Here is a 65041-nt window from a genome sequence, read left to right on the forward strand (position 1 = left end):
TTATGATCTATTGATAGGTTTAAATGGAACCAGAGGAACATGAGAGATGGTACATTCCATGTACAATACAGTATAAGATTGAGGGATTTACACAGACTGCTGTATCAGGTCCCAGACTTGCTATTGATGCAGGTCCCATTCAAAATACTCAGTGGAAAATCATGGTGGCCACCCAGTCAATTCGTAAATCTCAGGTCAATACTAGGAATGTAGGGATTGATTCCGAAAATGCCACCCACATCAACATCACAGCTAGTGTATTTACTCCTTATGTGATGTTAGTAGGTAACACTTAACATTACTAGGAACAAGAAGGGACTGTATGAGATTCTGTGCTTAAACTGTCATCTACATCAATGTATAGATTCTATGCGTGACAATACTTCTATAGATGTTATGTACCAACCACCATTGGTGTGGTTACCTGTGAATCTTACAGACACGGGCATCCACTCCACCTGTTCATTTCTTTGTGGCATGAATCTTTTTTTCAGGCAATGAAAGATCTATATTTTGGCAGCAGGCCTTTCCCACTCATGGCAGTCTAAGGCTCCTCTCCAGCATGGGGTCCATTTTGTCTTTTCTTTTTAAAATTTCTTTAGATTATTGATCCATGGTACCAGGGTTCGCGTTCTTTCCCTCCCTTCTGCAGTCCTCCTCCAGAGTCAGCCCACAGCGGGAAGGGCCTCACCTGCTCCAGGACAGGATAAGCTGTGCAGGAACCCAGGCCAGGAGGAAGCAGGATTGGAAAGCCTCAGAGCCCACCCCTAGCCCAGGCCCCGCCCACACCTACCTGGTGACCCTCCCAGACCCTCCCACTCGCCTAAGCCCCGCCTCTCGACCATGTGTACTTAAGCCCCGCCCCCAGCCAGGCCCCACCCCTTGCTTGATCTTCCCTTCCATTCCCAGAAGGCTTTGCTTTGAGGGTCCCTGGCGTGAGGGGCCCCCTCCTAGGCTTGTCCTCCCGTCCTCCTTCCACCGTTTGTCAGGAGGGATCTAGTCCCACACACGAGCCTGTGCATGAAGCAGGGGAAGAGCCTGGTGCCGCCGGTTCTTGAGCTCTTCTCCTAAGGCTGTAATTCCATCAATTCTGTTCTTTCTGTCGCACTCATTCCTGGAGGAGGCTGCAGAGGCCAGACCCCACCCCCACCCCCAGGCCAAAGGAGACCAAGGGGTCCTGTGAGGGACGCTGGGGGGGGGGGGAGCGAAATGGGGGAGGGACGGAGGAGGAGGTCAAACCTGGCCCGTAAAAAAGCCACAGCCAAGAAGGCTTCTGAGCTGACTGAGCCCTGGAAGTTCCTATTACTCACCGCTAGGGGGAGCCGCGGAGTCCCTCGTCCCCCCCAGCCTCCTCTCTGCCTTGTGCCCAGAACAAATGAAGGGGACCCTGAACATGTCCAAGTAAAGCCTCTTTAAGCACCACAATAAAACTCTGACTGGGGAAACCATCACTTAAATAGAGCTTCACTGAGAGAGAAATGGGGGCGGCTCAAGCCACCGACGCCAGACAAATGCCCTCCCGGAGAATCCTGCGGCCATCCAGCCTCCCAGAAGGGATTGCGGCAGTTTGACAGGGCTGCAGCCCGAGGGCTGAACAGCTTTCCGGGGGGGCTTTGCAGGGGGGGAGGAGACTCCGGGGCGGTTCTCAGAGCCGCCTTTGGGTGTAACCTGCTTCTCCAGGCCCTCCACTTTCCTGCTCCCCGCCCCAGGAGTTCCTGTGCACTGCCCCCACCCCAGGAATTCCTCTGCATGACCCTTACCCTAAAAGTGTATAAAAGCCTCAGACCCAGGGCCAGCAATCTTTGTGCTGTGCACCAAGCTATAGTTTGTTTAAAGAAGTACCTCCTGCGTGTTGCATTACCGTGTGTGTGTGTGTGTGTGTGTGTGTGTGTGTGTGTGTGTGTGTGTGTGTGTGTGTCTCCTCCATGGAATCAGAACCAGATCCGGACATTGCTTCTGGCTGATACTAGAACCCCTCGGGGGTGGGGGGGGAGCTAGTCTGGGGCTGGGGAGCCCAATTCCACTGCACACATTCCAGCTCATGGACGTTCTCAGGAAACCATCAGCAAGTTGGAGACAGAATGGAAGAGGAGATGGGACGGCCTTGTCTGCAGGGGCTGCTGTTAGCATCCCAGCCAAGGCTGGGGAGATTTCTAAGAGAAAAGGAGGTCAGGGTGGGTCCTCTTTCCCTTCCCATGGAGCCACCAAGGCCTCAGACCACATACTGCTCTGCTCCAGTCCCTGGAGGATGGGGGGCCCACCAAGCCCTGAGCCCCCCCCACCAGGCCAGGAAGTTGTGTCCCCAAAGGGTATCCCTCCTGGAAGACAAAGCCTGGGGGGTTTAGCTTGCTTGTCTGTTTCCTCCCCTGTTCAAAGGGGTGCAGGAGGAGAGGACAAAGGCACCCAGCCTCTGTCCAGAAAACCCCAAAAGGAGGAAGAGGCAGCCAGGACTAAACAGATTGAACCCAGCAGCTCTGCAGGCAGACACACAGACACCCCCAGACTGTCCTCAATCCATAAGAGCTCAGAGTCTGGGCTCAGTGGCTGCTGCTGCCTTCTGTGGCCTCCTAAAAGGCAGGAGGGCATTCCTGGGCCTCCCCCAGGTCTCTGAAGGGTCATTGAGCCTCATGGGCTGGGGGGGGGGGGCAGTGCTGAGGGAGACCCTCAACAGCTGACCCAGAGGCCCAGGAGACCCCAGGGAAGCAGCTCTGTTTCCCTCCAGATCCTCTCTGGACCAGCTTCCCCACAGCACCAGGCTCAGACTCTTATTCTCTAGATTCCACAGTGAGGAAACTGAGGCAAAGGCTGGGGAGGGCCTTGGCCAAATTTCTCCCCACACTGGGAAGTGTCTGAGGCCACATTTGAGCCCAGATTTTGGGGTTCCAAGCCTAGGAGACCAGCACCCGATTCACCTACAGATGGGGAGAGTGTTGGCCTCTCCTTTGGTGGAGCCCCATGATTCTCCCCAAAGCACAAGGGGCAGCAGAATGTAGAGAGAGATCCCTGAAAGAGGGGAACCTGGGAGGGGGGACCTGGGCCTGGGGCTAGACTGTAAGCCTCTGCTCTCTGCCTCAGTTACCTTCTCTGTCAGAACCTGGGATCCAAAAGCCACCCCCACAGACCATTGGGGAGCAAGGGACTTCCCCCTTTTCTCGGCTCCTCCCCCGCGTGGGAGCATCCAGGCATGCTGGGAACTCATCTGGCCGGTCTCAGCTCCTGGAAGACTTGCTGCTGTGCTTCTAGGATCTGTACTAGGTGAGAGGAGGAGGAGAAGGAGTCAGTGGTGCTGGCGGTGGGGTGGGGGGGCCGGGGCTCCCTGCTCTGGCAACTGAGACTTTCTGTTCCGTAACTCCCGGGAAAGGGGAAGACCCGGGTGCACCCTTCCCGGGTGAGTGAGCCTGGGAGTGTGGCCGAAAGCATGTGCGCATGTGCAACAAGTGGGGACTGGCTGAGGTGGTGTGCTGGGGGTTGGGGAGAATCTGAGTGTGTGTGTGTCCATGTGTGTCCCAATGGGAGATCCGAGCGCCACCTCCCCGGCCGCGGAGAGCATAGATCCATCGATCCGTCAGTCATTCAATCAATAGACACCTATTAGGAGCTTTCCCTGTGGCAGGCTTTCGCCTGAGGTATTTTGTAGGCTAAAGAAGAATCTGGACTGGGCTGGAGGGGAAATCGGGATGGGAAGGAGGAGGCTGCAGCTCCCGCTCTTCACTCTAGCACGACTCCCGGAATTCCTGTATAACTCCTCCCCCACCATGGCTCTAAACCCAGGGACCAAAGCGGGACTCCATTTCCCAGAATTCCTTATGTTTCACGTAAACCATGCCCTTACCCCGGTTTAAAACATTTCCCAGTATGACTAGTTTCTGATGTCCCAGAAGTCTTGGCAGCTCCCCCTTTGTCTTTCTGGGAATTTCCCGTAGGTAATCTCAGCTCTTTGAAGGCTCACCATTGCGGTTTTTTGGTGAGGCTGAGAGGAGGTCAGTGCGCGGGCGCGGCTCTGGCTCCCTGCCTTGGCTACGGAGACTTCCTGCTCCCAACTCCTGGGCCTCAGGTAGACCCGGGTGGAGCAGCTTCAGATTGCTTAGGTGGGGGCGGGGAAGGCACCTCTGCAAGCAGCGAGGAGGGGCCGGAGGAGGAGCCTGAGTAGGCCTCCCAGTGTAAATGCTTGTGGTGGGGGGAGGGGCGATCTCTGTGTGTTTGTCCTTGTCTGACCCTCACTTGTTCAGACCACAGAAAAGGGACAAACACGGAAGTGCCTGGCTCAGGCCGGGGTGGCTCTGTCTATACCAGGAGCCACGGCGGGGCTTTGCCCTCCCCCAGAGGAGCAAATGAGTCCGCAGCCAGGATGGGAGAAGCAGGCAACGTGAGCCTGGTCAGGGGGCAGCGAAGGTGGGAGGTTCCTGTGCCCACATGCCATGGAAGGAGCCCGATCTTGGGCACAGAAAAAAATGCCAACAAGCCCCCCCACCCCCACCTGATGCCCATCTTCCCCTCTGCCTGGCCCCCCAGCTATCTCCCACAACCCAGCAGTGCAGTTTCTGAATGGAATGAAGCCAAAGATGGCAGCAGAACTTTCCTGACCTGTTCTAGGCCCTTCCCAAGCCTGAGGCTCCCTGTTCTCCTCTGTTGGGGAGAGTCTCCCTGAGGCCATTAGAAGGGCCTGGGAGCTCCTCTGAGCCCTCCCACCCCACCCCACAGGTGTCCAAAGAGGAAGTCTCCCCACCTTGGGGCTCCCACTCCCAGAAGGCCTAGAGTCTACCCCAAGCAGAGACCCCAGGGCCCGAAGGAATACCTCCCAGGACCCGTAGTCCCCAATCCCAGGCGAGTGCAGCCCATCCCCAGCCCTGTCCAAGCTCCCCCACACTGGAATACAGTAGAACTAAGAACTGTGTCTTTACCAGGCCTCCAGGGGCACCATCACTGCTTGAGATCTAGGGTTCACCCTGGCTGCCTCCACATCAACTGTGTTCTCGGGGTTTTCCAGCCTGGGTAACCCCTGCCTGAATGAGCAGACCCCGGTTCCAGCCAGACAGGCCCAGGAGCTGCCGTTGAGTCATCTACTCTGGAGTGTGACATCTCTAGTTATCAGAATCCCTAGAACTGGAGCTTTTTAGGGATTTCACTGACTTCAGGAAGCCATTACAGCAGCTGATTAGGGTAGACAGAAACCTGCAAGGACTGTGACCCCATTTCAGTGCATGAGGTTCTGGGAGAATGAGGAAGGTGCCATGGCTCAGTTTGGAGGAATCAGTTTACAGTGTAGGATCACAAATGTCAGAGAAATACACCTGATGATCAGCTTTACCTAAATAAATTGAACCCTGGCCAGCTCTCCTCCAGGGCACAGGCAGTGTGGAGGATGTTGTGCTCCCTTCAATGGGCAGCAGCTGCTGTGAGACACCAGCAGCCAGCAGGCTGAGTTGAGCAGGATGCTGTTGTTGTTGGTGGCCCAGAATAGGCTTCAGAGGTTCAGGGCTCAGCACCCTCCTGCTTACATCCTGAGATGGTGTGATTTCCATCTGACTTAGGAAGTATGTGTGGAGAGCAAAGATTTCTTCTGAAAATGTCAAGAAGTATTAGAGCAGCATCCTTTACCATGAGCAGGACAGTTAAAGAGAAAACATGAGTTAAAGCGTTTTTCTAGGACAGAACCTAATTGGAGTACACATACTGTGTATCAGTTCCAAGTTAGAGGATCGGTAAGGGTCAGACAGTGAGGGTTAAATGACTTGCCCAGGGTTACACAGCTTAGAAATGTTTGAGACCAGGTTTTAACCCAGGAACTCCCTTCCCTAGAACTGACTTTCCATCCACTGAGCCACTTGTTTGCCCTTTGGGGTTTCTTTAACTGTGTCTTTATGCCACCAAAGCAGAATGAAGAATATCACATTGCAACCAGTGTAAAAATCTCATTTCTTAATGAGGTAGTTTCAGAAGATTGTGATTGTTCAGGTCACTCAAGGCAGAGTTAGTTGTCAGCAAGATGAAAGCAGGAGAAAATTCCCAAAGAATTCAAATTAAAGAGCACAAATGTTATTCAAAAAATCATCAGACCAAGGAAAACCAGAAATTTTCATCGCAGAAATTTCTTTTTCTTAGAGAAATGTAGATAAACTAGCAGACCATTTGTTGTGAGTTTGGCCTAAGGTATTACTATGATGGTCTTCAATATTCTCTTTATCCTCTCAGCACTAAAGGGTGAGGTTATGGTTGAGACTGAAAAAAATCTAAATTGAAGTGGTCATCAAGGGAAATCCCAAATAATAAAATACACAAGTCAGCTGCCAAATTTTATGGTGATTTAATTGATATAGTAGAGAAAATTTTTAGAAGGAGGAGGAGGAAGGAAGGGCCTAGTACCAAGCAGGAAGAAAGGAGATCTAGAAAGTAAAGGTTTGAGTGTGAAGGAGGAAAGAATCAGCTTGACTTCCAAAGGGGCTTAGCTAAGATGCTTGAACCTGAAATTAGCTCCAGGGCAAACTCACCACCCAACACTCCAAGATGTCAGAACCCTTAGCATGCTGCCAGTGAGAATCGTCTCATCGGGGAAAGAGAAAGAGGCAGAAACTGACATGCCTTATGTGGATGTTTTTACATCACTTTTCTGCATCTCATCTGTACCAATGAGGACTTGACTTAGGACAGCCCAGGGGTCTGTCCTTTTTTTGTACATGTCTGTTGAAGGCCATCTCCTCAGATAATTAAATCTTGAGTTTGATGCAAACCTTTCAAAATCTTGTTAAACTGAGTAGGGTGGAGAATAGGTGGGTTTTCCAAGACCTAATTCTGTTATTCCAAGAATCTCCATTATTATTGATCAGGAAATAGCTAAATCAGATCTTCTAAAGAATGGTCTGATTAGGGTACAGTGGTTTTAAAATTCACACAGCTTGTAAACAGAAGAAATGTGTGTACAGAGAGAGTAATCCAGAAAGCAAAGGACATCCAGTAGCAGTTGACAACATTAACTATCAGACATCTTTGTAATATAGTCATCCATCCTCGGTGTTGAACAACTCCATTTCAGATTTCAGATGTCACAGGTAGTTGTTTGAGATTCAAAAACCATATATTCCCAGACAGTTATGAATAGATATCCTCTTTAGTATATTTGCTTCTTTGGTTCCCTGTTGCTTGTAGAGATACTTTAGATGTTCCTACTAAAATCTTTTTACAAAGCAGATCTCAGGACAGATTAGTACATCTTTTCAAATGAGTCAAAGAGGGATTCACACAGATATGCTTAGAATTGCCCCTTTGAATTCTGCCAGACAAAGTCTTCACCTGTAACTGTTCCAGATCACATTCTTACGTAACTTGTGGCTTTTCTCTGGAATGGTGGATTACCAGCTTCATAATCAAGGACCCATCAGATGACTATAACTGAACTCTGTGAATCTTAAAATTTCTCAGACTTGTGAATATTAAAAATTCTCAGACCCTACCTTAGAACATTTGGTTAAGACCATTCCCCATTTTAAACAATGAAGGGACTTTGATCAGGAATGTGAGAACTCTAACACTACTCCACCCATACTTAAGCATACTTTAGGGGAAGATAAAGGTGTAAACTCTTTACTGAACAATGAAAAGTACTTAACACATAGTGAGGCAAAAGCCTTAAGCTAAGTCTATTTTTACATCTAATACAAAAAGGTGCTAAGTACCTATAAAGGTTAGGCAACTTGCCAACTTGCAAGGGGCAAAGAGAACTTAGTCTACCCAGAGAATTTGAGAACTAAAGAAGGTATGAATTAAGAATGGTCAGTCCTGTGAAAACTTCTACTGTGATTGGTAGATGTGAGAACTTAGGGGAGGTGACATAGAAAATTCTCTTTAAAAGGAGAATCAGAAGGCCTCTGAGAAAAAATTCAGCCTTGGAAGCTGAAGTGGCTCTCAGGAGCTGAACTGGTGGGTCTCTAAACACTAGAATCTTGCTTGGGACAAATCTTGTGGTGAGTGGATTAAAGACTGACTACTCTCTCTCTTAGGGCTTGGGCCTAGGCTGGCCTAGCCCATTTCTCATTGTTTCCTCTTACTCTTTCTGTTTCATTAATTCCTTATTTGTATTAAAATCTCCATAAAAACCCAGCTGATTTGGGTATATTTCATATTTGGGAATTTTTCCCTGGCGACCACTTTATATTTGATTTAACTCAAGACAATGTCTTCAAACCATATTTCCGTGGTCACACGTTAAGCTAACCACTCTTTTAACTGTTACAACTCAAGACTGAAAATAATGTTAGTGACTGTCCCAAAAATTATTCCCTGAAATGGCATATCTTACCAATCAGTTGTTCAGAGCAGAAATTTTTCCACGAATCACATGCAGAGAATATATTTCATCCCACAAATTTTATTTGATTTCCTTTTAGTTAGAATTCATCCTGGCATATGGATTAATTATTTGATATAATTGCGCTGAAAACTCCTCATGGTTTCTTCATTATTCTTTAATTGAAAAATGTAATGTGTACACTTAATATAGTCTGTGAAATTCCTTGGGTAAACTTGGGTGGTAGACTGAAGGTCAAAATTTCTATAAAGAAGATTTTGCACCAACCTAAACTTTATTTTTTTAGCTAATATTTGTAATCCTTATAATGCAAACTATATTTTTGAATTTTAACTTAAGATTAATGCTATTAAAATAATCATAAAAGCATTAATCGTAAAATACCCATATATACAGGTGATAAGTCATATGTTCTTCTGCTTTTCTACTCTCACATTTCTTTTCCTCAATGTGGATAGTGTTTTTTCTCGAGTCCTGTGAATCTTAAAAAATACTGAGACTGCACTTTAGAAGATTTGATTTTACTATTTCCTTATTGTAACAATGGAAATACTTGGTCTAACACAATCGGAAATGTCTTGGGAACTTTACATTACTCCACCCATACTTAGACATACTTTAGGGGGAAAATAAAGTTGTAAACTCCTGATTAAACAATGAAGGTACTTAACTCATATCTTATAGTGAAGCTAGAACTTTAAGCTAAGTATTTTTAGATCTAATGCAAAAAAGTGTTAAATACTTATAAAGGTTAAATTAATCAAAAAAAGGTCAATTAACTCACAAAAGGCAAGTTTAACCAAGAAGTGTGAAGTACTCAAAAGATATAATCTAACCAGAGAAGGTAAGAACTAAAAAAAATGGGCTGCCCTGGAAAAAGCTTCTACTGTGATTGGTAGGTGTGAAAATTTAGGGGAAGTGGCATAAGAAAATTTCCTTCAAAGGAGGCTAAAAAATTCAGTTCAGAGTGGAATTCAGGTCTGAACTCAGTTCAGGAGATTGATTTCAGTGGAGGACTTGAACCTGTCTTGGAGCTGGTCTCATGGTGAGTGATAAGACTGACTCCCTTTCCCTTAGGCTCAGGAAGGCCACTTTGGCCAAGGCCTTTAACTACTGCCTGGCTCAGCCTGAGCCAGAGCAGTTTAAATTAATTCTCATTCTCATTCTCTCTCTCGCTCTCTCAATTAAAATCTCGATAATTCCCTGCTGACTTGGGTTTTTTATTATTTGGGTATCATCCCTGGTGACCAATTATTTAGATTTCAAGTCACAAAACTGAAATTATCCTTACAGTTTCTCAGGATTATCCTGTGTCATTGCATTACTACTAGTAGCAAAGTTCACTAAATTGGATCATTCCACAAAATTTCACTTTCTGTGTTCAATGTTCACTGGGTTCTGCTCATTTCACTCTCCATCAGTTCATGGAGGTTCTTCTAGTTCATATAGAAATCCTCCAATTCATCATTCCTTACAGCACAGTAGTATTTTATCACCACATCACAGTTGGTTGAGTCATTTCTCAATCAAGGGATATCCCATCATTTTCCAATTTCATCGACCACAAAAAGTGGAAATATGAGTATTTTTGTACAACCCTTTTTTTATTATCCTTTTGGGGTACAAACCTAGTACTGGTGTTGCTGGATCAAAGGGCATGCATTCTTTTAAAGCCTATTGGCCATGATTCCAAATTGAATGGCATAATATCTTTGCATATATAGAGAGAAAGAGGAAATTTGTTCCATTTTGAAAATTGCTGCATAAAAAAGAGAGAAGTCATTTTTCTGCTTAGCATACACATTTTACCAAGAATGACCATGTAATAGTGTATCCAAAATGATGAGAACAGAATATCTAGAAAGTTACCTGAGATTCACAAAATTCTAACAATAGATGAGTGACTTTTAGGAAAGATGGAAAGGGCAGTGGAGAAAGACTGTCCAATGTGGAGGACAAAGTATGCTCAGACACAGGGTTTGCGTAGTAGTCAAACTCAGAACATGAGATGTGAAGTATGACAAGTATCTTAGTTGTCCCTGTATCTCAGGTTGTATTTATTGTAAGATTTCATTGATATTATGTGAGAAAGTATTTCTAAAATCATCCTGTAGATATGACCAAATGGTGTATCCAAAGATTGGCTCTGCTTAAGTTTACAAACTTGTTTTTGCTTGGGAAAATAGAATGAAAATCATTTTACTTTCTGCCATCAGAGGAAAGAACTTATATTGTGTGTGTGTGTGTGTGTGTCCTACTTCCTTCTGTGTTTATATATTATAATTTGTTTTCTTGAAAGGCAGAGACTAATTTTGAAGTGAAGGAGATGTCTACAAAGCTGAGACATTTTGTGGAAGGATCTGGCTCCCAAAGATTCATGAATGGGGTTCCCCATGACTTCATTTTGAGAGAAATCTGTGACTCTGACATCCAGGTAAATATAAAAGTAAAGAGTGGCTGTGAATTTAATGAAACTGCAGAGAAATTTAGCCAATATTCAGTCCTAAATCAGTATATGAAATTGACTTCAGGAAATGACTGTTGTCAGGATAGTGTTAAATGAGTTTTCTTAATCTCTCCTGACTTCAAGAGGCAAGGAAGCAGAAAGATTTCTCAGTTAGAGTTCTTCTGAGTGGGAGTGAGTTGCAGGCTATTAGATGATAACTAGAGAGTTAATGGCTGACAGTGGGTTGGGAAGTTAAGACTGACAGTTCAGGGACAGTTGGCTCCTGTGCATGAGTTTGTCCTTGAGGGTTGGCGTTAAGTTGACTTATATAAAGGCAGTCCTGACCTTATGTGACAAGGGAATCACTTTAAAGGACTGATATATATTAATTTAAGGTCGCCAAGGAATCAGCTATGTAATTCCTAAATGAAAACTTAAGTCAGCCGTCAATCTTTTATGGAGTTTAATTACAATAGGAGGAAATAATTAGAGATAGAGAGAGAGAAAAGGGAGAAAAGGGAATAGGGCTTAAATACCCCTTCTGTTTAGGCTGGGCCAAAAGGCCCAGGCCCTTAGATAGCTGGGGCAAAGAAAAGAGATCAGTCCCTATTACTCACGTGACCAAAATGGAGAAACAGACTCAGAGGCCCCCACCTTCAGCTTCCTTCAGAGCAAGCTTCTCCGAGCCCACACGAACCACACCGACCAACTACTCAACCACCCCTCTGGAGTCTTCAGACCCCCTATCTTTAAGGAAGCCCTCCAAGTTGCCTCCCCTCAGTCCTCACATCTACCAATCACCTGTCCATCAATTTCCCTGTGCCAATGGAGGCTCTAGCTTAACCCAGGACCGCCCAGAGGCTTTGCACATGTCTGTTGAAGGTCATATTTTCAAATGATTAAATCTTTGCTCCTTTGCTACAGCCCTTTCTAAATCCTGTTAACCTGAGTAGGGTAGAGATTGGAATAATTAAATTTTGATCTAGGCTGCAGCCCTTACTCAATCCTGTTAGGACTGAATAGGTTGGAGATTGATTCCAAGTATCTCCATTGTATCAATTCTAAAATCAATCATGACTCAAAGAAATTCCTGTTCTATGCTTAAGCATAGGTCAAAGTCCTTTCCATTGTTCAGCAAAGGGTTTCTGTCCTAAAGTAATCTTAAGAAGGGAAGAGAAGGAACCTCCCATGCCAATGGGGTTCCCATTCCAATAGACTATCAGTAAGAAATTTTCCAAGTATGAAATATCCCAATGGTGAAATTTCCAACATTTATAAGTCTAAGGAAATTTGAGGTTTACACTTACTAACAGCAAAAATCTTTAAGAGCAGAGGATGCTGGGAGAGATGAAGAGAAGAATTCTCCATGAATTCTGGACTTTTGTCTTTTTTTATTCTTTTTTTATTTTATTTTTTATTTTTATTTGGTCATTTCCAAACATTATTCATTGTAAACAAAGATCATTTTCTTTTCTTCCCTCCCCCCTTCCCACCACCTCTTCCACAGCTGATGTGGAGTTCCACTGGGTATCACATGTGTTCTTCATTCAAACCCATTTTCATGTTGTTGGTATTTGCATTAGAGTGTTCATTTAGAGTCTCTCCTCAGTCATATCCCTACCACCCCTTTAGTCAAACAGTTGCTTTTCATCGGTATTTTTACTCCCACAGTTTATCTTCTGCTTGTGGATAGTGTTTTTTAGATCTCTGCAGATTGTTCAGGGACATTGCATTGATACTAATGGAGAAGTCCATCACCTTCGATTGTACCACAATGTATCAGTCTCTGTGTACAATGTTTTTTTGGTTCTGCTCCTTTCACTCTGCATCACTTCCTGGAGGTCGTTCCAGTCTCCATGGAATTCCTCCACTTTATTATTCCTTTGAGCACAATAGTATTCCATCACCAACATATACCACAATTTGTTCAGCCATTCCCCAATTGAAGGGCATTCCCTCATTTTCCAGTTTTTGGCTACCACAAAGAGTGCAGCTATGAATATTCTTGTACAAGTCTTTTTCCTTATTATCCCTTTGGGGTACAAGCCCAGTAGTGCTATGGCTGGATCAAAGGGCAGACAGTCTTTTATAGCCCTTTGGGCATAGTTCCAAATTGCCCTCCCGAATGGTTGGATTAATTCGCAACTCCACCAGCAATGAATTAGTGTCCCTACTTTGCCACATCTCCTCCAGCATTCATTACTTTCCATAGCTGTTATGTTAGCCAATCTGCTAGGTGTGAGGTGATACCTCAGAGTTGTTTTGATTTGCATCTCTCTGATTATAAGAGATGTAGAACACTTTTTCATGTGCTTATTAATAGTTTTGATTTCTTTGGCTGAGAACTGCCTGTTCATGTTCCTTGCTTATTTATCAATTGAAGAATGGCTTGTTTTTTGTACAATTGATTTAACTCTTTGTAAATTTGAGTAATTAAACCTTTGTCAGAGGTTTTTATGAAGATTGTTTCCCAGTTTGTTGCTACCCTTCTGATTTTAGTTACATTATTTTTTTTTGTACAAAAACTTTTTAATTTGATATAGTCAAAGTTATTTATTTTACATTTTGTGACTCTTTCTAAGTCTTTCTTGGTTTTAAAACCTTTCCTTTCCCAAAGGTCTAACAGGTATACTATTCTGTGTTCACCTAATTTACTTATAGTTTCCTTCTTTATGTTCAAGTCATTCACCCATTCTGAATTTATCTTGGTGTAGGGTGTGAGGTGTTGATCCAAACCTAATCTCTCCCACACTGTCTTCCAATTTTCCCAGCAGTTTTTTATCAAACAATGGATTTTTATCCCAAAAGCTGGGGTCTTTGGGTTTGTCATAGACTGTCTTGCTGAGATCATTTACGCCAAGTCTATTCCACTGATCCTCCTTTCTTTCTCTTAGCCAGTACCAAATTGTTTTGATAACCACTGCTTTATAGTATAGTTTGAGATCTGGTACTGCAAATCCTCCTTCCTTTGCATTTTTTTTCATGATTTCCCTGGATATCCTTGATCTTTTGTTCTTCCAAATGAACTTAGTTATGGTTTTTTCTAATTCAGTAAAGAAGTTTTTTGGTAGTTCAATGGGTATAGCACTAAATAAGTAAATTAATTTGGGTAGGATTGTCATTTTTATTATGTTAGCTCGTCCTACCCATGAGCAATCAGTGTTTTTCCAATTGTTTAGATCTAGTTTTAGCTGTGTGGAAAGTGTTTTATAGCTGTGTTCATATAGTTCCTGTGTTTGTTTCGGCAGATAGATTCCTAAGTATTTTATATTATCTAGGGTGATTTTAAATGGAATTTCTCTCTCTATTTCTTGCTGCTGAGATGTGTTGGAAATATATAGAAATGCTGATGACTTATGAGGGTTTATTTTGTAACCTGCAACTTTGCTAAAGTTGTTGATTATTTCGAGTAACTTTTTGGTTGAGAATTCTCCAGGATTCCTTAAGTAAACCATCATATCATCTGCAAAGAGTGATAGCTTGGTCTCCTCATTGCCAATTTTAATACCTTCAATTTCTTTTTCTTCTCTAATTCCTACTGCTAGTGTTTCTAGTACAATATTAGATAATAGAGGTGATAATGGGCATCCTTGTTTTACTCCTTATCTTATTGGAAAGGCTTCTAGTTTATCCCCATTGCAGATGATGTTTGCTGATGGTTTTAGATATATACTGTTTATTATTTTTAGGAAAGGCCCTTCTATTCCTATACTTTCTAGTGTTTTCAATAGGAATGGGTGTTGTATTTTATCAAAGGCTTTTTCTGCATCTATTGAGATAATCATGTGATTTTTGTCAGTTTGCTTGTTAATATGGTCAGTTATGTGGATGGTTTTCCTAATATTGAACCATCCTTGCATTCCTGGAATGAATCCTGCCTGGTCATAGTGGATAACCCTTGTGATGACTTGCTGGAGTCTTTTTACTAGTATCGTATTTAAGATTTTTGCGTCTATATTCATTAGGGAGATTGGTCTATAGTTTTCTTTCTCTGTTTTTGACCTGCCTGGCTTTGGGATCAGTACCATGTTTGTCTCTTAGAATGAATTTGGTAGAACTCCTTCTTGGCCTATTCTGTCAAATAGTTTGTTTAACGTTGGGATTAGTTGTTCTTTGAATGTTTGATAGAATTCATTTGTGAATCCGTCTGGACCTGGGGATTTTTACTTAGGGAGTTCTCTGATGGCTTCTTCAATTTCTTTTATTTGAAATGGCATTGTTAAGATAATGTATTTCTTCCTCTTTTAGTCTAGGCAATTTATATTTTTGTAAGTATTCATCCATAACACCTAGATTGCCATATTTGTTGCCATATAATTGGGCATAGTAGTTTTTAATGATTGCCTTAATTTCCTCTTCATTAGAGGTGAGGTCTCCTTTTTCATCTTGGATACTGTCAATTTGGTTTATTTCTTTCCTTTTTTTTTAATTAGACTGACTAGTACTTTGTCTATTTTATTTGTTTTTTTTAAGTACCAGCTTCTAGTCTTATTTATTAAATCAATAGTTCTTTGACTTTCGATTTTATTAATTTCTCCTTTGAGTTTTAGGATCCCTAATTTAGTCTTCATCTGAGGATTTTTAATTTGTTCGCTTTCTAATTTTTAATTTGCATGCCCAATTCATTGACCCCTGCCCTTCTTAATTTGTTTATATATGAACTCAAGGATATAAATTTCCCCTTGAGTACTGCTTTGGCTGAATCCTATAGGTTTTGAAAGGATGTCTCACCATTGTCATTTTCTTCAATGAAGTTATTAATTGTTTCTATGATTTGTTCTTTAACTAACTGGTTTTGGAGAATCATATTGTTTAATTTCCAATTAAATTTCGATTTACCTCTCCATGTTCCCTTACTAATTATTATTTTCATTGCATTGTGATCTGAGAAAGTTGCGTTTATTATTTCTGCACTTTTACACTTGTTTGCAATGTTTTTATGCCCTAATACATGGTCAATTTTTGTGAATGTACCATGTGCTGCAGAAAAGAAGGTATTTTTCTTTTTGTCCCTCCACATGTCTACTAACTCTAGTTTTTCTAAGATTTCATTCACTTCTCTTACCTCTTTCTTATTTATTTTTTGGTTTGATTTATCTAGTTCGGATAGGGAAAGGTTCAGGTCTCCCACTAGTATAGTTTTTCTATCTATTTCATCCTTGAGCTCCTCTAGTTTCTCCTTTAAAAATTTGGATGCTCTGCCATTTGGTGCATACATCTTGAGTACGGATATTTCCTCATTGTCTATACTGCCTTTTATCAGGATGTAATTACCACCCTATCTCTTTTAACTAGATTTATTTTTACTTTGGCTTTGTCGGATATCATGATTGCGACTCCTGCCTTCTTTTTGTCAGTTGATGCCCAATAGATTTGGCTCCACCCTCTTACTTTCACCCTATGTGTGTCTACCTTTCTCATATGTGTTTCTTGTAGACAGCATATGGTAGGGTTTTGGACTCTAATCCACTCTGTTATTCGCTTGTGTTTTATTGGTGAGTTCATTCCATTCACATTCAGAGTTAAACAGTCCCCCTTGTTCCCACCCTTATTTTACTTCCCTTTCTACCCCCCTCCCTATTTATCCCCCCCCCTTTATTTTCCCTATAGTCTTTCTAAAATTATGTTTTGTAATTATTTTCCTAGCAGGCTTCACAAAACACGTGGGGAGCAGGGCAAGGCCAAAACTCTCTTTTGGTCACCTTCACTCCTAATTAAGAGTAATCTAGGCAGTTGTTCCTGAGGGAAAGGGGATTCCTAGCTAAACAACTTTCCTAGTCCTGCCTCTTTGGGTTAAAAAAAAAGAAGGAAAAACAGCTGTATTCTATCTAATTTAAGGAGATAAGGAAAAAAATCCAAATTTTCTGTACCTCTACAGGTGATCAAAATAAGCTATTAAAAGCTGAACTTAGGGATAGTCACAGTAGAGAAAAGGTTTAGGAAAGTTAAGAAGATTATGGGTATTGCATCACAACCAAAGTGATCAGCCAAAACTTTAAAGGATAATTTTAGCATTGTGACTTAAAATCGACATTTAATTGGTCCCCATGAGAAATCCCAAATAAAATACTCAAGTCAGCTGGAAACTCATAATGATTTAATTTATATAGTGGAACTAAATTATGAAGAAGGGAGAAGGAAAGGGTGTAGGATTTCTCTTGCCTGGCTTGTGCCAGGGCAAAGATTAGAGGCCCAAGGAAAGTAAGGTTTTGGAGAGTAAAGGAGGAAGTAATCAGCCTGCACTCCAAAAGGGGTCAGCCAAGATGCCTGAACCTGAATTAGCTCAATGGCAAATTCACTGCCAAATCCCAGACAAATACTGCTACCACATCAAGATGTTGGATCTCTTAGCAAGCTGCCAGGCAGAGCTGACTCTCCAGTAAAAAGAGACAGATGAGAGGAAGCCCCGCCAAAAAAGTCCTAGACGATTCTACCTCCTTTTCCCGCATCTCTTCTGCCCAATAATAGCCTAAGCTTAACTTAGGACAGCCCAGGGGTCTGTCAGCTGTTTCTGATTTGTCAATTTCTCTATCAAAGGCCATCCTCCTAAAACTCAATCTTTTTTTTAACCTCATTGTTACAGACATGCCCAATTTTGTTAGGCTAAGCATCTTCATTGTTACAAATCACGACATAGCTAAATCCAATCGTCACACCCAAGACCCTGAGGCCCCCTCCCCAAGTGACTGCATCCCCATCCTGAGCCCTTGCCAAGGTCTCTGAGGCTCGAATCCAGCAGAACTCAAACCTGTGTCTTTGTCAAGCCTCCAGGGACTCCATCACTCTTTGTCCTCAAGATGAGCTCCAGAGTCCTCCTTGGCTGCGCCCACATCTACTGTGTTCTTCAGGGTTCTCTCTGCCTTGTTAGCCCTGCCTCAATGAGCTGGCCCAGGTTCCAGACAGACCCAAGCCCTGTCATTCATTCTTCCACCCAGGGGTGTGTAACCGCAAAAATGTGGGTTTACAAGACTGTGAATTGCGTAAATCAAAAATAAGTGGTCGCCATGGGGAAATTCCCACATATGAAAATACCTAAGTCAGCTGGTTTTTAATGGAGATTTTAATTAATACAAATGAAGGAATTAAGGGAAGAGAGAAGAAGAGAAAATAGTAGAAAGTTGGTCTTTATCACTCACAAGATCATCCTAAGCAAGCTCTAGTCCTTCACGGGAATCCTGAACTCCTGAACTAAGTTCAGAGACCCTCCTCTGAACTCCTGAACTTCTCCAATTCAGCTTCCAAATTGAACTAAAAATAAAGTGAACTGAATTCTCCTTTTAAAGAAATTTTCTCTTATGTCACCTCCCCTAAATTTTCACATCTACCAATCACAGTAGACGTTTTTCTCAGGATTGCCCATTCTTAGTTCACACCTTCTTTTGTTTTTACCTTCTCTGGGTATATTATGTCTTCTGAGTATTTCACATCTCTTTTGCTAAGCTTGCCTTTTGTATGTTGCTTGACCTTTTAGTGATTAATTTAACCTTTATAGGTACTTAGCACCCTTTTGTATTAGATTAAAAATAGACCACCTAGCTTAGGGTTTTTGCTTCAGTATAAGTATGAGTTGGGGACTTTTCATTCTTCAATTAGGAATTTGCAACTTTATCTTCCCCAAAGGCACTGTCTGAGCAGGGTGGAGTAATTTTAAAGTTCTCAATATATTCCTGATCAAGTACCTCCATTGTTAAAAATGGGGAATAGCTTAATCAAATCTTCTGAAGGTACAGTCTGAGCAGTTTTTTAAGATTCACAGGTGTCACATCTCAAGTGATAGAAATCCCTATAATAAGAGCTTTTCAGTGCTTTTACTTACTTAATGCAGCCATTACAGGAGCTGCTTACAGGGGACAGAAACCTGCAAGACAGTGATAACATTCAGAACACGAGGTTGCCCTAGAATGAGGAACCTTCCATGGCTCACAATTTGAAGGTATCAGTTTAAAGTGTAGGATCTCAAATATCATATAAGCACACCTGATTATTAGCTTCATGTAAATGAATTGAACCTTGGCAAGCTCTCTTCCAGGATACAGACAGTGTGGATAACATTAGGTTCCCTTGTAAAAGGACAGCAGATGCTGTGGGACATCAGGAGCCACTTTGGCTCAGTTGAGCAGGGATGCTGTTGCTGTTGGTGGCCAGGAATAGGCTGCAGCTCAGCACCATCCTGCTAACATTCTTAGATGGAGTGATTCACATCTGTCTGAGAGGGCATGTGTGGAGAGCAAGAATTTCTTCTGAAAATTTCTAGAATTACTAGAGCAATATCTTTTATAATGATCAGAATGGTAATGAAGAAGGAGTTGAGGTCTCCTCATTTCCCCTCCTCAGTGGTTATTAATGAATCAGTGATTCCAGGGGAGGGACCGAGTGGTGAGCTAACCAGAGGGTGTTGGAGAAGAGAGAGAGAGATGTGGGGGGGTGGGGGAGAGGAAGGAGAATGGGAGACAAAAGACCGGGCCTCCAAATGTGAACTGTCTTTTAAGTCCTTTACCCCTGGTCAATTCCATTCATCAGCCCTTCTATCTATAAAGATTAAAGTTAATATTCAATAGTCCAAGCACAGATTTGGCTTTTTAACCGGCAGGATGAGCGTATTGTATTCAGATTTACAGGAAATTATGATGCCTTGATCAATCAGGGAATTTATTCCTAGTATAATGCTATCAATTACCTCCTTTGGATGCTGGTGAAAGTGAGTCATGGACCTGGTGTGATGAGCGATCTGCTCAGAGGCCAGAGTTGCTGGGCCTGGGTGGGTCGGGACCAGCTGAGCAAGAGAGAAGCCAGGAGCAGGAGCTGGGATCCAGGATGGGCCAGGGCCAGGACCAGGTGAGCACAATCTGTGTCTGGATTGCAGGAGAGCAGAAACAGGCAGGCTGGAGTGAGATGAGTCAAGAGGCTTGCTAAAAAGCCTTCGAGAAACTTGGCTTAAAAAAAAAAATCTAGGCAGTAGCTATTAAAAGCTGAACTTAGTGACAGTATTGAAAAGATTTAGGAAAGTTAAGATTGAGGGTATTTTGTCACAACCGAAATGGTCAACCAAACGGTAAAAATTAAATTAGAATCTCTACTAAAAGTATTATAATTTTAGAAGTTCATTAAAGATTATTAGAAATCAAGGATAAAGAAATACAAAATGAGAAAAACATGTGCAACCTACTCACTACATCTTGCCTACCAGGTAGAGAAATGCGTGTGCTTAGAAGCTGAAGCAGAGACCAAGTAGCGGTACAGTCTGTTTAAATACAAATTGTGTTCTCAGCCCAGGTGGGGATCTCAGGTGAGATTATAGGGCATTCTGGGAAGTGCCAAGGACTTCTGGGGATTGAAGTCTAGGGTTCAAATATCGATTTTTACAGTACTGAGGAATGGAAGGCGGTGAGCTACATTTTCTTTGAATTTCGACAAGGACTTAAGGATTTAAGTAGGCCAACATCAGAAGATGATGTGGCCCAGAGAGACTTAGGTATATTAGTTGGGATCTCAAAAATAGGAGGCTCCTTCATTTCATGATCATCTGAAAGAAGTACAGGAAGTAAAGTTAAGGATTCCTCTGGCAGTTCCAGTGTCAATAGACCCGTCTGGAGAGCAAGTTATTGTGGCCCTAAACTTATACAAAAGTTCTCTCCCCTGCAAATTTAAAGAGGAACCAGGCATTAAGAGGAAAGAGTGTTCCACACTATGGGGTCCTACAGTCACTATTCTAAGGGAAAGCTTGGGAACCTTTAGGGGTATCCCTGATAGTCTCTGACATTAACTGAGCCGATGGAACTGCAATGTGAATCAGGTTTATTCTTCAATACAGATCAGAAAGCACCAGTGTCCAAAAGACAATCATAATAGGTGTTACCAACCTTTAATGTTACATGAGGCTCATTAGTAGGGGGGAGGGAAGTGGATAGGGATGATGGGAAGTAAGACATCAGGGTCTGGAAAATCAAAAGTTGTATCCATCCTCTGATTGCTGGGTCCCAACCCCTCCCTCCCCCAAGCTCTACCACCCACCCTGTACAGCTTCATAATCTTTGGGCAGTACCTTGCGCTCCCCCCCGATGGGCAGTAGCTCCCTGGGTGGTTTGGGAGCGAGCTCCACTCAAAATATACTGCTATGGGGTCATTTAGTATGAGTTGTCAGGTGCCTGTTTTATATGCCTAGTATTATTATTATCAGTCATAAAATTACGATTCCTAAAATCACTGTTATAATTATCATTCCTGTAATTGTTCCTATAAGAATTTCTTCAGTTGACAAAGTTCATCATTACCCAGGAAATTTTCCTACACTTCATCATTATGTGGGCCTTCTTATGACAGAAATGATAGGTAACATTGTTTTAATGATTACTGCATTTTTGGTACAGTTTAAAGGTCTGGTACTTCTAGATCACCATCCTTCACTTTTTTTTCATTATTTCCCTTGATATAATTGATCTTTCTTTTCTTCCAGATAAAATTTAGTTTAATTTTTTCTAATTTTATAAAAAAAATTTTTGTTAGTTTATTATGACACGGGTTGGATAGTAATTTTTATTGTTAGCTCATTCCACCCATTTTCTTTCTTTTAGATTTTGGTGAGTGTCAAATGACCACATTAAACAACTTTTCAATTAATTATTTCAAATGAAGAAAATCTCTCTCTTAGGAATTCCAATCATTACACTAATAGTATCATTCTTTTGAATAATTTAATCACCAAAATATTTTAAAATGATGAACACCCTTCGTTGTCTCATCATACTTACTCTTCTTCCTGTGTAACTAAATAGAAAACAACTGACAATATTGCAGCAACAAAATCATCATAAAGTAGAAACAGAATATTTTGACTATGGCACATCATACCCAGTGGTTCCCCAAATTCTCAATTTAGCATAAGACTGAGCTGGAATCACTCTAATAGCATATAACTCTATGGACTCCTCTTTATGCTTTCATCTAGATAAGAGTATTGCAGTCTATTAGGAACATTATTAGAGAGTTTCTTTTCTTTTTTTTTCTCATTGATCATTGGTAATATTTTCCGCCTAGTATACACAGTATATTATATTACCTTCTCAGCAACTCTTGAAATAAATGTTCTTACCAGATCAATTCTATCTTTTGTGATGAGGAGGAATTTCGATCACCTTCTCTTTCTCCTCCAAAGAATCTCCTATCTCACTCAGAGAAAACTTCCCATCTCCCTGAATCCATAGGGAAAATCATTTCAAATTGAGACACTTCTCCAGGTTTTTCTCTTCACAACATGATTCTTACTTTAGACATGAAATGATTTTGTGATTATTCTTTTGGGTTTTGAATGACGGGTCTCCAGTGCTTGCTATAACACACTTCAAGCTTAGGGTTTTGTTTTTTTGTTTAATTTTATAGTATTTTATTTGATCATTTCCATGCAATTTCATTAAAGACAAAGATCTTTTTCTTTTCCTCCCTCCCTCCCCCCGTGGCCGACGCGTGATTCCACTGGTATCATATGTGTTCTTGACTCGAACCCATTGCCATGTTGTTAGTATTTGCATCAGAGTGTTCACTCAGAGTCTTTCCTCTGTCATGTCCCCTCAGCCATTGTAGTCAGGCAGTTGCTTTTCCTCGGTGTTTCTACTCCCTCAGTTTGTCCTCTGCTTATGGATAGTGTTTTTTTCTCCTTGATCCCTGCAGATTGTGCAGGGGCATTACACTCCACTAATGGAGAAGTCCATTACGTTCGATGATACCACAGTGTGTTTGTCTCTGTGTACAATGTTCTCCTGGTTCTGCTCCTCTCGCTCTGCATCACTTCCTGGAGGTCGTTCCAGTCTCCATGGAATTCCTCCACTTTATTATTCCTTTTTGCACAATAATATTCCATCACCAACATATACCACAATTTGTTCAGCCATTCCCCAATTGATGGGCATCCCCTCGTTTTCCAATTTTTGGCCACCACAAAGAGCGCAGCTATGAATATTTTTGTACAAGTCTTTTTGTCCCTTATCTCTTTGGGGTACAGACCCAGCAGTGCTATGGCTGGATCAAACGGTAGACATTCTTTTATCGCCCTTTGTGCATAGTTCCATATTGCCCTCCAGAATGGCTGGATCAGTTCACAACTCCACCAGCAATGAATTAATGTCCCTACTTTGCCACATCCCCTCCAGCATTCATTACATTCCATAACTGTCATGTTAGCCAATCTGCTAGGTGTGAGGTGATACCTCAGAGTTGTTTTGATTTGCATCTCTCTGATTATAAGAGATTTGGAGCACTTCTTCATGTGCTTATTAATAATTTTGATTTCTTTATCTGAAAACTGCCTATCCATGTCCCTTGCCCATTTATCAATTGGGGAATGGCTTGATTTTTTGTACAATTGATTTAGCTCTTTGTAAATTTGAGTAATCAAACCTTTGTCAGAGGTTTTTATGAAGATTTTTTCCCAATTTGTTGTTTTCCTTCTGATTTTAGTTACATTGGTTTTGTTTGTACAAAAGCTTTTAATTTGATGTAGTCGAAATTATTTATTTTACATTTTGTGATTCTTTCTATGTCTTGCTTGGTTTTAAAGTCTTTCCCTTCCCAAATGTCTGACATGTATACTATTCTGTGTTTACCCAATTTACTTATGGTTTCCTTCTTTATGTTTAAGTCTTTCACCCATTTTGAATTTATCTTGGTGTAGGGTGTCAGGTGTTGATCAATTCCTAATCTCTCCCACACTGTCTTCCAATTTTCCCAGCAGTTCTTATCGAATAGTTGATTTTTGTCCCAAGACCTGGGATCTTTGGGTTTATCGTATACTATCTGGCTGAGGTCACTTGTCCCCAGTCTATTCCACTGATCCTCCTTTCTGTCTCTTAGCCAGTACCAAATTGTTTTGATGACTACTACTTTGTAATATAGTTTGAGGTCTGGGACTGCTAGGCCCCCCTCATTAGTGGTTTTTTTCATTATTTCCCTGGATATCCTTGATCTTTTGTTATCCAAATGAACTTTGTTATGGTTTTTTCCAAATCAGTAAAGAAATTTTTTGGGAGTTCCATGGGTATGGCACTAAATAGATGAATAAGTTTGGGTAGGATGGTCATTTTTATAATATTGGCTCGTCCTACCCATGAGCAGTAAATGTTTTTCCAATTGCTCAAGTCTAGTTTTAGTTGTGTGGAGAGTGTTTTGTAGTTGTGTTCATATAGTTCCTGTGTTTGTCTCGGGAGGTATATTCCTAGGTATTTTATTTTGTCTAAGGTGATTTTGAATGGGATTTCTCTTTCTAGTTTTTGCTGCTGAGCTGTGTTGGAGATATATAGAAAAGCTAATGACTTATGTGGGTTTATTTTGTATCCTGCAACTTTGCTAAAGTTGTTGATTATTTCAATTAGCTTTTTGGCTGAATCTCTAGGATTCTTTAAGTAGACCATCATGTCATCTGCAAAGAGTGATAACTTGGTCTCCTCCTTGCCTATTTTGATGCCTTCAATTTCTTTTTCTTCTCTAATTGCTACTGCTAGTGTTTCTAGTACGATGTCAAATAATAGAGGTGATAATGGGCATCCTTGTTTCACTCCTGATCTTATTGGGAATGCATCTAGTTTATCCCCATTGCAAATGATATGAGCTGATGGTTTTAGATATATACTGTTTATTATTTTTAGGAATGACCCTTCTATTCCTATGCTTTCTAGTGTTTTTAATAGGAATGGGTGTTGTATTTTATCAAAGGCTTTTTCTGCGTCTATTGAGATAATCATGTGGTTCTTGTTGGTTTGCTTGTTGATGTGGTCAATTATGTGGATGGTTTTCCTAATGTTGAACCAGCCCTGCATCCCTGGTATAAATCCTACTTGATCATGGTGGATGACCCTTCTGATCACTTGCTGAAGTCTTTTTGCTAGTATCCTATTTAAGATTTTTGCATCTATATTCATTAGGGAGATTGGTCTATAGTTTTCTTTCTCTGTTTTTGACCTGCCTGGTTTTGGAATCAGTACCATGTTTGTGTTGTAAAAGGAGTTTGGCAGAACTCCCTCTTTGCTTATTATGTCAAATAGTTTGTATAGTATTGGGATTAACTGTTCTCTGAATGTTTGATAGAATTCACTGGTGAATCCATCAGGCCCTGGGGATTTTTTCTTAGGGAGTTCTTTGATGGCCTGTTGGATTTCATTTTCTGATATGGGATTATTTAAGAATTCTATTTCCTCTTCTTTTAGTCTAGGCAGTTTGTATTTTTGTATATATTCATCCATATCACTTAAATTGGTATATTTATTGCCATATAATTGTGCAAAGTAATTTTTAATGATTGCCTTAATTTCCTCTTCCTCAGAGGTGATGTCCCCCTTTTCATCTTTGATGCTGTTAATTTGCTTTTCTTCCTTCCTTTTTTTAATTAGATTGACCAGTACTTTGTCTATTTTGTTTGTTTTTTCAAAGTACCAGCTTCTTGTCTTATTTATTAAATCAATAGTTCTATCACTTTCAATTTTATTAATTTCTCCCTTAATTTTTAGGATTTCTAGTTTGGTTTTCTGCTGGGGGGTTTTAATTTGGTCACTTTTGAGTTTTTTTATTTGCATTTCCAATTGATTGATCTCTGCTCTCTCTAGTTTGTTAATATATGCACTCAGGGATATGAATTTACCTCTGATTACCGCTTTGGCTGCATCCCAAAAGGTTTGAAAGGATGTCTCGCCATTGTCATTTTCCTCAATGAAATTATTAATTGTTTCTATGATTTCTTCTCTAACTAAAAGATTTTGGAGTATCATATTGTTTAGTTTCCAATTAGTTTTTTATTTGGTTTTCCATGTACCATTACTGATCGTTATTTTTATTGCCTTATGGTCTGAAAAGGCTGCATTTATCATTTCTGCTTTTCTGCATTTGTGTGCCATGTTTCTGTGACCTAATGTATGGTCAATCTTTGTGAATGTGCCATGTGGTGCTGAGAAGAAGGTGTATTCCTTTTTATCCCTATTTATTTTTCTCCATATGTCTATTAATTCTAATTTTTCTAAGATTTCGTTCACTTCTTTTACCACTTATTTATTTTTTTTATTTGATTTATCTAAATTTGATAATGGTTGGTTCATGTCTCCCACTAATATGGTTTTACTGTCTATTTCTTCCTTCAATTCTCCTAGTTTCTCCATTAGAAATTTGGGTGCTATATTATTTGGTGCATATATGTTGATTAGTGATATTTCCTCATTATCTAAAGTCCCCTTTAACAAAATATAATTACCTTCCCTATCCCTTTTGATCAGGTCTATTTTTGTTTTGGCTTTATCAGATATCATGATTGCCACTCCTGCCTTCTTTCTGTCAGTTGAGGCCCAGAAGGTCTTACTCCATCCTTTAATTCTGACCTTGTGGGTGTCTACCCGCCTCATGTGTGTTTCTTGGAGACAACATATGGTAGGGTTTTGGATTCTAATCCATTCTTCTATTTGTCTACGTTTTATGGGTGAGTTCATCCCATTCACGTTCAATGTTATGACTGTCACTTGTGGACTCCCTGGCATTTTGATATCCTTCCCTAATTCTAACCTTTCTTCGTCAGCTCTACCTTTTAGTCCAGTGATTTACTTTAAATCAGTCTCCCTTGTATTTCCCTTTCTACCCCCCTCCCTTCTTATTCCCTCCCTTATTTTCCCCTGTAGTCTTTTTAAAAAATTCCCCCCCCCACCCTCTCCCTCCCTTGTACTGCTTCCCTCCCCACCAGTCTGTTTTTTACCCTTCTACTTCCCTATAGGGCGCAAATCTATTCTCTTCCCCAATGGATTGGATTGTTCTTCCCTCTTTGGGTCAGTTTCAAAGTACGTAAGAGTTGAATATTTCCTATCTCCAACCTCTTTACCCTTCCAGTGTATCGATGTTCTCCCCACTCCCGCCATGAGCTTCTTTGTGACATATAAATTTACCCCCATTTGTTTCTTTTCCCATTTCTTTTAGTCATAACCTCTTTTCTTTTTTAGCTTTAGTCATGTGTGTATATATATATATATATATATATATATATATATATACATACACATGTATATGTATTTATGCATGCATATCTCTATATACCTATTTATGTCTTGTCCTTTCATCCTATACAGTTTGTCACTGTTCCCTCTGAGTGTAGTTCTTCTAGCTGCTTAGGTGATAGCAACAGTTTTTTTTTAAAAATATATTTTATTTGATCATTTCCAAGCATTATTCGTTAAAGACATAGATCATTTTCTTTTCCTCCCCCCACCCCCCATAGCCAACGCATAAGTCCACTGGGCATTAGATGTTTTCTTGATTTGAACCCATTGCTTTGTTGATAGTATTTGCATTAGAGTGTTCATTTAGAGTCTATCCTCTGTCATGTCCCCTCAACCTCTGTATTCAGGCAGTTGCTTTTTCTCGGTGTTTCCACTCCCATAGTTTATCCTTTGCTTATGAATGGTGTTTTTTTCTCCTGGATCCCTGCAAGTTGTTCAGGGACATTACACCGCCACTAATGGAGAAGTCCATTACGTTCGATAGCAACAGTTTTTAAGAGTTGCCAATGACCTCTTTTCTTATAGGGATATATATCATTTTAACTTATTGAGTCTCTTAAAAAAAAAACCTTTGTTGTTGTTGTTTTCCCCCTCTTTTTTAATTACCTTTTGATGATTCTCTTGAGTTCTGTGGTTGGACTTCGAATTTTCTGTTCAGGTCTGGTCTTTTATTTATGAATGCTTGGAATTCCTCTGTTGTGTTAAATGACCAGACTTTCCCCGGTAAGAATATAGTCAGTTTTGATGGGTATTTTATTCTTGGCTGTAGGCCTAATTCCCTTGCTTTCCGGAATATCATATTCCATGCCTTTCGGTCCTTCAGTGTGGATGCAGACAGATCCTGGTTTATCCTCACCATGTTTCCATGGTATCTGAATGGTTTCTTCTTGGCAGCTTGTAATACCTGTTCTTTTATCTGATTGTTTTTGAATTTGGCTATAACATTTCTTGGTGTTGTCAGTTGGGGATTAAAAACAGGGGGTGATCTGTGGATTCTTTCAATCTCCACTTTCCCCTCTTGTTCTAGGATTTTGGGACAGTTTTCCTGGATAATTTCCTCTTGTATTATGTCCAGGCTTTTTCTTTTGTCGTGGTCTTCTGGTAGTCCAATTATTCTTAAATTGTCTCTTCTTGAATGATTTTCTAAATCGTCTGTTTTGTGAATGAGATGCTTCACATTTTCCTCAATTTGTTCATTCTTTTTCTTTTGTTTTATAGTGTCCTGCTGCCTTGTGAGGTCACTTGATTCTAGTTGTTTTATTCTGGTTCTTAAAGATTGGATTTCATCTTTGGCTTTTTGGTCGTCTTTTTCCTTCTGGTCTGAGTCTCTTTGAAGATTGTCTTTCATCCTCTTTATCTCGTCTTTCATCTCCTTTGCCTCATCTTTCATCTCCTTTGCCTCATTTTCCAGCTGGATGATTTTGGCTTTCAGGACACTATTTTCTTGTTTTAGTTCAAGTGCCTCTGTTTCCAGATGACTTATCTTAATTTTTAAGTTCTTTTCCCAATTGTCTTCAGCCTCTCTTAGTTGTGTTTTGAGTTCTTCCACAGCCTGTATCCAATTTGCTGGGATTTCTGGTTTATCGTTTGCTGATCTCTCCCCCTCTGTTCCATTTGGTGAGTAGTAGCTGTCTATTGTAGTTTCTTTCTTCTGTTTCTGTTGTTTGTTCAAATTCACCCCTTCTTTCCTCCCTGTATTTGTCTGTGCTCTTGTTCCTCTCATTTTTTTGTTTTTTAGGGACTTCTATCAGTCTCCCCTCTTGGAGCTTTAACAGAGGATCTCTTGGTGTAATCCCTGAGGGAGGGTTGTTGGGAGTTTGAGCTTTCCTGTCCTCTGGAGGCTCTTGATTGGCTTAAAGTCCAGCAGTCAATGAGGATGGATGGGGAGCCTGGGCTTCCCTGTGTTCTGGAGACTTTTGATGGGATTGACTTCAGCTTAGTTGGGCTGGGTTTATTCTGAGTTTTAAACTTCCTGGACAGCTGGAGCAGATATGGAGGATATCTAAAGCTCTGGCCAGGCTGCCAGGTCTATGCTCCTTCTAGGCTGCCATCTTGACTTCGCCTCTAGGTTTCTGTTTTTTCAGAAGACCCTGCTCTCTAAGGGGGGAGGGGTAGTGGCTTGCCTGGACTCTGATGGCTCCTGATGGGATTAGGTTCAGGTGGTGTGGGCCAAAAGATCCCAGAGCCAAAAAAAGGAAGAAAAAGAAAAGCAGCAACCTCCTCTTCCACAGTCTGTGTTGAGTGCCCAGAAACTGGCCCGGGTTACTTTCAAGGTAGGCTCTTCGGAGCCACCCCTTTGCCAGCCCTGAGCCCTCTGTCCTTTCAGTAGCTCTGAGGACTCCCGATGGAATTGGGCTCAGCTGGTGCCCCAAAGCTGGGACCTCCCCCGAGACCCAGATGGAAGAACCCACCCAGGGGGCCACAGGCTTCCCCCTTCTCTCTATGCTTCCCTGCCGTCTGTGTTGGGCTCTCCGGAGACTGGCTCGGGTTGCTTTCAAGGTGAGTCCTCAGAGCCCTGAGGTTCCCGCTGCTGCCTTGGGCTCAGCACTCTGGGTTGGGGGGAATGGGTCCTGGGACCTTCTTTCTGTCTACCCCTTAGATCCGAGTGATCTAGGGTTCTGGCTTTTGGGGTGTGGTACCTTTTGATCCAGGTCCAGGAGGAGGTTTCCCCAGGTCTATCCTGTTGTTCAGCTTGAATTTCGGTGTCCTAGGAGCACTCTGTTTGTGATCGGTAGGGAAGGGTTTCCGAGGTCTGAACTTTCACTGCTTCTACACCGCCATCTTGACCGGAGGTCTCTATTCTCCAAGCTGAGGGGTTTTGATAAAAGCTTTGTATACTTTAGCTACCTCCAGGCAGTGGATGAGGATTTTAGTAGACAAATTCTGAAGGTTAAGCCCTAAATCTTGTGATTTTTGTTGTCTTAGGGCTCATTAACATTTAAGGATGTGACTGTGGACTTCACCGAGGAAGAGTGGTGCCATTTGGACCATTCTCAGAAGGAATTGTACCTGGAGGTCATGCTGGAGAATGTGCAGAATCTACTCTCTGTGGGTAAGGGTCATTTTCACTGTTATCTCTGAATCTGCCATTAAGGGAATGTCTATTCCGAGCCAGATGTACAGGATTTAATAACACTAGAAAAATCTACCAGAGAAAATATCTGAGAGGCATAGAAGGGCAAAGCATATGCTAAGCTGGGGATTGGCATATAAAGGTCAATTTTATATGAACTAATTAATCAATTAAGATCAATTAATAATTATAATTGGTCTCAGGTGCTGGAAGAGTTCAAAAAGGAATTCAAAAATGAAATGAGTGAGTTGGAAGAAAACTTGGGAAAATAAATTAAAGTATTGCAAAAGTAAATAAGAGCTGAAAAAGAAAAACTGATTAAGTTCCAAAGAAGAAAAAAAATCTAATAAAGGAAAGAGTTGTTGATTTTAAAAAGTGCTGACTACCTGGAAAAGGGGAATTAAAAAATCCAATGTAAAAAACAGTTCCTGGAAAAGTAAAATGGACCAAATGGAAAAAGAGGATCAAAAGGTCATGGTAGAAAATCCTTCTTTTAAAATTAGAATTGTGCATACAGAAACTAATGACTCCTTGAGACATCTAAAAACAATGAAACAAAATCAAAAGAATTTAAAAAGAGAAGAAATTATGGAATAAAAACAACACGTGACCTGGAAAATAGATCCTTGGAAGACAATCTGAGATTCATTAGGCTACCCCTCCCCCCCAAAATGTCCTTGAGGTCCTATTCTATGAAATTATCCAAGAAAACTGCCCTTGATATTCTCCAATCATGGTTTAAAAGTGAAATGGAAAGAATCCATAGATCGCCTTCTGCAGTAATTCCCCAAATCACAACTCCCAAGAATATTATAGCCTAATTTAAAAACATTCAGGCTAAGGAGATAGTACAGTAGTCAGCTAGTAAGAAATAATTCTTACATCATGGAGCCCCAATGTTAATTATACAGTTTCTGGGGAATTTTATATAAAAGGATCAAAATGCTTAGAATATGATATTCTAAAAGGCATGGAGACTGAGTTTATAACTGTGAATCATTCACCCATCAAGATGGACTATATTCTTTCTGGGAGAAAAATCAGTATTTAATAAATAAAGGGGAGATCCAAGCATTACTGGTGAAAAGAACAAACCAAAGCAGAAAAGTTAACTTCCCAACCCAAAATTCAAAAGAAGCAATACAAGGAAAATAAGAAAGAAAAAAATTTAAAAGATTCAAGAAGGTTAAGTTTTTCATGTGCTGAGTGGAAAGATGAGACATTTGTCATTTAAAAATCATTATATTAATTAGAAGAAGTATACTTGGACAGCAAATGTGGTATTCAAGAGTTAAGGAAAATATGTGAAAAAAAATATAAGGGTTGGAAAAGAGGATAGCACTTAAAGAAAATAGAAGAGAGAAGTAACATGGGATAAATTATATCAAATAAAGAAGCATGGGAAGAAAAACCATTACAATTGAGGGGATGATGAGGGTAGTGACGGGCAATCAGTATTACTTATTCTCATTGGGAATAACACCCAGACTAAGTGGGGTATAGAATGTTGCCGTATTCTACAGAGGAACACGAGCAGAATAAGGAAGGTGGGAGAAAAAGGACAGTAATATAAGGAACGTGGAATAGAGGGTGATTAAAAGGGAAATGTATGAATAGAAAGTGAAGGGAGAAAGTGTAGGATTAAAAGAAGGAAACAAGATGAAGGGGAATACTGAAATGGCAATCATAACTTGGATTATAAATGAGATGAACTCACATGAAAAATGGAAGCAGATAACACAATGTACTAAAAACTAGAATCCCATGATATTTTGTGCACAAGAAACCCATTGGACATATGCAAGTAGACATTTAGAGAGTAAACTTAAGGGGACTGTTATTTCCATAACAACATGGAAATAAAAAATGAAAATATAAAACTAGTTCACAGTTAATTCTGCCTATACTAGCAAGTTTATCCTAATTCCACCTTCATTCTTCCTTCAAATCCCATTCTACATGATGGGAATGGAAAAAAAGTGAAGCTGTATTTCAAATTATCTCTTCTATGTTCTCTACTGGACATACTGAAGTTCATAATTATGATTAATTTCTCAATAACCCTATGAGTTTGTTCCTCTTATTGCCCTTACTTCAAAATTGAGGCAACTGAGAAAAATATTTTAAAGACATGCTGAAGGCACCCCCTTAAATTTGTTTTTTTCTGACTCCAAGTTCTGGTCTCTTATCCCTTCACTACCAGCTATCATTAATTTCTTCCGTGTAATGGAGGTTGTGGAATGTGCCTATGCTTCTGTTACAGAAAGTAAAGATAGAATTTGCTGATTGCAAATGGTTTCTATGATATTCACCCTCCTGCAACTATCCTAAGAGTGAATACAACAGAAGTCATTCTGTAGACCTTACTTTTATTCCCTCCCCTTTCCTTTAAGAAGGACTATTTCTTTTTTTAAAATTTTCTCTCCTGATCCCTACTTTTTTATTCCCAGGCCTTCCAGTTCCTAGAGAATATTGTGCCTCCTATTTTCAGCAAAGGAAAGCACCATGGCTGCTAGAGCAAAAAGGCCCCAGGAGCTCCTCTCCAGGTGAGTGAGGTCAAAGCAGGTGTATAAGAGCTGTTATGTCAAAAGACTTTTATCTGTTCTAATGAAGAGAGTGCTAGACTTGGGCACTGTTAGACCAATGGCGAATCATGCTGTTCCTTTTCTAAGAGATGGATGAGGGTAGGGAGGTCATGAGACATTATATATTGTAATCATCAACTAAGATGAATATATTTGTATCTATGCACTAAATACCATAAGATCATTTTTCCCTTTCTTAATTTTTAAAACATCCCTTCCATGTTTACATAATTCATTTTCTTTCCTACCCTTCTTCCCTCCCCTCTCTCAGACTCAATAAGTAATTCCACTGGATTATATATAAATGTTACCACTTGATACTTATTTTTATATTTTTCATTTTTGCAGTAGAGCAATCTTTTAAAATCAAAACCCCCCATCATGAACTGTGGTAACAGTACAAAATTCTCTGCTAAATAATAGCTTTATTGAGAGGAGGCCAGTCTCACAGTAAACCTAGACTCTGGTCAAGATCAGAACCTGAGACCCAAACTATAGGAGACAGCCTTTTCATGCCAAGAAATCTGATGACACAGTGAATGAAAATACAATCAAAATTAAAATAGAATGGAATCTTTCACATGGACATTACTTAATGATGCAAGTGCTAATTAAGCTAGAAAGTGTAAAAAAAAATCACTATGGATGATAACTTTTGTCTATTCTTATCCTGACCTTTCCAAGGTCTCTGCAAGAAGGGGTTGGTAGCTAATTGTTTTTCTGTTGACAGTTATTATGAAATACTCTGAGTCAGCAGTTGGGTCCCTCTGAGTATCTTGTTATAAAAAAAAGAGTAATTCTCCACCCCCTTCTGACTATCTTATTATACAAAAACAGGCATGTGGTGGACTAAGTGGAAAGTTAGGTTATTGGCTACAAGTCAAAATGCCTGTAATCAAGATTTGATATCACGCTAAACTTTATTTCGTTTTATCTCATGTTTATAATTTTCATAAAGCACACTATATTATTTGACTATTAACTTAAGATTAATGTTATTAAAGTAATCATAAAGAGTGATACTATTATAATCACAAAAGTTATTCCTTCCAGCACAATAGTATTCCATCACCGTCATATACCACAATGTGTTCAGTCATTACTCATTGAAGAAACACCCCCCATTTTCCAATTTCTTGCCACCAAAAAGAGTTGGGATATGAGTATTTTTGTACAACCCTTTTTTTTTAATTAACTCTTTGGGATACAAACCCACTAGTTGTATAGCTGTATCAAAGGGCATACAATTTTTAAAGCCAGTTATACATAATTCTTAAATGAACGGCATGATGCCTTTGCATGTTGGAACAATTACATTTTCCTTTCAGAGTATGTAGAAAGAAGGAAATCTATATTCCATTTGTATTCCATTTTGAAAAGTACTTGATTAGAGTTAAAGAGTGAAATTATTTTTGTGCTTAGCATACAAAATTCACCAAAAATGACCATGTGATAGTGTATCCAAAATGATAAGAACAGAGTATATGGAATGTTACCTGAGGTTCACAAAATTATAGCAATACTGGATGAATAACTTTTTAGGAAAGATAGAAAGGGCAGTGGAGAAAGATGATCCAATATGGAGGAAAATGTATACTCGGGCACGGGTTTTGGGTTGTAGTCTAGCTCCAAGGAAGTTGTTCAGGTCATTCCTCCATTCTTTACCCATTTTATGAGTTGGGAAGTTTGATGAGAATCTTTGTCTTGCCTGTGTCATAGGTCCATTGTGAGATTTCATTGTTATTATATGTCATAGTCTTTTTTAAAATCATCCATCTTACAGATATGACCAAATGGTTTATCCAAAGACTGTTTCTACTTGTTTAAGTTTAAAAACTCCTTTTTGCCTGGGGAAATAGAATTAAAATCAGTTTACTTCCTGACATCAGAGAAAGAAACTTATATTGCTCTATGTGTGTGTATGTCCTTCTTCCTTCTGTGTTTATATCATAATTTGTTTTCTTCAGAGTCAGAGACTAATTCTGAAGTGAAGAAGATTTCTACAAAACTGATGATTTTTGTGGAAGGATTTGACCCCGAAAGATGGATGAATGAGAGTTCCCATGACTCCGTTTTGAGAGAAATCTGTGACTCTGATATGAAGATAAACAAAAATCTAAAGAGTGAATGTGAATTTGATGACCGTTCAGAGAAATTCAGTCACTGTTCAGTCCTCAATCAGTATATGAAAGTGACCTCAGGAAATGACTCTTGTCAGGAGAGTCAATACAGCAAATGCTTTCCTGAAGAAGTAGGAACTTTCCAGTGGAATGAGAAATGTTCTGAAAAGCCCATGTATCAAGCTAACCTAGGAGGAATGGCCTTTAACTACAGTTTAGACTTCATTAGACTTCAAAAAAGTAAATGGATAGAGATGGTTTCTGTGAAGGAAGAAGTTGAGAAACCTTTCAATCAAAACTGTAATCTTGCTGCACATCAAATAATCAATTCAGGAGAGAAACCTTATGAATGTAAACAATGTGGAAAGGCTTTCAAACAAAGGGTCTCTCTTGTAGTACATCATAGAATCCACTCTGGAGAGAAACCTTATGAATGTAAACACTGTGGAAAGGCTTTCACAGAGAGGGGATCTCTCACTAGACATCAGAAAATCCACACTGGAGAGAAACCTTATGAATGTAAACTGTGTGGAAAGGCTTTCATGCAGAGTTCCAATCTTGTTGCACATCAGAGAATCCACACTGGAGAGAAACCTTATGAATGTAAACAGTGTGGAAAGGCTTTCATAGAGAGAAGATCTCTGGCTAAACATCAGAGAATCCACACTGAAGAAAAACCTTATGAATGTAAACAGTGTGGAAAGGCTTTTACACATAGCAGCTCTCTTGTTACACATCAGCTAATTCACAGTGGAGAGAGACCTTATGAATGTAAACACTGTGGAAAGGCTTTTGCAGAGAGAAGAACTCTGGCTAAGCATCAGAGAATCCACACTGGAGAGAAACCTTTTGTATGTAAGCAGTGTGGAAAGGCTTTCCTAGAGAAAGGAATTCTCATTAAACATCAGTTAATCCACACTGGAGAGAAACCTTTTGTATGTAAACAGTGTGGAAAGGCATTCACATATAGAGGATCTCTCGCTAAACATCAGAAAATCCATACTGGAGAGAAACCTTATGAATGTAAACACTGTGGAAAGGCTTTCACACAGGGGGGATCTCTCACTAGACATCAGAAAATCCACACTGGAGAGAAACCTTATGAATGTAAACTGTGCGGAAAGGCTTTCATGCAGAGTTCCAATCTTACTGCACATCAGAAAATCCACAGTGGAGAGAAACCTTATGAATGTAAACAGTGTGGAAAGGCTTTCATAGAGAGAAGATCTCTGGCTAAACATCAGAGAATCCACACTGGAGAAAAACCTTATGAATGTAAACAGTGTGGAAAGGCTTTTACACGTAGCAGCTCTCTTGCTACACATCAGCTAATTCACAGTGGAGAGAGACCTTATGAATGTAAACACTGTGAAAAGGCTTTCACAGAGAGAAGATCTCTGGCTAAACATCAGAGAATCCACACTGGAGAGAAACCTTTTGTATGTAAACAGTGTGGAAAGGCTTTCCTAGAGAAAGGAATTCTCATTAAACATCAGCTAATCCACACTGGAGAGAAACCTTTTGTATGTAAACAGTGTGGAAAGGCATTCACATATAGAGGATCTCTCGCTAAACATCAGAAAATCCATACTGGAGAGAAACCTTATCAATGTAAACAGTGTGGAAAGGCTTTCCTAGAAAGAGGAATTCTCACTAAACATCAACTAATCCACACTGGAGAGAAACCTTTTGTATGTAAACAGTGTGGAAAGGCATTCACATTTAGAGGATCTCTCGCTAAACATCAGAAAATCCACACTATAGAGAAACCTTATGAATGTAAACAATGTCAAAAGGCTTTCAGAGAGAGAGGATCTCTCACTAAACATCAGAGAATCCACACTGGAGAGAATCCTCATGAATTTAAACAGTGTGGAATGACATTCCCACATGGCAGATCTCTTGCTACACATCAACTAATGCACATTGGAAAGAAAACTTATGAATGTAAACAATGTGGAAAGACTTTTGCAAGAAGGGGCTCTCTTGTAGTACATCATAGAATCCACTCTGGAGAGAAACCTTATGAATGTAAACACTGTGGAAAGGCTTTCACACAGAGAAGTCATCTTGCTGCACATCAAACCATCCACACTGGAGAGAAACCTTATGAATGTAAACAGTGTGGAAAGGCTTTTCCACGTAGCAGCTCTCTTGCTACACATCAGCTAATCCACACTGGAGAGAAACCTTATGAATGTAGACACTGTGGAAAGGCTTTCACACAGAGGAGTCATCTTGCTACACATCAGCTAATCCACACTTGAGAGAACACTTATGAATATAAAGAATGTGGAAAGACTTTTAAAGAAAAGGGCTCTCTTGTACATCATAGAATTCATTCTGGAGTAAATCCTTAGGAATGTTAACATTTGAAAGGCTTTCACACAGAGAAGTGTGGAAGTGAGAAATTGGGAATAGTTTGTGGAAGAGATGGAATAGCTGGGACTGCTGACCTGCCATTCGAGCAAGAACATTCTGTTTGGAATGTGACCAGAAGAAATGTTTGGAAGGAGGATCTGACCTACTGAACTCTGGAGTCTCATGGCGTTGGAGACAGAAAGGAGAGGAGTCTCTTTGCTTTGGAGACAGAAGGAAAGAAGGAAAAATTCCATCTCTCTGATTTCTCTGCTGTGATAATAGTGACTGTGAACTTCCAGACCGATCAGCCCATTTTCCAAACTGAACTATATTCCACCATCTTCCAAGCTAAGACTTATTCTAGTATTAGGGAAAACCCAAACCCTCAAACAAAAAAAATATATTACTATGTATATATGTTCATATATATGTATATATATATATATATATATATATATATATATACACATATATATTTAATAGCTGATTCTGTATTTTGTGTATGATGGGGGTAAGTTACTAATGGAATAATAGCTAGTGTATTAATTTCTAATCCTATTCAGGCAGTTAACCAGTGGTTACTAACGAGAGTTACTGAAGTGCCTCTTAATAAGCTGAGCGAAACAATGGTTAATACATATGGAGACATTAGTATGGGAAGGATGTATACCAACATTTTTGGGGTATGGGCCCGATGGCTTATTTAGCTGACCTTACTAGAATGTGGTGTAAAGGAAACACATAGAATTTGAGTTCTTAGATGTTGGTTTGATTCCTATTGTTCTAGAAATAAGGGGATTTAAACCCCTATAATTTATCCTATCAAGATAATTCTTTTGTTAGACATATTTCTCATATTTGTGGGGGGATACTTGATAATGCAATTGGAATAGAAATAAATAATAAACATAATGCTAGAGTAATTGGTAGAAATTTTTTTCATAATAAATATATTAGTTGATCATATCGAAATCGGGGGTATGATCAGGGCTCCTGATCATAAAAAGGCTGGTGTTAATAATATTGTTTTTATTATAAAATTAATAGTGCTAATATGTGGAAAATTGTGGCTTAACAGTGGGCCAAAAAAAAGGATGGTTGTTATAGCATTTATTGCAATAATATTTGTATACTCTGCTAAAAAAAATATGGCAAATGGCCCTGCAGCATATTCAACATTAAAACCTGATACTGTGATATGGAAATCACTTTAAAAGACTGATATATATTAATTTAAGGTCGCCAAGGAATTCAGCTCTGTAATTCCTAAATGAAAACTCAAGTCAGCAGTCAACCTTTTATGGAGTTTTTAATTACAAACAGGAGGAAGAAAGGTATTAGAGAGAGAAAGGGGAGAGAAGGGAATAGGGCTTAAATACCCCCTCTGCTTAGGCTGGGCCAAAGGCCCAAGCCCTTAGATAGCTGAGGCAAAGAAAAGAGATCAGTCCCTATCATTCACGTGACCAAAATGGAGAAACAGTCTCAAGGCCTCCACCTCCAGCCTCCTTCAGAGAAAGCCATCATCCAAGAGAATCTTCAGAGAGCAAACCTCCCTGAGTCCTCAGACCCTGCTATCTTTAAAGAAAAATCTAAGTTCCCTCCCCTCAGTTCTCACATCTACCAATCACTGTCTATATCTCCCTTGTGCCAATGGTGGCTCTAGCTTAACCCAGGACCGCCCAGAGGTCTGGCCCCTTTGCACATGTCTATTGAAGGTCATATTCTCAAATAATTAAATCTTGAGCTTTGCTGCAGCCCTTCCTAAATCCTGTTACCCTGAGTAGTGTGGAGATTGAAGTTTCTAGACCTAATTCTGTCATTCCAAGTATCTCTATTGTATCAATTCTAAAATCAATCATGACTCAAAGAACTTCCTGTTCTATCCATAGGTCAGAGCCCTTTCCATTGTTTAGCAAAAGGTTTCTGTCCTAAAGTAGTCTTAAGTAGGGAGGAGAAGGATCCTCCTATACCAAGGAGTTTCACATTCCAACAGAGTTCTTACTATCAGTAAGTAATTTTCAAATATGAAATTTCCCATGGGGGGAAATTTCCAAAATTCATAAGTCTAAGAAATTTTAAGGTTTACAATACTAATTCTGATTCTCCTTCTGTTAAAAGGAGTTCAGTTTGTTTCAGCTAGTGTGGAAGTATAGTCGGCGTTCATGCAGTTATAATTAATCACATATTTTCTTGGGTAATTATTAAATTTTTTTAGGCAAAAGAGCCGTTAATTAATATAATTGAAAGTAAAATAATAGCTAATGTGACTTCATGTGAAATTGTTTGGGCTACAGCTTGTAAGGCTCCAATAAGAGCATATTTAGAATTTGATGCTCATCGTCACCATAAAATTGAATAAATGGATAATACTGATAGGGCTAAAATAAATAAAAGTCCTAGGTTTAAACCAATTAGGGTGTGGGGTATGGGTAGGGGTTTTCAGATGGTTAGGGCTAGGGGTAGAATTGGTGCAATAATAAATATTGAAATTGATGATGTTAGATGTCTTAATGGTTCTTTTGTATTTACTTTAACGGTGTCTGCAAATGGTTGTAGAATACCGTAGGGCCCAATGACGTTTGGGTCTTTTCAAAATTGTATATAGCCTAGAACTTTTTGTTCAATTGATGTTAAAAAAGCTACTGCTAATAAAATAGGAATAATGTAAACTAATAAGTTAATTAAGAACACGTATTAAGGAGAGTGTTTGAACCTCTGATAATAAAGGCTTAAGTTTTATGCAATTACCTGCTCTGCCACCTTAATAACTCTTCTAGAGTAATAAAAATTTATATTACCTAATTAAGATTTGTTTCATTAGTTAATTGTAAGACTTGTTTATAATGTTGGCCTTAATTCTCTTGTCCTTTCGTACTGGGAGAAATAATTATATAGATAGAAACCGACCTGGATTTCTCTGGTCTGAACTCAGATTACATAGGACTTTAATCATTGAACAAATGAACCTTTAATAGCGGCTGCACCATTTGGGTGTCCTGATCCAACATCAAGGTCGTAAACCCTAATTGTCGATATGGGCTCTTAAATAGGATTGCGCTGTTATCCCTGGGTAACTTGTTCCGTTGATCAGAATTTGGGGCAATTACTGACTTATGGCACTTGGATTGCTTAATCTTAGTTATGTCATTCGGAGGTTTTCTTGTGCTCCGAGGTCACCACAACCAAAAATTCAACTTAAAGTTTCTATAAGTTTGATCCCTTAGGAGAATAAAGTATATTTACTTAAGTTGTAATTTTAAGCTCCACAGGGTCTTCTTGTCTTATATAATTATACCCGCCTCTGCACGGGTAGGTCAATTTCATTGATTGAGAAAAAAAGACAGTCGAACCCTCGTTTTGCCATTCATACAAGTCTCTATTTAGGAGACAAGTGATTATGCTGCCTTTGCACGGTCAGGATACCGCGGCCTTTGAAGTCAACTCACTGGGCAGGCAGTGCCTCTAATACTTAAAATGCTAGAGGTGATGTTTTTGGTAAACAGGCGGGGTTTTGGATTGCTGAGTTCCTTTTATTCTTTTTAATCTGTCCTTGTAATGATGCATGCCTGTGTTGGATTAACAATAATTGAGGTAATTTACTGGTTAATATTTATAATTACTGTTTTGTTAAGTGTTAGTGGATTATCCATTGGCTAATTTAGGCTTATGCGAGGAGAATAAATTCTTATTACTGATTTTAGCATTATGTATTCTATAATTAAATAGAATCATCCAATACTATATTAGGGGTTTTGATGATTTTATGGTATTAAATAAAATTTTGTATTTGAGCTTTAACGCTTTCTTAATTGGTGGCTGCTTTTAGGCCTACAATGGGATTAAATTAGTCATTAACCTCTAAAGGAGTCTGTCTACTAGATCAAATGAGTTGTCCCTCATTTGATTAACTATTAAGTTTAAGATATGCTTAAGTTATTAAAATGCTTTATATTAAACTTAAGGTTGAACTAAAATTTATATTTTGGATAACCAGCTATCATTAAGTTCGATAGGTTTTTCACTTCTACTATAAAATCTCACTATTTTGCTACATAGAGGAGTTGGTTCATAATTAATTGTTTTATAGTAGCTCACTTAATTTCAGGGGGTCAAGTGTAAGTTCTTTTTGTCCGTGTTAACTAGCTAAATCATACAAAAGGTACAAGGTTTAATCTTTGCTTTTTTATGCTATTAATTGATCTTTCATTTTTCCCTTGTAGTACTGTTGTTATTGCTCCTGTAATTTCTGTTCTATCTCCTATACTGTGACAAGGAAATCACTTTAAAAGACTGATATATATTAATTTAAGGTCGCCAAGGAATTCAGCTATGTAATTCCTTAATGAAAACTTAAGTCAGCAGTCAACCTTTTATGGAGTTTAATTACAAACAGGAGGAAGAAAATTATTAGAGAGAGAGAGAGAGAGAGAGAGAGAGAGAGAGAGAGAGAGAAAGAGAGAGAAAGGGGAGAGAAGGGAATAGGGCTTAAATACCCCCTCTGTTTAGGCTGGGCCAAAAGGCCCAAGCCCTTAGATAGCTGAGGCAAAGAAAAGAGATCAGTCCCTATTACTCACGTGACCAAAATGGAGAAACAGTCTCAGGGGCCTCCACCTCCAGCTTCCTTCAGAGCAAGCTTCTCAGAGAACAACCTCTCAGAGCCAACCTCTCCAACCAACCACCTCTAGTCCTCAGACCCCGCTATCTTTAAGGAAACCATCCAAGTTCCCTCCCCTCAGTTCTCACATCTACCAATCACTGTCCATGTCTTCCCTGTGCCAATGGTGGCTCTACCTTAACCCAGGACTGCCCAGAGGTCTGTGGCTTTGCACATGTCTGTTGAAGGTCATATTCTCAAATAATTAAATCTTGATCTTTTGCTGCAGCCCTTCCTAAATCCTGTTACCCTGAGTAGGGTAGAGATTGGAATAATTAAATTTTGATCTATGCTGCAGCCCTTTCCATTGTTCAGCAAAAGGTTTCTGTCCTAAAGTAATCTTAAGAAGGGAGGAGGAGGAACCTCCCATGCCAATGGGGTTCACATTCCAATAGAGTTCCCACTATCGGTAGGAAATTTTTCAATTATGAAATTTCCAACATTTATAAGTCTAAGAAATTTTAAGGTTTACAATACTAAGAAAGTTAAAATGATTTAAATAGGTTAATATATAATTTATTTAAAGTTTGTTAGGGCTATAATTAGCTCAAAATGGTCAGAATTAACTGAAATCTTTTAGGTGTAAGCTAAATGCTTTGGAAATTAAGCTACATTTTGATATTCCAAAATCACTTTCTAGTACACTTACCGTGTTATGACTTTTCTCTTTGTTTAGATGGATTATTAGGTATATTAATAAATTGAGTTGAGGAGGGTGACAGGCGGTGTGGTATGTGCGCGCCCTATTGCCTAATTCAATTAAGCACTCTATTCTTAATTTACTACTAAATCCTCCTTCAAGTACTTTAATTTCATAATGTAATTCATTATTCTCTAAATTAGAAAATGTAGCCTATTTCTTTCCCTTTCATGTGCTACACCTTGACCTAATGTTTTTATGGAAAGTAGTTTTGCTTACTTTTTGTCTTTTTTAAGGTGGGCTGACAATGGCGGTATATAGGCTGTATTGGCAAGACAGGGTTGGGTATATCGGGGTTTATCGATTATAGAACAGGCTCCTCTAGATGGCTTTAGGGCACCGCCAAGTCCTTTGAGTTTTAAGCAATAGCTAGTAGTTCTCTGGCGAATAGTTTTGTTATTTAACTATTTTAGTTTATGACTAAGCATAGTGGGTTATCTAATCCAAGTTTGTATCTTAGTTATTGTGTGTCAGCTTTGTTAAAGTTATTTTAATAATTTATCTTAGTATCAACTAGAACGTATTACAGTTTAGTTATTAACTTTATTTTAATATTTTTGCTTAAACACGCTTTACGCCGAAGATTTGTTAATTTGGGTTAATCGTATGACCGCGGTGGCTGGCACAAAATTTACCAACCTTTGAAAATAATTATAATTTAGTCAAACTTTCATTTATAGCTGAATTTTAATCACTGCTGTTTCCCGTGGGGGTGTGGTTAAGCAAGGTGTAATTGGCTACTATTAGTGTGCCTGATACCAACTCCTCTTATCTTTTGATTAAATAGTTTTGTGGGCATTCTCACAGGATAGCAGAAACTTGCATGTGTAGGTCTAATTAAAATTAACAATAAGGCTAGGACCAAACCTTTTGTTTATGGGTTTATATTGTAAACCATCTAAGCATTTTCAGTGCTTTGCTTTAAATAAGCTACATTAACTTTAGAACAAGGGTATTTTGATAAATATTTATAGAATAGAATGAATTTGTATACTATGTCAGTATTGATGTAAACATTTTTTTAAAATTTATATAAAATTAAAAAAAATTTTAAATATTAATTCAAAAAATTAAATAGATCATATAATTTTTTGATAGTTAATACTCTATATTCTATTTATACTCTATTTATACTCTTCCCTATTTAAGTGCTTGAAGTTATGTCTCTGGTTTTGGGGTTTGACGGAAATAAGATATAACATTTTTGTTAAGGGGGGTAAGGGGATTTAGTGAATATATACTTAAAATTATACTTAAAATTATATTAATTAAATTATTACAAATATTATAAATTATTTTAAATTATTATAAATTCACGTGTTTGTGTCACCCAGGTGGAAATAATATAAGCATGTCTTCAAATCATTGATTTATATGCCAATTCGAAATTGATTAAACAATATACCTTTAATACTATGTATACACATATGTGTGTAATTTTAATAATATAATAATATGTCTAATAATCATTCATATAATTTACTCATTTAATTGCGTGAGCTCTAAGAACAGCATTAAATGTTAGGTCCTAGATTCTATCGGTATCTAAGGTGCCTGTCCATTGGATATGGCTCCCCCCCAAAAAATCTACCCCCATGCCAGTCAGAATCAGTTATGCCACATTATGGGCTGATTAGTAATCGTAACATCGTGATGCCTTATTCAATGGCAGTTTGGATGCAATGAACAATTTTATGACCCTGAAGTAACAACTAGTAGCCAGTTTGAAGGAACTTAGGTACGTCACAATACATGCATCTCCTCTAAAGGATTTAAAGCCTTTAGATGGCGGGATGGTGATCTCTCGTGAGGGGAGGATTGAGGTATTCCTGATGGTGATGATCTGCTAGAAAGATTAAGTTAGTTAATCCAGTGACCATGGATATAATGTATATGCCCATCTATATAATATGTCTTATGTAAAATTATGATATGCATTTAGGTTAAGGATATTCATGTATTAAATAATTTATAGTACTATAAATAAATTTATGTCTTTAATATAATTATGAATTTAATGTATTTAGTAATATAATAGTATAATGTGTATATATATGCTAGGGGTAAATAAATCCATGTACTATATACATAGACAAAAATTTTTTAAAATATAAAATAATTCAATACTGACATAGTATATAAATTGTGATTATCAGGAAGTAGTTTAAATAGAATGTCAGCTTTGGGCACTGATGGTGGGGTTTTAGGCCTTCTTCTTGAAATGTCTAAGGAAGGTATTTTCCTTCGTTGCTGGCTTACAAAACCAGTATTTTTATTAAATTACTTGGAAATATCTGGAAATTTTGGTTTGAGTATATAATCTTTGAAGATTTCTGCTAATGGTATAAAAATAATAATTAATGAAAAATATAGAATTAAGGCTAGTTGGCCAATAATAATGAAGGGTTGTTCTACTGGTTGACCTCCAATTCATGTTAAGGTTAAAAGGTTGGCTGTCAGTAATCAGAATAAGATTTGTGAGATTGGTCGAAATATAAGACTTCGTTGTTTTGATGTATGGAGAAGTGGAATAATTAATAGGACTAGAATTGAAGCTAATAGGCCTAATATTCCTCCTAAATTTTGTGGGATTGACCATAGGATTGCGTAGGCAAATAGAAAATATCATTCTGGTTTAATATGTGGAGGGCTGTAGTCGAGGAATACCTCCTCTTTTCTTTATTTGTATTTGCCTAAGATAAAGTTGTGGACTTACTTATCTTTGCTTCAGACAAAGATAAGGATTGACACCTTCGCCCATCTTGGGACCAAGGATGGAATGTAAACAAGAAGGCTGCTGGATAAAATTTATGAAGGGCTAATTGCGATTAGGTGGGCGCCTATCCCCTTGTCTGTCCCTCTTCCCTTTGTTTGTATTTGCATTAACGGAAGAATGTAGGCTGACCTTCGAACACCTGACTATCCCTTGATCAAGATTAGAGTTTCTGGAATATAGAGTTGTAAATTCCTGTAGGTTTTGTCTAAGTAGTCTTTGCCTATAAAAGTTCTGTGTGAAGCAAATAAAATTGGCACTATTTCTCTCTTTTCATATAGTATCCACCTCTTCTTTTGTTACTCTTCATTTTTCGTTACCCCAAACAGGATGTCACAGGACTGGCCGATCCTGTGGATGAGTCTTGTAAGCCATAGAGTCTTACAAATGGCTGCCCGGACAGGGACTTTCATTCGTAACCCCGATTCCTTTGCTGGTCATAGGATGACGAAGAGTTAACAGCTTTTGCCCCGAGACTGCAGCTCGGATGGGCAGAAGAATCGAACAGAGAGAGTGCAGTATTTGTGGGCCTCCTCTGTTCCCCAACTTTTTCTCTCTTTCGCTTTTTAGTTTAAACTGTCCCCTATTAGGGACCCCTTTCCCTCCATTCTTTTCTTTTCTTGGAACCCTTCCTTCGGTTTTCTTTGGAGAACCCCCGACGCTGTGTGCTGGTCATGCAGTTTCAATGCTACGGAGATCCCCTCGGTGGTGAGCATAGGAGATACTCTAAGGGTGAGAGGGAAATTGTATTTTTTCTTTAGAATGGATCCTAAAAGACTGATTTTTTCCTTTCAAAGCATGCTTGTCACAATGTTGTGTGTTTCTGTTTTTTGTTGTCTTTGTCAAAGTCTCATCTCTATGTATTCTTAAATTGGACACACAAAAAGAAAGAATGTAAAATGGGAGAGTTGCAAGATTGAACTTGTCTGTCAAAAATCCTCAGCAGAGGACAAAAGCAAATACCTGTTCAATGATTTTTTCCTCTTTCTTCCTTTGGATGGGCCCCCAAAGGAGCGAAAAAGAGAAAAATTCAGAGCAGAAAAAGGGAGATTTTTACTCCACAATTAGAGGCTATTTTTCACTTAAGATTAATCCTATGGTTTGATGTAAGCAATTTGGGAGTATTGTTAATGATTTTGATATGATCTAAATTTAATTTCGTGCAACTATTTGTCAGCTAAATGTGAAATATTAATCAGATTTTATTGAGCACAACAAAACTCCTGGTTAGAAGTTTGTTTTATTAAATATTGCTATGCATAATGGTTTCAGTGAATTTGAGAATTGTCTAAATGTGGCTGATAGACAGACTGACACAGAGAGGGAATATTTTATTCTATAAGGACAAAAAATTGCACTGGCTACTTTATCTATGTAAAAGTCATCATTTTGTTGAGAAGAACTTATTCTAGAAATTAAATTTGGGATTTTTTCAAATCAGATTTATTTTAATGCATGTGCTGTCAGGAATAGTAACAAGAAATCATATGACACACAAGAAGTTTAAGTAATTAATCTGTTCATGGAATTTTATAATACTAGTATTAAGAATTTGGTATTTTGCAAGAGAGAATTTCTAAATGATGTTTTTGATCAAGGTTATATGAATTGTTTTTAAATGTGAAAAATGCATAGGAAGGAATTTGTAATCTAGAGATGAACATGTATGTATTCAGATACCAAATGCTGGAAATTAGTGATGCTGAGTGAATACAGAATATGTATGCATTTGTATTATGAAGAGAATTAAATTTTCCACCTAAATAGGTTAAGGGCATATGATATAAAAACTGTATGTCCTTAACAAGACAAATTTAACCAGCCCTGAAATCAAGAGGGCTTGTCATGAAGATTAAATACAATTCCATATAGTGCCTTTCCTCTACTTACAATAATGGTAAAGAGGGGAAGCCAGAAGAAATAATGAAGTAGTCCCAATAAGAGAAAATAATTAATGAAGTAGATAAAGGAGATTTATCCCTTCCTAAGTTTTTTTTTTTTAGGAAACAGACCCAGCCCCCTCCCCCTCAGGAGGTCAAACAGTTTTTGCAGGCTGGAAAAAAAAAAGACTAATTAGCTGAAGGATAAGAATTAGGAAGGTCGGGAAACAGAAGGAACTTCAGGAATATCAAAGAGGTCCGGCTGGAATGCCAGGTAACATATAGCTAACTAGGGATGTGATTAAGTAACTGTGAAAGTAACCAGTCCCTCCCCCCCCCCCAGGACAAACTAAGGATCTCTGACCTCACATAACTATGTTTGTGTTCAAACTATGTTTGATTGTCAAATAAGAATCTTTATGTGAAGGGAAATAACTTTATATCTTATAACCTATCTATATAAGTTTATAATTGAATTTGGAGGTGTCTGGATTCGTTTTATGAAGTGTTCCACTGCAATAAGAGTAATGAATAGAGATACTAACTGATATTCTTAAATTCTAGTATGAATTAGATATAATTGTAATAATGTTGATGGAATTTAATCAGGAATATAGCAATATTTTAGGCTAAACGAAAACTAAACTGTAGGTTTTATTCTACTTTAGACAGGTTTTGAGGAGTGCATGTAAATGCTTTGTGCTTCAGTTTGGTTACACTGAAACATTGCTAAAGGACTTAATCAAAGTTATTTGGGAGTTGTGGAGTTTAAACTAAAATCCACTGAGAGTAAATTATTATGAAAGAGGTTTGATAAATTCAATATTATAGTAAGCTCACTTGTTAAAGAAGGATGGGACAAGGCTGTTAAGTAATAAATCTAAATTGAGCCAAGGAGCCTTATGATAAATTGCTCAGAAGCTATTAACCCCTTCCTTGCACACAGGAAGGAGAAAGAAGTTCCACACTAATACTTATGAACTGCAATAGGGATCTCAAAGAGTTAACAACCTCTGTGTGATAGAACTTAAGATAAGTGTATTTTAATTGTAGATTCAGAGGTTCAAGATGCTCAAACAAACAAACTTTGCCAGGTCTGGTCTGACCAAGTAGCTTGTTTGAAGCTGTGAATTTTAGTGCAAACATTCCATGTCCAGAATGATAAGATTATTCAGCCAACAAGATGTAGCTTCAGCCCTTCATTCTGTAAGACTACACTTTCCTGCTCTGTATATCGTCCATTATATGGATGATATTCTTATCGTGGCTGAAGATGAATCTCAAATAAGCAAGTGCTATAGTCAATTGGAAATTACCTTGCAAAAATACCATTTAGCTATTATTCTAGAAAAGATTCACAAAACAAGTCCCGTCCTCTATCTAGGGGCTCAGTTATAGGCAACATCCGTTATGCCTCAAAAATACAATTAAGAAAGGACTGCTTTAATGATTATCAGAAATTGTTAGGTGATATCAATTGTGTCAGGCAATATTCATTTCTTACTACAACTGAATTACAACCTTTATTCAAAATACTGGAAGGGAGCTCTGACTTGAATTCCCCTGGAACTTTGACACCTGAGGCCTCTCTTGCTTTAGAGATAGTAGAAGATAACCATTATCAGCCTCAATTAGCCGTGGAAGTGACTATTTTTGCAACTTTAATGTTACCAACAGGTGCCTTAACTGAGAAACAAAGAGTCATTGAATGGTTACATCTAAAAAGCAAAATGGGAAAGGCTTTACAGAGTTATGACTGTCTTATGGCTCAATTAATATGGAAAGGCATAAAACATGTGGTCTCAGGTTTAGGATAGTATCCTCATGAAGTCCAGGTACCCATTGCTAAAGATATACTACAGAAATATTTAGTCTTTACTGTTAGCATACCCCATTGCTATTACCACCTACACTCCACAAGGCTTATTTTCTTTTTTGTCACAACATCCTATTGTTTTTCCTAATGTTCTAAGAGATCGTCCAGTATCAGGACCTAATATTTGTGTTGATGCAAATGCTAATTACAAGACAGGAGTATACAAGGAAGGTAGTTCACCTGTCATTTTTACCACTCCTTATTCTTCTACCCAACAAAATGAATTAACAGCTATTTTACTAGTTTTTTGGTTACTTCAGGAGCCTTTCAACCTTATAATGGACTCTAAATATGTTTTTCAGTTCTTGCAGGGTATAGAAAAAGACTTTTGAAATGACTGGTCCCCCCAGAACATTTAAACAGATAATGGACCTGCTTATACTTCCAAACAATTTTTTCTTTTTTGCCACACTTGGGCTATTCACCTCACAGGTATCAGATCTTAAAAAACATTTCTTTTAAAACAAAAAGGGGGAGACAGCATCCCACATCGATGATTGGCAATAGCTGTATATACTATAAATACTTTGATCTTTACTTCCAATAATATATCCAGAGATGAAAAATTTGTCTCTTCATTTTCTTATAAATGAAATTCAGGTACCACTCCTGTGCTCCCTGCCCCAGAACAAAAACTTGGCATGTGGAAAGATGATAATCAAACTTGGCAAGAGGCAAGGACCACCCGGTGGTCCTGCAAGGCCGAGGTTCGGTTTGTGTCTCCACAGGTAAAGACAGAGTATGGCTCCCTCCCTGCTGAGTTCAAGAAATTGACCATAAAGAGGACAAGGAGAGGATGCAGGAAGCCTCACAAGGAGACTTGACAACATCTCCATAAGATACTGACTGTTCTGCTTCTGCTTCTGCTTCTATTCCAGACTTTAAGTGAAGCTACTGGAGTAAAGAGATGGTCTTTGGGGAACAACCACCTTGGGTAGAGCATGTCAGCATGGGACACGCTTTACCAGAAGTCATCTTATATACAAAAACTAACTGATATTCCTGGCATTTACCATTTTGAGAGACAAGCTAAGGACAACAATCAGGCCAACAATTTGTTTGTGCCTTTCAATTGGACTGGACTAGTTGAGGCACCCCCAGTGTGCCTCACAAGAGACCATCCTGCATGCCTGCCCCTCAGATCTCTGCAGGTGCATTATTATGGTCATCCTGACCTGTCAGACTCTTTCTGGATAGGACCTTATCGTGTAGATAAAAGGGAAAAATATGAAGATTATGGCCAACTGCAATATCTAGGTTGGCTAGGGGAATCTTGTGATAGTATTTGGGGACAAGAAAGACCTATTTGTCCATATGTGATGGGATATGAACAAAGAGACACTGTTAATGTTTCTGCCCTTGCTGTCATGTAGATTTAAAAGGGCATCATGTATTCATTGGAAAAATATGATTTGGATGTATTGGCATAACAACACAAGGTGTACTGGAAAGAAATTGGATTCTTATAAATTTCATGATTGTTTTATAGGATACAGCTCACCTTTGTGGGTGATGCCCCCAGAGCTAATTGGTTACATTTTGCTAATTTCACACAGATTTTGACTGATTATGGAAAGATAGCCCCGGCATTAGATAAAGTAAATATGTCTCATTATGTTAATGTTACTTATAATGGAAAAGTCCAAAATCCAGTAACTAGAAGTGTTACATTAGGCATTCAAGGTAAACACTCAGGGGGTGGTATCACTCACAGGCAGATAGAGCAATGGAAAAATTGTCTCAATTAATTAGCCCTAGGAAGAGAAGATGTATTTCTTGTTTAGTTTTAGGAATTGTAGCTCTTATAGCCGCTATAACAGCCACAACTGTCAATAGTGTTTCACTAGCACAAAATGTAGCTAATGTAAGGACCCTGGAACATGATGCAGAATATTTACATGGGCTAGCACGGAATGTAACCCAGGTTTTACACTTGCAGCAGGATATTAATACAAGGGTTTTTTATGCTTTACAACAAATATCTAAAGATGTATTGTTATTAACCAATCAAGTAGAAATTTTAGCTATCAAGGGTAAATTAAGGTGTGATTATCGCTATTCAGCCTTTTGCCTTCTTCCTGTTAAAGCTAACATGTCTGATGCATTCGAAAAAATTAGAAGTGATTTACAAGGTCTTTGGTTAAAGAGTAACATCTCAGAGGACATCCAACAATTGAACCACATCATTGATGAGATGGATAACTCTTTAGCTGAGGACCTTCGCCCCGAACATATCGCTGATTCGTTATACAATTGGATCAAGTCAGGCCAAAGTTGGCTGTCTCCTTTGGCTCAAATGAGTATAACCATATTAACCTTCATATTGTTCATAGTTATCTTAGCGGTCCTTCTTCCCTGTCTGTTCCAAATCCTTTTGTCCAGCTTGGGAAAAATTGGCCGAATCTTGGCTCTCCACAGAAGTCTTTTGCAAAACAAATAGGGGGAATTGTAGTCGAGGAATACCTCCTCTTTTCTTTATTTGTATTTGCCTAAGATAAAGTTGTGGACTTACTTATCTTTGCTTCAGACAAAGATAAGGATTGACACCTTCGCCCATCTTGGGACCAAGGATGGAATGTAAACAAGAAAGCTGCGGGATAAAATTTATGAAGGGCTAATTGCGATTAGGTGGGCGCCTAGGCTGCGGGATAAAATTTATGAAGGGCTAATTGCGATTAGGTGGGCGCCTATCCCCTTGTCTGTCCCTCTTCCCTTTGTTTGTATTTGCATTAACGGAAGAATGTAGGCTGACCTTCGAACACCTGACTATCCCTTGATCAAGATTAGAGTTTCTGGAATATAGAGTTGTAAATTCCTGTAGGTTTTTTGTCTAAGTAGTCTTTACCTATAAAAGTTCTGTGTGAAGCAAATAAAATTGGCACTATTTCTCTCTTTTCATATAGTGTCCACCTCTTCTTTTGTTACTCTTCATTTTTCGTTACCCCAAACAGGATGTCACAGGACTGGCCGATCCTGTGGATGAGTCTTGTAAGCCATAGAGTCTTACAGAGGGCTATTTAATGGATTAGCTGGTGTGAAATTATCTGGGTCGCCTAATATATCTGGTGAAAATATTGCTAATGATTCTAAAATAAGAATTATTAGGATTAATCCTAAAGTGTCTTTAATAGTATAGCAAGGATGGAATGGGATTTTATCTGATACAGGATTAATTCCTGTTGGATTGTTTGATCCTGTCTCATGAAGAAATAAAAGGTGAACAATGACTAGAACAAAGATAATAAAAGGTAAAATGAAGTGGAATGTCTAGAACCAGGTTAGTGTAGCTTTATCTACTGAAAACCCTCCTCAAATTCATTCTACTAATGTGCTACCGATGTATGGAATGGCTGATAAAAGATTAGTAATGACTATGGCACCTCAGAAGGATATTTGTCCTCATGGAAGAACGTATCCTACGAATGCAGTGGCTATAACAGAAGTGGAAGAATTACTCCAATATTTCAAGTTTCTTTAAATAGGTAGGACCCATAATAGATTCCTTGGCCTACGTGAAGAAATAAGCATATAAAGAATATTGATGCTCCGTTTGCATGTAAGTTTCGGATTAGTAAGCCGTAGTTGACATCTTGGCAAATGTGGGCTACTGATGAAAAAGCAGTGAGGGTGTCTGATGTATAATGTATGGCTAGAAATAGTCCTGTTAGAATTTGGATAATTAGGCAGATGCCTAAAAGTGACCCAGAGTTTCATCAAGCTGAAATATTAGATGGTGCTGGTAAATCAATAAATGAATAATTAATAATTTTTATTAAAGGGTGAGTTTTTCATAGGTTAGTCATTAATTTTTGTCGTTGAAACACAACAATGGTTTTTCATGCCATAGGTTATGGTTAAAATCCATGCTAAAATAACAAAAATGATAACAATTTGTTTGTGGCATTTTCTTCTAAACTTTCTCCTGTTTATGGAGGATTAAGTTTAGTTATAAATGGTGGTTTGGGTTGTGTAATAGTGGTTCATTTGGAAGATTCTTTTTTAGGATTAGTAGTTTTTTAAATTTATTTAGGGAGAATATTAGTAGTTTTTGGCTATACTGCCGCTATAGCTACAGAAGAGTACCCTGAAACTTGAACTGGAAATTTTGTAGCTTTTAGTATATTATTATTTGTTTTATTTATAGAGCCAATGTGATATTTTATGTCTGGTAATGTATATGTAGATACTAATATTGAGTTCATTGATTTTGCTGTAATAAGTTGCATTGGACAAGATTTTAGTGGTGTCTCATTATTATATTGATGTGGGGGATGAGCTTTAGCCTTGTTAGGATGAATTTTATTTATTACTATTTATGTTGTATTAGAAGTTGTTCATGGATATAGATGAAGTAAATGCTAGAGTAAATATAATTGAAATCAAAAAGTATGTTAAATATATTTAAATGAGACCTTTTTTGAGTAGAAGTGATTAACAATGATATTGAAGAGTGGATATTAGTTTGTCCTTTAGGTCCTGTTTTTTCGTATCAGTTTAAATCGATTAGTATGGTAGCAATACGTTGGCCTGCAGATAAATTTATTAGGGGATATATTTGATGAGTAAAATAAGTAAAATATCCTAATATATTTGAGAAGTTAGAAGTATGGTTTATTGAGTTTATAAGTTTATTAGTAAAAGAATTCAGTTTTATGCCGATTGTTAAACCTATTAAGGTAACTATAAGAGCTGACAATTTAATTATAGTTAGTATAGTTATAGTAACGGAAGATATTGGTGGAATGTTGCTTGTTAGTAGAAACCCTGTGAAGATGCTTCCTATAGCTAGTCGTATAATAGGGTTAATTAGGTTTGGGTTGTTTAATTTAGGTTTAGGTTTGAAATAGATATAAATCGTGGGTTTCCTAATAAAACATAATAGACAATTCACAGGCTGTAAATAGCGGTAAGAGAAGTGGCAATGAATGTTATTACTAAGGCCCATTAGTTGGTATATGATGTACTTATGGCTTCAATAATTGAATCTTTTGAGTAGAATCCAGCTAAAAATGGAGGACCTATTAAGGCTAGACTGCCTGTTATTAATGCAGATGATGTAATAGGTAAGATGTTAAATAGTCCACCTATTTTTCAAATATCTTGTTCATCATTTAAACTATGAATAATAGATCCTGAGCATAGAAATAACATGGCTTTGAAGAATGCGGGTGTGCAGATTTGTAGGAAAGCTAGAAGGGATTGGTTTAGGCCTACAGTAACTATTATTAAGCCTAATTGACTGGAAGTTGAGAATGCTACAATTTTTTTAATGTCATCTTATGTAATTGCACAGATTGCTGTAAATAGTGTTGTTATTGCCCCTAAACATAGAATAATAGTTAGAATTGTTTGGTTATTTTCTATTATTGGGTGTAAACGGATTGATAGGAAAATACCTGCTACTACTATAGTACTTGAGTGAAGTAGGGCTGATACAGGGGTTGGACCTTCTATTGCTGAAGGAAGTTATGGATGAAGACCAAATTGAGCTGATTTCCCAGTTGTGGCAATAATTAGGCCTAGTAATGCAATAGAATCTATATCGGTCGAAAAAATGTTTTGTAGATCCCATGAGTTGCTATTTAATATGTCATGTTATTGTGAGTATAAATCCAATATCTCCAATGCGATTATAGATAATAGCTTGTAGGGCTGCGGTATTGGCATCTGTGAGTCCATACCATCACCTGTAATATGGAAATCACTTTAAAAGACTGATATATATATTAATTTAAGGTCTCCAAGGAATTCAGCTATGTAATTCCTAAATGAAAACTCAAGTCATCAGTCAACCTTTTTATGGTGTTTTAATTACAAACAGGAGGAAGAAAAGTATTAGAGGGAGAGAGAGAGAGAGGGGGAAAGGGGAGAGAAGGAAATAGGGCTTAAATACCTACTCTGCTTAGGCTGAGCCAAAGGCCCTGGATAGCCGAGGCAAAGAAAAGAGCTCAGTCCCTATCACTCACATGACCAAAATGGAGAAACAGTCTGTGGGCTCCTCCACTCCAAGCACCAGGCTCCAACCACCTTTTTCCCTCCACACAGGAAGTCCCCAGAACTCCTGAGCTGTCCTCTACCTCACTTCCTGTGTCTCACCTGTGCCAATGGTGGCTCTAGCTTAACCTAGGACGGACCAGAGGTCTGTCCTTTTTGTACATGTCTTTTGAAGGCCATATTCTCAAATAATTAAATCTTGAGTTTTGCTACAGCCCTTCCTGATCTTATTACCCTGAGTAAGGTAGAGATTGTAGTTTCCAAGACCTGATTCTGTTATTCCAAGCATCTCTATTGTTATTGATCAGGAAATAGCTAAATCCCATCTTCTAAAGAATGGTCTAAATAGGGTTGAGTAGTTTTGAAATTTACACACCCAATTAATAGAAATTACTTTATTCCAACACCTTCTCATCCAATAAATTGTTGGCTGATACTAGAAAAATTTTTGTTAAAAGGAAGGTTAATAAGTATTTGAAGAACTGGTGGTGAATAATTAAATCAGAGTGTATATATCATAATGAGAACTCTAGGATTGATCAAGTTCCGAATAGGGCAATCGAAAAATAATTGAGAAAAAAATCTAATTTAAAGCTTATTGAGGTGTTAATTGAGAATCAATGTCAGTTTGTAATAATGGATTCTTGTCTATAGTATATAAAGGCGAATATAGGTGGTAGACTTGTAATAAAAGCTATTATAATCATATTCTTATAATAAGTTGGGAAGTATATTGTTTTGTGTGGTAGTATTATGTTATATAGTAGTGGTGAAGTTAATATAATGATTGATAATAAAATTATTGAATTTAAAGTATAATTCATTACTTTTATTTGGAGTTGCACCAAAGTTTTTGGTTCCTAAGACCAATGGATAGCTCTTATCCTTTAAAAGTAAGAAAGCTATACTGTTAAATATAGAATACAAGAATTAGCAATTCTTGAGTCTTTCTCAGCATATAAGAAGATGTGAACTTCTATGTTCAGATTCACAATCTAATGTTTTTGTTAACCTATATTTGCAAAACGTAATGCCTAGAATATATTTTGGGTTTAATGATATAAGTAGTAGTGGTAGAATGTGAAGAATTATTAATATGTGCTCGCGTATTATTGTGGGATATATAGGAGTTAAGTGATGTGTAAATTTACCTCTTTGTGAGGTAAGTAGTATATATAGGGTGTATAAGGCTGTAATTACTGTGTTTAGTCCTAATAGTAAAATAGATCAATTTGATCATGAGAATGATGACATAATAACTATAAGTTCTCCTAGAAGATTAACTGATGGTGGTAAGGCTAGATTGGTTAGGCTAGGTAATAATCATCATGTATAATAATATATAGATATTCTTCCTCAATAAACCCTTTATTTAATCTTAGAGAAGAGAAAGAGTATTTTATTTGAGATATCATAAACTTGCCCGGAGTTGATTTAGAAAGACCAACAGAAGAAGCGATTGGAAGGGAGGAAAAAGGAAGGAAGGAAGAAGATTAATAGCCCTGATTTTTAGTTATCATTTATCCTTCAAATACTCCCTCATTATGATTTGGCACCCTGAATTGACTGAATTCACAATCCTAAATAGATTATATAAGAGGAAAGCAGAAAAAGAAAAAAATGTTTAAGCAAGTAATCTTTGGGGTGATAGTACTAGCAGCTATTGCAGGATATTAGATATACAATATCCTGTATAGTACAATGACAAATATGATTTTAGATTCAGTGGGATATATAGCTAACACTACAACTTTGATATTGAACATACCTTTTCAAAAAGATACAATACTCTGGCAAATACTGACACATCTACATTGCTGTTATGGCTTCAATACAAACTATCACCTACATGAAGAATATTTATAGGTGTATAATTTCTGAAACTACAGCACAGATCATGGTAGTGGAGACCAATTTGGAAACACTGGTTAAGATCATGTTTGAGGAATTCTTAAAGGCAAAAGGGCTCGATCAGATAAAGGATAAAGGGAAATGGTCAGGCAGGCAATGCACCTAACGATAAAGGAAGGCCAAGAACACAAAGTTGGATCCTTGCAAAAGGCAAGGAATAGGACACCAAGGCACATAACGAGGCTGAAAATATATATCCACTTAAAAACATTACCAAGATATCTGATACAGCTGGAGTGTTGCACTCCAAGGTTCATAAGCAGTTTAATATTCAGGAATAGAGTCCATGAAGAAAAGGTTTCCAAAGTTAATATCTGAGCCCTACAGAACGCATAAGGAACTGAAAGGTGCTTTTTGTATCTTTGAACCCAGTTTTGAGGATGTGGAATTTTTTCTGGCAGAACTTTTTAGCCCCCATTAGCATCACCAATTTATTGATAAAACTGGATCAGAAAGCACTCTGACAAGCTGACCAACAGAGGAGCAAAGAGAGGACTTTGATTTCTCTAATCATATTAGCATGACCTATCTAAGGAAATGCAAGGAGGACTTGTTCCAAGCCATTAAAATGTGTTCCTCAAAGACAAATGCTTGAGGAAAATTGGATAGGATGGTACAAGACAAGTGAGAACATCCAGCTTCATTTATTGATCACCTTTCTGAAACAGCTGAAGCTATAATGTGCATAGAAACAAATACAGAGGAATCTGGCCCACATTAGGAGACAATTTCTGAAAGGTTGCACACCACAACTGAGGAATTTCTTTTTCCAAGTTATGATACAGTAAATTTGACTGCATCATACATTTTTGAATGTCACACAGAGCAAATTAGACAGGTGAAAGATTTACAGCAGAAATTGAAAGAATCACAGAAATTTTTAAAAGACAAGGAAATTAAAGAAATTAAGAATTTGAATACTGTTAGAGCATGCCCTAAACCTGTTTAATCACCCTAGAACAGTACCGAGAGAGACCAGGCAATGTTTTTTCTGCCACAAAACTGGACACCTAATCAAAGTGTTTTCTCAAGAAGTATGAGGTTAATAACAATAAAAACACACAAGTAAAATATAAGCATCAACCCACATGTAATCACTGATTGCTAAAATCAAGTCAACATGCAGCAAGTCTTCAGGGAATGAGAGATGCTATAAATGCAGGGACTTTGCCCAAATATGCAGACATGGTTGGGAGAGAATTATGAAGCCAGGATTATGGTGTATTTAGCTTGCTGCATGGAGATAGAGAAATGCAAAATAAACAGGCTGTTATAAAATAAGAAAAAGTCAGAAGAAATCACATAAATTCAGAGAAACAAAATTTCACTTCCCTGCAGCAAAAAGACTAGTACAAAATCAAAGCAAAACTCTACTATTACCAATGAGATTACTGTTAGTGGAGCTGTAAATGATTTGGAGACACTCACAGATTAGCACAAAAACCCACAAGACACAGTTAATTCTTCAAATAGCTATATGGCACAGATCTCCTTAGGGGGGAAAAAACAACAACATCTAGTTTGAATCCAGAAGCTAAGTTTCCATCCTACAATAACTAATTTAGAAAATACAAAAATTTAATGAAAATAGAGCTGAAATTACATAATGATCCTATTCAAAATAATGGAGGTGGAATAACAGTTGAATTTGAAGGAATGGATAGAATGCAAAATTTAGCAACTGATGGAACAGCCATGGATTCAAATGACAGACTTGGTCTGTCTTTTGGTCATCCCCTGGTGACCAAAAATTTTATTTGAGACATCATAAACTCATCCTGAGTTGATTTAGAAAGCAACAGAAGAAGGGGGCAACTGGGTAGCTCAGTGGATTGAGAGCTAGCCCTAGAGACGGGAGGTCCTAGGTTCAAGTCTGTTCTCAGCCACTTCCCAGCTGTGTGACCCTGGGCAAGTCACTTGACCCCCATTGCCTAGCCCTTACCACTCTTCTGCCTTGGAGCCAATACACAGTATTGACTCCAAGATGGAAGGTAAGGGTTTTTAAAAAAAGAAAGAAAGAAAGAAAGCAACAGAAGAAGCAGTTAAAAGGGGAGGGAAGAAGGGAGGAAAGGGAGGGTAATGGGAAGAAGGAAGATTAATAGCCCTGATCTTTAATTATCATTTATCCTTCAAATAAACCCTAATTACAGAAGTCATCTTGCTGCACATCAGGGCATCCACACTGGAGAGAAACCTTATGAATGTAAACACTGTGTAAAGGCTTTTCCACAAAGCAGCTCTCTTGCTACACATCAACTAATCCACACTGGAGAGAAACCTTATTGCTTCAGATAAAATCATGCAATATTCTATGTCATACATTTATCATTATGAGTAATGTTAGATTGGAAACTTCCTGTAAATATTAGTGAAAGTTGGATACCCTTCTGAAGGAAGACACTAATCTCTCCTTTTGAAGAGTAGAGAAATTCCACACACAACCCCAGCAACTTTTTATAGATACATATTCACCTTTTATTCACCCTTTTCTAATGTGGCCAAAACTTCCCCTTTTAAATTTTTTTTAAATTTATGGATTAAGAGGTTAGGTTGCCAGTTCCATTGGAAAAGTCTTGAAACATGCAACTATAATCTTAACTCTTTGTCTTTAATGTTTCAGTTCAAAAGGCCTTGGCCATATCTAAATTTTCGCTCAATTTAAAAATTGCAAAAATAAGAAATGTTCCCATTATTTCAACAATGCTGGGAAAATTAAGGAGGTTAGGACAAGATAACGAAAATGTAACATTCACAGACATTGTATTATATACAGGTAGTGGGTGACTACAAGGGCTGTATTGTGTTAATTTCTGATGTATTTTGAGTTCATTTGTATATCCATGGACATTGCTGTTGGGTCAACCACTCAGAGCAGTGCCCCTGTCCTCTCCCCTTCCATAATAAGGGCTGCATATTTTGTTGCAAGCGTCTTATCCAATCTCCTATCTACTCATTTGAGCAGGGATGCAGACTCTGAGATTCCCCTCCAAACATTATGAATGGCAACAATGTGGAAAGACTTTCCCAAAGAAGGTCAGTCTTGCTGGACATATTCATTTTGCCAAGAGTGGTTTGGAGTTCCTGAATGTTAATTGCCTTTTAAGCTTCTCTTTTGCAAGGCTTTGCCTTTTGTTTAAAAAAAAAAGATAAAAGAGGGAAGGAATGTATACCGAAGGAAGTTTGTACTTTTGGTATGGAGAGGGGGAAAGAGGAGAAACCCCTTCTCAAAGCGGGGTTCAGGGGAGACAGCAGATGTAACGGGTTGGCTCAGAGAGTGGAAAGGGGGTTTGAAGACTTTCCCCCATCTGCCTTCCCTCCTTACCTAAAGCTGCTCTCCCCAATTAGTTCTTGTCCCTCTTGTCCCCCCCTACACTATTTGAGACCAAAAGGTCTCCCCTTGATCCATTCACTCACACTCAGCTTGGGGAACATAACTTTTAATGTCAACTCATTCAGATAATACAAAAGAAATAATGGGCAGACGAGAATGGGAAAAGGAATGTGGAAAAAGGAGGTCCCTGTCTAAACCCTTTTCCTCCCTCCTCAAGTTTGGGGGCAACTCAGGCCTTGGCAACCTGAGCCCCCTGAGAGAAAGTCAGGTTGACTCACCCCTGGGCAACAGGAGCTGAGGTAAAGTCTGCTCAGGTTTCTCTTCAGAAAGTCCCTTCAATTGGGAAGTATTGGAGGGGGGAGGGGGGAGGGGGAGAGAAGATTTCTAGTCACCAGCAGGAAAAATGGTTAACCCTCAGGAGAAAGTCTTTATCCACCTCTCCTGACTGGGCCTCACTTCTCTCCCCTCCAGTCAGTCTTCTCTTTCTCTTGATTCCACTCCTGGGGCCCCTTCTCCATTGAAGTAATCAGTTTCACATACTCTTTAGCTTGGCACTTTTTCTCTAGTGCCAGCCTCTGTCACACTTTGTAGTATCTTCACTTCCTACCCTGGAGCTTGAGTGAGGGCAGGCAATCTGATGTTCATTGTATAGAGAACTTTAAAGCATTTTGCCATGAAGCTACCTTTCCTGCTCCTGCTGTCTTGGCTGCATCCAGGCTTGTTTCTTCCCAGGCTCCACACTCTTCAGCCTTGGTTCTCAAGTATCCCAGCCAAGGACTTGCATTGCCCTAAGGGGTAAGTCTGTGGTGCTTTCAGCCAGCCACTGAGAATTCAGAGATTGCCTTTCTCTGACTCTGGAATAGTAGGTGGTGTGGGGAAGAGGTGATCAGCTTGTACTCTGATAAGTGCAGTTTTGCCCTCTTATAGTGTTAGAATCCCAGACCCTGCCTACCTGTAAGGCTACATCTCGTGGGAGAGCCCCTTTGCTCTTCTAGTTTTGATTTCTGCCCTTTGGAAAGGTTTTGTAATGATGGGTTGGAAGGAGGTTCAGAAGGTTCCTACTGCTACACTTTCATCTTAGCTCCACCCGTCAATGCCTCCATCTCTTGTTAATCTTGTGGGTAAAATTTTTTATGTAAATTGAGAATTGTTAGATCACATGTTATGATTATCATCATTGTTAATTTGCTTGATGAAAATTTGTTCATGTAATAAGTGAATGTAATGGTGAAAATTTGTCTTTTGTACTATTAGACCAGGATAAAAGTCTCTCAGTCCTAGAATTTTTACCAAAAGAGGTTTGAATGAACTCTCTATTATCACCAAAAGAGGAAAATGACCATCTGTCCCTCAGTAGTTTGACTTGCCCTAATGGCAAGTCCATCTATTTCATTTCTGTGATGGTGATTCTTCTTAGTGCCACTGATTTCTCAATGTTAATTTGTCTGCTGCCTTCTATTTCATACGTGCTGCAAAATCTGAAGCCAATTTGTTGCATTTACCTGATTAGATACCAATGACATGTGGATCAAACTGTCACAGACCATCATAAACTCTCCAAAAGATTTCAGATAATATAGGAGGACTTACCAACTCCAGTGCAAAGCTGACTCATTTCTGGCCTCCCCTAGTCATGAAGTGGCTCCCTTTGATTCAGAAAGGGAAACAAGACCTCCCAGGTACCAGGAAAAAGGACTTTTTCCCAAGGAGTATCCAGGACCTAAAAGATAGGTACATCCTGTATCAGAGTTAGCTGGCTACTAGCCCTAGAATTCACCTGGGGAGAAGGTGAAGCCACTTTACTGTGCTCTCTGCACTTTCTCTTTTCAAAGCACTCAGACCACCCTCGGTCCAAGGTTTGCATTTCCTCATGTCTAGTGGCTTCAGCTGCTAGACCACTGATTGCAGGCTTCCTTAGACCAGAGACTTGCTAGAAAAATGGAAAATGTAAAACATCATTGTCACCTCAAATCCCCACCTGATCTTCCTCTATTTGGGGGGACCCTTATGTGACTGTAAAACCATAAAAAACAAAACCCTATACAAATTTCACTGTTTCCCCACTGGTAATCCTGGGTCAGCAGAGGTAAAGAGGGTGCCTGGAGCTACCGTGGTTTGGGGCTATAGGAACTGCAGTGGTTTTTGAGGTCGGCCTCTCTTCTGCCTGATCTAGGTGGCCAGACAGATAAATTTATTGCCATTCCAAGAACAAGAACTGGTTCAGCTGCAAAGATAGCAGCAGTTCGAGAAGGGCCAGCCTATAAATGCTGCCCAGGACACTGAGGCTGGAGGTGACAAAGACATAAGGCCAATCATCTATAAAGACATCCATGAAGATGAAAAAAGGCAAAGACAAGGCTGTGATAATTAAAATGTTTTGGGATTAAGGGAAATATATAACAATTATTACTGCTGAGATATGTTTTCTACTGTGTCTTGGTTTTATATAAATATAAGATGGTCACCAGGGAACATATTCCCAATTTATGAATATGCCCAAGCCAACTGGGTTTTATAGAGAAATTTAATTTATAATACACTGATTAATCAATAGAAAAAAGAGAGAAAGTAAGAAAGGAATAAGAATGAATAAATCAGTCAGTTGGTTTTATCACTCACCCAAGATCTCTCTAGGTAATGCATCTCATGCCAACCTCAGGCTCCACCTTCAAGAGAGCCTCCTTTCAAGAAATGTTCCAAAGAATTCTCCTCCTGACTCCTCCTGAGTTCTCCTTCCACAGCCTCCTTCAAGACCTCTCCAGGAGCTCTCCCTCCAGGACCTCTCTCCTCTCAGACTTCTTCAGAGCAAGCCCTCCTCTCAGAGCAAAACCTCCTCAGAGCAAAACCTCTCAGAGCAAAAAACTCTCCTCCCTCTGTCCGCAGACCCCGCTATCTTTAAGGAAACCATCTAAGTTCCCTCCCCTCAGTTCTCACATCTACCAATCACTGTCGATGTCTCCCCTGTGCCAATGGTGGCTCTAGTTTAACCCAGGACCGCCCAGAGGTCTGTGGCTTTGCACATGTCTGTTGAAGGTCATATTCTCAAATAATTAAATCTTGATCTTTGCTGCAGCCCTTCCTAAATCCTGTTACTCTAAGTAGGGTGGAGATTGTATTTTCCAAGACCTGGTTCTGTCATCCCAAGTATCTCTATTGTATCAATTCTAAAATCAATCATGACTCAAAGAACTTCCTGTTCTATGCTTAAGCATAGATCAAAACCCTTTCCATTGTTTAGCAAAAGGTTTCTGTCCTAAAGTAGTCTTAAGTAGGGAGAAGAAGGATCCTCCCATGCCAAGGGTTTTCACATTCCAATAGAGTTATTACTATCAGTAGGAAATTTTTTCCAAGTATGAAATTTCCCAATGGGGAAATTTCCAACATTCATAAGTCTAAGAAATTTTAAGGTTTACAAGGCTAAAATGCAGTCCAGGTATCACAGATTTGAAGGCAAGCCTTTTCTTTCTAAAAATGTCATCACCAAGCATGCCTACCAATTCATGCACAGAGGTCATTATTGTGTGCAAAGTAATCCAAGTAACTGTAAAATGGTCACAAGTGGTTCATGGGATCACTTCAGAACTTTCTAGCAGAACAGAAGGATATTTAGAATGTATTGCTTATTAATATGATTCAAAAGGGGTTTATCCCTAAGAGGAGGGAAAAATCGTTTTGAAAAAGGTTTATAGTTTTTAAATAAAAATAGTTTTGGAAAAGTTTTATAGTTTTGCAAAAGTTAAATTAGTTTCTCTACTAAAAGTATTATATTTATGAGGTTTATTAAGATTATTAGAAATCAAGGAAAATAAGAAAATAAAAAATAAAAAAGCACATGCTTGCCTGCCAGGTAGAGAGACTGTAGTGCTTAGAAGAGGAAGAAGCGAGGTTCTTGGGAGGCAGAGAGCCCTTTGTATTTTAATTTAATATCTAAGAATTGCTGACTCATGCTGGCCTAGGCTGGCCTAGGCTGGTATAGCCCTTTTCCCATTATTTCCTTTTTCTCTCTTTCTCTCTTTAATTCCTCATTTGTATTAATTAAAATCTCTATAAAACCCAGCTGACTTGGGTATATTTAATAATTGGGAATCTTTCCCTGGCGGCCACCCTATATTTGATTTAAAACAAGACACTGTCTTGAAAACATTTTCTGCAGTCATAATTTAAGCCAAACACTCTTTTAACTGTCACAGTTTATGTGTTCCACTATTTTAATTATTACACCTTTAAATACTAAATTATGTTCTCTCACGCACATCCTATAATCTTCACTGAGGAGAATCCTTTTGGATGTAAAGAATGTGGAAAGACTTTCACACAGAGGGCAGTCTTGTAGCACATTGGAGAATCCTCGCTATGAATTTAAAAAGTCTGGAAAGGCTTTCCCATGGAAATCTAGTCTTAATAAACCTAAAAGAATCCACACTGGAGAGCAAGGTAAAGGAGAGAGGGAAAGAGGAGTTGAAGAATGGACATTGGGAGGTCTCAGAGATGACTGGCTGGGTGGACATGGCCCAGATGGAATTCTGGGGACCAGTTTGGAGACAAAGGGAAATAACAGTCATTCCAGGGGCCAAGGCATTCCTCCCATCAGAGGGCAGGATTTGGGGAGGAGAGGTAGACAGGATCCTGAGGTCCTGCCTTGGGTGTGATTGCTTGTTCCCTTTGTGAATTTTAGATTTTCTCCATTTTGCTTAGTCTAGCACCCAGGAATGTACACACCAACACCACACTGGCATGTGCTAGCAAGTGACAAATCAGAAACAACTGACTGTCCCCTGGGCTGTCCTAAGCCAAGCTTGAGCCACCATTGGCACATGTGAGATGCAGGAAGTGATGTAGAGAACTGCCTTTGTAGTTTGCATCACTTCCTGTGGGGAGGGCTGGGAACCAGGTGAACCTGGAACATGAGCCTAGAGGAGCTTCTAAGCCGGCTTCCTTGAGATGATGACATGGTAAGTGATTAGACTGACTCCCCTTTCCCTTGGCTCTCTGGGGAGGCCCCCTTGGCCAATGCCTTTG

At 38.9% G+C, this 65041-nt stretch overlaps 1 protein-coding gene across 1 annotated transcript; it reads left to right on the forward strand.

The window, feature by feature from the left end:
* The first annotated feature begins 3170 nt into the window (after nucleotides 1–3170).
* LOC100024193 (zinc finger protein 420-like) lies at nucleotides 3171–51684 on the forward strand. The gene is made up of 5 exons (XM_056820540.1): nucleotides 3171–3255; nucleotides 10606–10736; nucleotides 29690–29816; nucleotides 32288–32383; nucleotides 34390–51684. Exons 2-5 carry the CDS (start codon nucleotides 10629–10631, stop codon nucleotides 36807–36809), a joined length of 2751 nt encoding a protein of 916 aa, XP_056676518.1. The 5' UTR covers nucleotides 3171–3255; nucleotides 10606–10628; the 3' UTR covers nucleotides 36810–51684.
* The last annotated feature ends 13357 nt before the right edge of the window (nucleotides 51685–65041 follow it).

This window comes from Monodelphis domestica, chromosome 3 (genome assembly GCF_027887165.1).
Source record: "Monodelphis domestica isolate mMonDom1 chromosome 3, mMonDom1.pri, whole genome shotgun sequence".
Classification (NCBI taxonomy): Eukaryota; Metazoa; Chordata; class Mammalia; order Didelphimorphia; family Didelphidae; genus Monodelphis; species Monodelphis domestica.

Excerpts from the sequence above, each read along its gene's own strand:
- LOC100024193 (XM_056820540.1), top strand. The coding sequence starts at position 10,629 with ATGTCTACAAAGCTGAGACATTTTGTGGAAGGATCTGGCTCCCAAAGA. Across the intron at positions 10,737-29,689 it reads TCTGTGACTCTGACATCCAG|GGCTCATTAACATTTAAGGA; the intron begins GTAAATATAAAA and ends TTGTTGTCTTAG. Across the intron at positions 29,817-32,287 it reads GCAGAATCTACTCTCTGTGG|GCCTTCCAGTTCCTAGAGAA; the intron begins GTAAGGGTCATT and ends TTTTATTCCCAG.